This window comes from Blastomyces dermatitidis (genome assembly GCF_000003525.1).
Source record: "Blastomyces dermatitidis ER-3 genomic scaffold supercont1.1, whole genome shotgun sequence".
NCBI classification, from domain to species: Eukaryota; Fungi; Ascomycota; class Eurotiomycetes; order Onygenales; family Ajellomycetaceae; genus Blastomyces; species Blastomyces dermatitidis.
Window position 1 is genome coordinate 2123198 of NW_025544774.1, and position 72089 is coordinate 2195286.

The 72089-nt window shown below is 32.3% G+C and overlaps 6 protein-coding genes and 1 pseudogene across 7 annotated transcripts; 5 read left to right on the top strand and 2 right to left on the bottom strand.

The window, feature by feature from the left end:
• Window positions 1–2755: 2755 nt before the first annotated feature.
• Window positions 2756–3257, top strand: BDCG_00279 (uncharacterized protein; the record flags this gene model as incomplete). The annotated part of the gene is made up of 2 exons (XM_045415797.1): window positions 2756–2782; window positions 2964–3257. The coding sequence occupies 2 exons, from the start codon at window positions 2756–2758 to the stop codon at window positions 3255–3257; spliced, it is 321 nt and encodes a 106-aa protein (XP_045271657.1).
• Window positions 3258–30403: 27146 nt separating this feature from the next.
• On the top strand, window positions 30404–30492 carry BDCG_16093 (annotated as a pseudogene). The gene has a single exon. The product of its transcript is annotated as a tRNA-OTHER (tRNA).
• A 391-nt stretch (window positions 30493–30883) lies between these two features.
• Window positions 30884–32647, top strand: BDCG_00280 (beta-1,6-glucan boisynthesis protein). The gene is made up of 4 exons (XM_045415798.1): window positions 30884–31297; window positions 31388–31488; window positions 31579–31960; window positions 32055–32647. The coding sequence occupies exons 1-4, from the start codon at window positions 31088–31090 to the stop codon at window positions 32112–32114; spliced, it is 753 nt and encodes a 250-aa protein (XP_045271658.1). The 5' UTR covers window positions 30884–31087; the 3' UTR covers window positions 32115–32647.
• On the bottom strand, window positions 32410–34935 carry BDCG_00281 (glutamate 5-kinase). The gene is made up of 5 exons (XM_045415799.1): window positions 34515–34935; window positions 34234–34421; window positions 34049–34159; window positions 33867–33962; window positions 32410–33783 (listed from the first exon to the last, which is right to left on the bottom strand). Exons 1-5 carry the CDS (start codon window positions 34552–34554, stop codon window positions 32857–32859), a joined length of 1362 nt encoding a protein of 453 aa, XP_045271659.1. The 5' UTR covers window positions 34555–34935; the 3' UTR covers window positions 32410–32856.
• BDCG_00282 (mitochondrial inner membrane protease ATP23) lies at window positions 34688–36338 on the top strand. Its single transcript, XM_045415800.1, has 3 exons — window positions 34688–35173; window positions 35276–35535; window positions 35644–36338. The coding sequence occupies exons 1-3, from the start codon at window positions 34942–34944 to the stop codon at window positions 35869–35871; spliced, it is 720 nt and encodes a 239-aa protein (XP_045271660.1). The 5' UTR covers window positions 34688–34941; the 3' UTR covers window positions 35872–36338.
• Window positions 35394–37735, bottom strand: BDCG_00283 (AUR protein kinase). Its single transcript, XM_045415801.1, has 3 exons — window positions 37502–37735; window positions 36485–37417; window positions 35394–36416 (listed from the first exon to the last, which is right to left on the bottom strand). The coding sequence occupies exons 1-3, from the start codon at window positions 37592–37594 to the stop codon at window positions 36285–36287; spliced, it is 1158 nt and encodes a 385-aa protein (XP_045271661.1). The 5' UTR covers window positions 37595–37735; the 3' UTR covers window positions 35394–36284.
• Window positions 37736–37879: 144 nt separating this feature from the next.
• Window positions 37880–39470, top strand: BDCG_00284 (TipA protein). Its single transcript, XM_045415802.1, has 3 exons — window positions 37880–38404; window positions 38487–38877; window positions 38943–39470. Exons 1-3 carry the CDS (start codon window positions 38088–38090, stop codon window positions 39054–39056), a joined length of 822 nt encoding a protein of 273 aa, XP_045271662.1. The 5' UTR covers window positions 37880–38087; the 3' UTR covers window positions 39057–39470.
• Window positions 39471–72089: the final 32619 nt, after the last annotated feature.

Consider the following 72089-nt stretch of genomic DNA (forward strand, 5'->3'; position numbering starts at 1 on the left):
TCAATTTTAATTATTAATAATTAAAAACTTAAACTTATAACTAACTAATATAAAAAGAAAAAAATCTACTTCTTCTCTTTCTCATTCTTCTTACTATTCTTTATAATTCACTTCTCATTCTTCTTCTTTTTCTTCTTCTTCTTCTTCTTCTTCTTATCTGAGATAATAATCATCTTAAAATCTCTCTCTGCTGCCTTCTCAGAGAAGGGTTTCTGCTGCTTTCTCTCAGCCAGGTCAATCTATGTCTCAAAATCCCACATTTTCTGGTCTGCTGTCTCAGGTTCCACCTCAGCAGTAAGCAGATTGACATGCTCAGAGAGTAGAGCTATCTTCTCAATATTCTGAATTATGAAGTGTATTTGAGATCTGAACAAGGCCTCAATCCCCTTCTTCTCTGTCAGCTTCTGCTAATCAATTAGAGAACAGAAGTATTATCAAAAATCATTATCTCTCAATAAAAAACTTACCAGTTTTGACTTCTTTATCTCTTACTTCAATATCTTCTCAATCTTCTTCTGTTATTACTTATTTACAGTAACACTCTTCTTCTCTCTCTCTCTCTTCATCTTAGTCTTAAATCATTCTCAGAACTTCTCCTGGTCTCATCACTACTGTATAAGACTCTTCACTGTCTTCTTTTTCAATCTCTCACAGATGACATCATCTGCATTATTTCTATACTTAGTTCAGTCTAAATCTATCAGAAGTGTTACTTAAAATTGTTATCATTCTACTCTCTTACAGAGCCTCTTCAAAGCATTATAACATATCTTGCAATCTGTCTCTCTGTGCTTGAATGCCTTCTTCTCCTCTTTCTTCAATCTGTGACAGCGCTCACACGCCTTGGTGGTCCGCAGAACCGCAGAATATTTGAAGAGAGATGATATAATTAGTTTTAATAAGTGTTAAAAGAGAGTGAAGGCAGGCAATAATATAATAATGATGATGATGATGATGATAATGATAATGATGATGATGATAATGATGATGATAATAATGATAGTGATGATGATGATAATAATGATAATAATGATGATGATGATGATGATGATGATGATGATGATGAAAGAAGAAGTGCATCAGAATATATTATTGACTTATCAAATATAAAGAGATAAAGAAACTATTAACAGCTTTCAGAGATATACAGAAACAGCTACAGTGTTACATAGCAACATTATCTTCATTCAATGCATGTACTATTGATATTCTTTGTATGCATTTATCATATAATCTATATCAGAGATACATGCAGAAAACAGATCTTTGTTACTAGAGAGAATGATTGCAGTGATTCTCTGTTTTCATATTATAAAGATAAGTTATTCTCATTTCTTTCTTCTCTCTTTTCTCTTCTTCTTCAATCCATCACTAAGTCCAAGCTGGTATGAAAACTATTAAAACACTCATAGAAATCCTCAAATTGAAGAGTATAAACTAATCAAATTTTAAATGCAGATGAATCAAATTAATTCAATAATACTAATTATTCATTCCTCTCTCAATAAAACAATAGTCACATCTTCCCCCTTCTCTCAAATAAAATATGACTCGCGAAAAGTGAGTATCACACCAGGTCATAATGATCAACACAGCCTCAGTACACAGAGCTGTATACACGCAGCATGTGCTGAACTGGAAGACTGCATGAGTTGCAAACTGACAGCAGCATTTCAGAGAGAGTCATGCAGCATAGAAAAGCTGCAACCCTCAGCTACATGCACAGAGAATGAATCACTGTAGTAAGTGCATGTGCATTGCATGAAAGTAATGCTTTTTGATAACACTCAGTCTCTGATATCATGAAAATAGAGTCTCTCTGTGAGATCTGTTTTTACCAGAAGTTAAGAGATCTTATATTTCTCAAGACCACCTTCATGTGCCTTGTCCATGAAATTGATAAGAGAAATCATCAATTCCAGTGTTCTGTCCTTGATGTCATTCAAGTGACAGCAGAGTTCATCCTGACCACACTTTTTAAGTGTATATTTTCTAATTATTCACATTTATACAGATATATACTGATTATTTATTAGATAATGTTAAGATAATGACTCATTGCAGCTGTGTTACTCTCACTGTGAGAAATACACAGTTGATAATAGACATTGCAAAGACTCTGAGAAGTGAGTATTTTAAAGATGCTGCAGCTCTGCAATCTTGATTTTTTTTGTTTTTATTTTTTGTTTTTTTCTTTTTCTTTTCTTTTTTTTTTTTTAATGTGATTTTTTCTTATGTTTGTTTTGTTTTTTGTTTTTTATTTTTTTTTGTATTTTATGTTTTTTTCATAATTAAAATTATATGAATTATGATCTGTGTTCAGAAAAGTAATGATATTTGATAACACTCTCTGTTAAATTTTCAACAAATGAGTACTATGTTATAATATTATATAAGTGAGAAGTGATTTCATGATCTCATTTAATGCCATTCTCAATAATGAAATCAGAATGAAAATGTGACTAAGAATTCAAACATATTCTTTATCTGAGACTAGATTTTTGTTTGAAAAGTGAATCTGAGACCTTTAATATTTGAAATAATGTGATTTGAAATCAATGTGATGAACACAAACCATGATCAGAAGTAATGCTTTTAGGCAACATGACAACTGTAAAGTTTGATCCTGGTCCCAGACACGGTCACACGGTCAGTCTAGTACTGCTTAGACATCTAGACTTCTTATCAGAGCTGATATGATGTCTTTCTATGAGATAATACTTACAGAGAGACAGAAGTTATTGTTACAGATACAATGAAAACAATAGAAGTGAGAGAAGAAGTAAGTATATAAAATTCTCTCTTTCTTCAGCTGCTTGACACAGTGCAGATAAATAGCAGTGTCAGTCAGAGACTGCATCAGAGCCTTCTCACAGAGAGAAGATGAAGAAACTGTGAGACTCTGCAGACCTAACTCAGCAGCATTCTGAGCAGGGCTCGGATGTGCAGAAGAGAAACTACAGATTGAGCTTCTTAAAGCCACTGTCTCTGAAATCAAGCTCTCTTCAGGTTTCTCTCTGAATGATCACACAGGGTCATACATCACTGTATTGGCTGGGGGGGGGGGCGGCGTTGCAACAGCGGCAGAGAGGGCAGGGGATGAACTGAATGCAGATGCACTGACCAACAGAATCACCACAGCTGTAAGAGAAGCAGGAGAAGATGTGACAATGAGAGCAGTGCTTCTGCAGCTCATTGACACTGCTGCCTTCAATCTGGCTTTCTTGACAGTCACAGAGACTGCTGCCGCATCATGAAGATGTTTACTCACTAGAAAATATCAGAATAAGCCCTCTACTGTTCTTCAAGAATGATACTCTCATGCACTCACTATTGCAGATGAGAAGGAAGAGAGAAAAATGTGTCACAGAGAGAAGAAATCTTTTCAAAAAAAATCCTATCACTACTGTTAACTTTATCTCTAAAACATACTACTTTTGCAGAGAATTTCATATATAGAATGAAATATATTGAAAGATCTGCAAGTCACTTATTAACTACATTTTTCATATTTCAAATTGATATATAAGAAACTCACTTATCATGTGTTTAATTTGAATGAAGATGAGAAAAGAAAGATCTACACAGTCAGCAGAAGAACTTATCTATTTCTTTATATCATACACAGCACATGCACTGTCAATCAGTTGACAACTGTTGCTATACAATAAAGATAATTTCTAATTCAGTAATCTTAAGAACATAGAAACTATACTCTTAAAGAGAAGAACATTATCATGCTTTCAGTCATGTCAAGACTCTGTTATGATTTCACACAGCTCATCACTTTCATGCAGATGATTTCATCCTGTTCAAACTGATTTCCAATCACTCTATGATATCATTCAGATGTATCATAGAAAGATTCAATTGATAAATATGAGAACTCTGCTTTTATATAAGATCAGCAGATTACTCTTTCTTGATAATAAGATACTGCTGAGGTATTGCTTCAGCTATTCTTGCTTATGAAATGAGAGAAGAGTATTCACTCATTGTCTATATAGAATAGCTAGATACTGACTTCTCATCAAAGAAGTCAGTGATTTGTTTTTCTTCTACTGAAATATATACAAGAGTTACTGCATGTCTCATACAATCTTCTTAGTATACTAAGTATCATATCTGTGATATCCTTGTAATAACTCTGTAGCCTATGAGCTCACTATTCAAGCAAGATAGTCAAGCTCACTCATACAGCTTCTTAAAACAACTACCTCTATATAATGCCACTGACTAGTCACTGCTTCGGTTCCGCCACGTTACACAATATTTATATTATTATATAGAAACAGACTTATATTCTCTATAATATCAAGACTCTGAAGAGAAAAAGTCTTGATAGAGAGTATATAGTAGTATATATCTTAGCAGTTTCTATCTTATTCTTCTGCAGCAGTTAATACAAAAAAAAGATCTTAGAAATAGTTTTTTACTTCTCTTGAAAAAGTAAGATGTTTTTCTCTGAGTTTTATACAATATTCTTATAAAGAATAAAAAACAGAGCTGTTTTCTGTTATAATTTCATATTCTTTTAAGTAAGAATTACTTTTTCAGTGACTGAAGAGCTTTTATTAATACTTAATTCTTTTTTACACTCTTTATTAACTGATTTGAGTTGCATACTTGTTGTGTGAGAAGAATTGAATGATTTAGAATAAAATTGAATAGTTCTAATTAATTTCTCTGTAAAAAATTGATTTATTTTTTATCAGTTTTTCTCTTAAAAACTGTTATATTATCTGATTCATTATTAATTGATATCATACTCTTTCTCACTGTATCTCAAGAAAGAGATTGTAAAGATTTTATTGATTTATCTCAAAAATCAATTTTAGTTTATTAGATTCTCTTCAAAAATCTAACCTAGTTACTGAACTAGTGTGAAAAAAAATCAGATATTTTATATATAAAAGTCTGTTATTCTTCTTTTGAAATAGTCTGATCAACTTTTCAATTCAAAAGAGTTTAATAAATATCTCAATTGAATTAGTCTGATCAACTTTTTATTGAGTAAGAATAATGAGTTCAAAAGTACACTCAGTTGATGTGGAAAAAAATGCTTTCTCAAATGCTATTTCTGAGATTGAAATTCTGAAGAGAAGAAAGAAAGAAGAAATAGAGAAACAACAAGTTCTTGAAATACAGAAACTTGAAAAAGTAAGTAAAATTCTTGAAAAGCAGTGTCTGAGTGAGATGAATAAAGAAGTTCTGTTAATTCTTCATACTCAGACTAGACAACTATAGAAAGTGATCAAGTTCAAACTTGAAATTTCAAACACAGTTCAAAAAACTTTGAAAATTTCTAATATAATCACTGACTTTTCAATTTACTCTTCTTTCTTTTCTACTTCTTCTTCTTCTTCTTCTTTAAATCAGAAGAAAACATATACTCAAGTAGCTGAATCTGCTGTCTCTAAATCTGCTATCTCTAAATCTGCTATCTCAAAATCTGCTTAAAATTCTGAGAAAACTGAGAAGAATACTGCTCATACTTCTAGTGATAGAAGAGTGAAGAAAAAAATATAAAAAGAGAAAAATCTTCAAATCTTCAGAAATAGAAGACTTATTCTCAAAGTCTCAAATCAGAATATATTACAGAGAAATAAGCTAAACTCAAACCTCATTTTCAGAATTAGAAATGAAATCAATCAGCAGTTCTTTTCTCAGTTAATGACTGATATTGAAGTTCAAAAATCAGTTATAGCTTCAATTGAGTCATTCTTCTTTAAAAACTCCATCATTCTGATCACAATGCCTGAATTCAGTGCAGAATTCCTTATTCAGAATGAGAATCTCTGAAAATTAGCAGTAGAATCTTTGCTAAACACAATAATTCTATCTGAGAGAGATGAAAAGTGAGATAAATTCATTCTTTATAATATTTCAGTTGAAATTTTTGACTGTGAAGAAGAAATGCTACTTCTTAAAAATAAATTAGAAGAATACAACTCTATTCAACTGAGAAAAGAGCCTGTATAGCTAAATTCAATTGAGTTCAGATAAAGTAGAAGAAATGCCTCTGTTCTAGTATATATAAAGATAATTGAACAGTCAAAGATCTCTGAAGTAAGAGTAGCAGGTTTGAAAATAAGAGTTTATGAATACAAAAACTCAAGAATGAATCTCAAAGCTCAAACACAGTGTTCAAACTATCAAAGATATGAATACTTTACAATCTTCTATTTCAGAGACTCAAAATGTGTATTCTGTGTCAGAGATTACAAAACTAGTGAGTATAAATGTGAAACATGCTTAAAAAGAGATGAAATATGTTAACACACTCTGCTTAAATACTCTAATTGCAAAGAAAAACATACATCTAGCTCAAAAGAATGTATATTTACTTCAAGAACTCAAAAGAACTGAAGAAAAGATGAAGCTCAGAGTAAATCTAGAACTGAAGAGAATAGTTAAGTCAGTAAACTCATAACTACAAGCTTAAAAAGAAGAAACTCACAACTATCTAAATCTTCAAACTTCAATTCTTCAGCTAAATGTAAACAGAATTTGAATTCTTAAACTTCTGTTAAGATTAGAGAATTGAGAAATAACTCTGATAATAAACTAAATATAATACAAGCAGTTGAGATTTCTACTTTTCAGAACAGTTATAATCTACTATCTGATAATAGTGATTAAATTCTACTCTACTCTCTTTTAGTATGAATATACAATAAAAATAATAAAAAAAGTTTAAAAACTCTTTAAAAATCACATTTATTCAAAATAATGTGAATAGAAACTCAAATTGTATTTATTCTTATCTTCAAATTGCATTTGAATAAAAAGTTGATTTTATACTGCTTCAGAAGCTGAATTTTGATGCTGAGTAATAATATATTATTTCTTATTCAAGCTACTACTGCTTTTTACCTGAAAAATCTGAGATAAAGTCAAGAGTAGTGATCTATGAAAGAAAGAGATCAAGATATTAATTTAATCTAAGATTTGATATTATATCTGACTCTGATATTCTGGTGAGTGATATTATAGATAAAGAAAATGAGTTTGATACTATATAGCTTATAAATATCTATAATGAAAAGTCATTGAAGAAATATAATAATATCTGAACAATTGATAGAGAATTTCTGAACATAACTTCATCAAGAAACTCTATAATTGCAGAAGACTTCAATACACATCATCTCTGATGAAATTTAAAATGTAAGAGAGCAGTGAGAGCTGATAATCTGATTAAATGAATCTTTGAGCATTCAATAGATTTGATTGATAAGTCTGATTAACAAACATTCTTTAGAAAAGATATGAAACAGAAGTCTATTATAGATCTAATCTTCATATCATAAAATCTAATGAAAAGAAGACTTATAAACTGATTTATTGATTTAAATGAGATATCAGAATCTGATCATGAGATTATTCAATTTGATATTGAACTGAGTGAAAAATAAATGAGTGAAAATCCTCTTCTCTCTAATCAGTATAACTTTGAAAAAGCTGATTGAAAAGCAGTTGAAGAAAGTATAAAACTGTTAAAATCTGAAAGACAGAATGAGCTATATTGAAATTCTGATTAAGATATCTCAAATGAAATACTTAAGAATAGAGTGAAGCTTATTACATCTATTATTCTAACAAGTGTTAGAGATAATATTTCAAAGAGAAAATCTTCTGAGTATTTAAAATATTGATGAAATGAGAATATCTTATCTAAAAGAAAAGAATTAACTACTGCTAGAAGAGATTGAAAGAATGATGTAATATCTGATGAAGAGTTCAAAGCTGTTAGAAATGAATATTTTTCAGATATTAAAAGAGTTAAAACAGACTGCTGAAATAAATTTCTTGAAGAAGTATAATAAAAGAAAGTTTTTAAAGCTTTTAACTATACTAAAATAAGAAGTGTAGCAAAACTTTCAGTCTTAGAATATAAGTTTCAGAATAAATTATATACAGCAAACTCTTTTGAGAAAAAATGTTAAGCTTTTATAAGAATTCTCTTTCAGAACTCATCAGATTCAGATTCAGATTCAGAGGAAGAGAATATATCACTTCTCAACTACATTAATGAAAATGACTGAGAATGATCTGATCTTATACAAGATGAATTAGAGTCAGCTATCTTCTCAAGTTCTGTTAAAACTGCTGCAGGTTCTGATTCAATTAATCACTTGATTATTCAAAATATATATTCCTACTTAAAGAATGAATATTTTGAGCTTTTTTTCAATCTCTTGAAAAATGAATATTATTCTGAATGCTAGAGAGAAGTCACTGAAGTGATTCTTGTAAAACCTAATAGAAAAACTTCAATTTCTAAGTTATATAGAGTAATATCTCTATTGAACTGTCTAGAAAAGATTTTAGAAAAGATAATAACTACTTAACTATCTTTTATAAGCTCTATAGATGATTTTCTTTTATTCAGTGAATAAATAAGAGATAGAAAACAGTGTTCTGCAATTGATACTGTTCTCTCAGTTATTCATGATAGTTAAATAGTAAAGCATGAGAGTCTGGTCTCAACTGCAGTTTTTATTGATATAAAAGAAGTATTTGATTATGTTTCAAAATCAAAGTTAATTCAGATATTGAAGATATTAAAACTGTCACTTTCTCTAATAAAATGAGTTAACTGTTTTATATCAAAAAGAATTATACAACTCTTCTTTGATGAAATGAAATAAGATAAGACTGAGATAAAAATAGAAGTATTACAGAGATCTTTAATCTCACTCATTTTATTTGTAATATACACTGCATATCTATTCAAAAATAAAAATATGAGAATAGTGTAATTTCTAAGTTATATGAATGATATTGATCTAGTCTACAGCTCAAAAACTATCAAAGAGAATTTGAAAGTAATTGAAGAAGCTGTAAAGAAAATCTTTGTTAGAGTAGATATCAATCAAATTTAATTTAATATGAATAAAACTGAGTTAATTCATTTCTTTTCTAGATTCAATGAGAAAGAACTATCTTCAACTCTTTTAAATAAAGAGATTAAACTCAGTGTAAATGTTAAATGATTAGAAGTATGATTAAACTTCAAGTTGAATTTTAAATATCACATTCAACAAAGAACTGTTAAGGCAGAAAGACTATTGAATAACATAATCAGACTATCAAATACAGAGAGAGATCTATTCTTTCAGACTATAAGACAGTTATATATAGTCTGTATTACATCAGTAGCTGATTATGAAGTTTAAGTTTGATGAAATAATCAAGAGAATTTCACTGAACTCTTTCAAAGTCTGTAAAACAGAGTCTTGAGAAGAATTCTGAGAGTATTCAAATCATCTTCTATTAAAGCAATGAAAATTGAAGCTTCAATTTCTTCTTCTGCTATTAGATTTGAAAAGACATGTATGAACTATGCTCTGAGAGTTGTAAAGATGAGCTTAAATCATATAATTGAAGAAAGAGTCTCTTCTTCATTTTCATCAATTAACTCTGAAAATGAACTGGATTGAAATAGATTTCTTAATTGAAATGAAAATAATTCTTCAAAGAAAATGTCTTCTTAACTATACAGACTATACTTTCTGATTAAAAATCAATTTTCTTCTTTAAATATTGAAAAAGTTGATTATGAGGAGTTATCTCTCTGAAGAGAAAAGCTTGAATCTCTTAAAGACTTATAAATAAGTGAACTATCAAAAGAGAAAGAATATGAACAGTATTTAAAGAGAATTTCTACAATTAATATAAAAGACTCTATTTTGATTTATTCAGATGACTCAAAAAATGAGAACTTGAATAGATTAGATACAGACATTGCTTATACTGAATATAATATCAATTTTATCTCAGATTTCTGAAATCTAGACTGTGAATGTGAAGTCTTTAATGCTGAACTATTTATAATAGTGAAAGCTTTTAAACTCATTGAAATAAAATCTTACAAAAGAGGAAATTATTTGAAAGAGATATGAATATTCTCTGATAGTCAAGCTACTTTAAAAAGACTTAAAAACAGTCAGATTTATAATGATTAAATGAATCTTGAACTGATCTTAAACTCTGTTTTGAAAATTCAAAAGAGAAGAATATTAAAGCTGATAATTTATCTGCACTGAGTTTCTACTTATATAAATATTCATGACAATAAATTGGCTGATTCAGCTGTAAAAAAGAGTGCAGAATTAAGCAGATCTATTCAAAAAATTATATCCTGGTCTTTTATAAAGAGAAAAATAAAAGAATCTTATTTAGATAAGTGAAATGAAAGCTGGCAGAAATAAAAGAAGAGTATATATTATTCAAGATTTGAAATAACTCTTCAGTGAAAATCTTGTTTAATTAAATGTAAAAAGAAAATATTCTCATCTATAATACAGCTGAAACTAGAACATGACTATTTTAAATCTTATATACAAAGATTTAATGATAGACTTGACTTAATAGAATGCTCATTCTGTAATACAAATGAGAATTCTGAGTATATTGTAATGCACTGTGCATTATACAATAGTCTCAGAGTCAGATTGAAAGAGAAGTATAATCTAAATTAATTAAATATAAGATTCTTATTCTCAACTGAGACAGGAATTAAATACTTAATAGACTTTCTATCAGAAACTCAAGCAGCTATAAGAAAATGACTAAATTCAGAATTATCTGAATATGAAGAGAAGAAAATCAATCAGATATAGTCTGTTAAAACAGCTATATACTATCTTTTAATAATTTGTTTTATTATAGTCTTTCTTTACTTTATCTTTTTCTTTCAATTTCTTTCTGTCTATCTATTTAATGTATCTATCTTTAAGACTGTGTTCTCTTTTCCTTTGTCATGATATTATCAAATGATTTCAAAGTATCAGAAGATGTTAAAACACTGTAATTTGTAGTTCGGAAGAACGTACAACCGTTGAATAATAACACGGCCGCTTCCGAACTACTAGCATACGCGTACAAATGTAAAGGGGCCATAGCGGCTGCTAATTAAATTAGTGTACAATATTACAATATATAAGAAGCCGGTGTACATCTGTAATTGTACACTGGCTTAAGCAATCTTTGAATCACATCTGATAGCATGTCTAAAAACTGATGAGAAGTGCAGGCTTCTTCAGAGTGTGATAATTCTGTCTACAAAGTGATTTGTAGTTATCATGCCAGTGTGGTTCTAGAATGTCTCAAAAGATAGCATATGAAGAGCAGTGAGTGTAAGAGCATTCAATTAATGCTTCTTCACTTGTTGAGAGAAAACTTCACACTCAGGCAAATGCCATGTATGTGAATGAATAAGATGTGAGAAAAGAAATGAGAGCAGTGAATCAGATTCAAAGAAGACTGCTCTTCACTCAAAGAAATAAAAGAGAGAGGTGATCACTACTGAAGTTGTATGATAATAACAGTGATATAGTAATATAACAATAGACATTATACAATTAACAAGAAAACCACTGAAATGAATACCTTTTCTAGTCAATACAAACAACACTCTTCTCTGCTACCTGAACTGAAAGGTATACAGAACCTCTCAGAGAGTTTACTTAAAGCAGTAAGAAAAGCAGCTGAAATCACTGAACTGGAATTGAAGCTCTGTACATGTATGAGAATTGTAAACAAGATTGAGGCCTTGTGTATGCAGTGACAGACTGAGACAGAAGTTAAACAATAATTGACATTCACTGCAGATCAAGCATTCACTATGAAGAGCTTCACTGATGCAATTATCATTATCAATAAGAATAGAGAAAATCAGATCTTAGATCTGCAGTGAGAGATTAAATGTTTATATAGATAAATAACTATACTGAACCTGAAGATCTCATCACAATTGTTCATAATCTTCTCAGAAGTATATATATCATCAGAGATCACTGTGCAGAATGAGAATCTGAGCATGAAATATATCAAGCTAAGAGATCTGCTGAAGTCATCAAGCTTCAATAACAACTGAAAAAATAATGCTGTAATTAACTGACTAAGTCAGATGTAATCATATTATCAGATTGAATATAAACTCACAGACAGACAGTTAACAGAATTTCAACAAGTCTTAAGATCTGCTGTGTTTCTACATGAAAAAGCAAAGTTATTATGAATAACTGATAAAAAGATGAATCTCACAGACTCAAAGTGATATTCATTCTTATAAACATGAAATGAGTTTTTCAAATGAATCTTGTATAACTTTGAGAAAGTGAACATGTGAGATAAGTATTATAAACACTTCACTGAGTGCAGATAAATGAATAATCTTATATCATACTTCACACACTTCAGCTTACACTATCTTATATTGAATGAAGAGCTTTCAACATCTTTCTGTTTACAGATCTTTATTCATAATCTTACATCTGAGTTAAGAGTGAAATGAAAATGCTTAATCTCACAGTTAGACACAGTGAAGAAAGCATACAATATTCTCATTATATGAGAATAAGTGAGTCAATTGTAACAGAAAATACTGCAATCAAGTATATCTCAGTGAAGAACAGATAATCAGACTTCTATAACATAAGTCACACATTCAGATGTGATGAATCTAGATCTGAATACTATCACTAAAGCACTGAATTCTCTGAAAAAGAAATCCTCTGAGTGAAAACCTTGATATCACAAGCATCAAGCTTGTTTCAACTGCAGACATTAAAATCATGATGTAAAAGATTACACTCAGTGTACACAGTCAAAAAACTAGCAGGATCAGTGAGCTCAGAGACACTTACTGATATTCTATGAAAAGTCTTCAAAGTGAAAGAGATGTCTGTGTTAGATGATTCTCTGAATTCTGTAAATGTAAAGAAGAAGCAGGCTTCTGAATGAAGTGCAGATGAGAATGATGAAGTGAACACTCATCTCAATATCTTAAGACCTGAAATATTAATGTATAGAGAGCACTTGAATAAGAATTGAGAGATGACTGCAAAAGTATTAGCAGACACAGAAGCTTCAACACAATATATTAATGATTATAAAATTCAAAGATTGAAAGAGATCTGCTGAGTGAAGAATCTCTGATACATAAGATTATCTGATAACTGATATTTGATATTATCTGTAAAAGTAAGAGTTCTCTTGCACTTCAGAGAATGATCTTGCTATATTTGAGTATGAGAGCTGCAGAACATGAAATATAATCTTATTCTCAGACTTGATTGATTTCAAAGATTCAATCTGCAGATTCAATGATGTACATATCATATGCAGTTAACTGATAGAAAGAAAACAGTTCATACAATTCTATCAACTGATATGAGAAGGACATTTCACATCTCTGATATAGAAGGATTAAATCTGCTTATACATTAACAAGCAAAGAGAACAATTTGCAAGACCTCATTTAAAAGTATTCTGTATATCATACAGGACCTGGAAGCAGAGAAAACCAAGATAAAGAATATACAGAAGAACAAGTGTATGAAGAAGCTTCTGAAGAAGTATGAAAAGATCTTTCAAACAGATCTTTCATCAGAATTGCTGCTGGAACAAGAATTCATACATGAGATTAACACAGAGGACACAAAATCAGTCAATCAGAATGCATACTCTCTGTTACAAACACATCTCAAAGAACAGAAGTGTCAGATCACAGACCTTCTAGAATGTAGTCTCATACAATTCTCATCAAGTGTGTGAGACTTTCCAGTTCTATTTGTGAAAAAGACAGATGAGAAGTGATGAATGTATATCAATTATCAAGCACTTAACAAGCTTATGATCAAGAATAAATATTCACTGCCACAGATTCAATAACAGTTGAATACAGTCAGAAACACCTGATATCTATCAAAGATCAATCTTCTCTCAGAATACTGACAGATCTGTGTAGATGAACTGTCAGTCTCACAAATCATATTTAATACACAATGAGAGAAGTTTAAATTCCTGATAATGTCATTCAGTCTGATAAATACACCTGTCATCTTTCAAATGATGATGAATACAATTCTTTATAAACAGAATGAAACCTCATCTCTCATATATCTTGATAATATTCTAGTCTTTTCAAACTCATACAATAAACATCTGAAGCATCTTGATGAAATGCTTACAACTCTGACAGAGCATAAGCTCTACATTAAATCAACTAAGTATGTGTTTGAAATGAAAGAGTTGAAGTTCATAGAACATGTGATGAGTGATGACTGTATACATCTCATTCTGAAGAAATTGAATGTTATAGTGAATTAATTGCAGCTGAGAAATGTACATCATGTATAATAATTTCTTGAATTAATCTCATACTACTGCAGGTTTATCAAGAATTTCACACAAATATCTGTATCACTCTCAGATCTCTTAAGAGAAATGAATGCAAATCTGTGAAAGAAGAAGTTTCATTCAATTATCTGAAATATCATGTGTGAAGAAGCTTTTCTCACACTGAGAAAATGTGTAATAACATCTTCAGTGCTTATTCAATCAGATTGTAATAAACCTTTCTATATCAAGATAAATGCATCTGAATAAGCTATCAGAGACACTCTTCTACAGATGAGTAAGAACAGCAAGCTGCATCTGATAATGTATGATGATAGAAAACTATCAGACACTGAGCTCAATTACTCAGTGTATGAAAAGAAATTACTAGTGATTAAGCACACACTGACATTATGAGATAGATATATTGACAATGAGCATACAACAATGATAATCACAGATTATGAAAGTCTTATCTATCTACAATCAATGATAAAATCTTTCAAATGCTTAGCATGTTGAATCTCAGAGTTTTAAGTATACAATCTTCATATCAAATACTGAAAGGAATCAGACACAGTGATATCTGATACAATCAGTCACAGACTCAATTTCATGAATGAGAGTTCTGTGAATCAGATACAAGAGATGTTCATGTTAAATATACTGAGAAGATGCAAGGAATCAGAATGAGTAAACATCATGATCTCTCACTTAAAGAATGATAAGATATCAGATAATAAGTATCTTATGAAAGTAGTAGAAGAGATGCTTTCAAACTTCAAGCTGAGGAAATTGAAAAATGATGTTATGCTTTACTGTGATCTAGAATACACAGAAGCTCTCTATCTAAAACCTTTATTTAAATACAACTTAGTGACTCATATGCACAAGGAATTCAGTCACTTAGAAAGCTCTGAACTCATGAGTATACTCAAATCAAGAGCATACTGATCAAGCATGGCTGAGGACATCTAGACATACACTCACAAGTGCCTGAATTGCCAGGTTATGAAAGAATCTAAGAAAGGGTTAGAACATGAGAAAGCATAACATCAGATAAAGTGTATGATACAACTGTTCAAATGATGAGAGATGAACCTCATAGACATATTACCATGAATGTCAAATGAAAATCAATGAATAATCACTGCTATTGATTATACTACTGACTGGCCAGTCATGAAAGCAGTTTCAAAGACAACAGAGAAGATGATGATGAAGTTTCTATATAATGAGATCTATGTTAACTATGAAATGTCACGCGAGATTCTAACTGATAACAGTGTGAATCTCATAGAAGAAGTGATAAGGTATTTCATGAGCCAGTTACAGACAAGACATTGTAGAACAACATCATATCATTCATGAATAAACAGAAAGATGAAACACTTGAATGAAATCTTGAGTAACATGCTGATAAAATATCTAGTGAACAAGTCTACAAGACTATGAGATGAATATCTCAGACAGGTGCTATTGATCACGCGGATTCAACAGCATGCAGTCTTCAAGTGTTCATCATTCTACCTGTTGTATGAATTGCATCCGCGCATCCTGGAGAATGCTTTGAAAAAGATGAGAGAGAAAACAGCAGTTGCAGACACAACAGTTGCAGATGTGGAATCAAGATTGAAAGAGATCAGCCATGCACATACAAAAGCTAACAAGTTACTCCTGAACTGAGCAATTCAATTGAAAAGAATACAAGACTCACTTGTAAAGGAATTGAGTCTCAAGATGAGAATGTAAGTTCTTGTATACAATGAGAGTTCTGAGAAGTTTCAATCTAGATAGTTTAAGCCATATAAAATACTTAAATCACATTCTCTGAGAATGTATGCATTGAAAGAATCAGAGAAATGAGTCTTACACAACTTAATCAATGATTCATAACTTATGAAAGCAAAGATACAAGATCTGAGTGAATTATGATTATTCACAGTACTATCATCAGTATTGAAAAAGAAGAAGCTTATAATTGAAAAGTCTTACAAGGTAAGAGAAATCATAGATGCTTATGAATCAGATGATCTCACTTATTCTGATCTTTTCACAATTATAAGAAAAGAATGAGAAGAAATGAAGAAATTAGATGAATATCACACTTCAATAAGTGATGAGACTGTAGCTGATTGTATGATAACACACTGTAGACAGCAGATACAATGTGATAAAGAGCAGTCTTAAAGCAGCAGACTTATACATGAATCAGATTGCAGAAGAAAAAGAAATTCAGAGTTGAATTTAACTGTTTACATCAGTTCAATTATGAAGATCACAGAGAATAAACTATCTGAAATATCTATGAATGTGTGAGATCAAGTCATCTCAATCTCTGAGAATACTCAGAGATCAGATGAGATTAGTTTCAATGAGCTATTCACTGTAGTGATCTAAGCAGGTGAAGAGAGACAGTATAATGTATGAGACAGAATCACTAAGATAAAAGCTGCTGAACCTAGTCACTGAACACTGTATCATATAAAGATCACATAAGAGTAGTGACTAGCAGATAAAGAAAAAGTGTAAGAAAAGAGATAATGAATTAGTCATCAACTGTAAGAATCAGCTGTAAAAGACAAATGTTATCATACATATCTCACTCATTTTCATACATCACATGTTTAATCTATTTCCAATATCACATCATCTGAAAAACATCAAAAATAAAGAAAATCTCAAAACTCAAGATCTGTGAGAGATTCAAGAGCTGTAAGTCACTCTTGTAATAATACTGTACATGTCTCTGATTTCTCTACTGCTCTGTGTACAACATTAATGTCATTTATTACAAGATTGACTGGAATGCCAATATAGAAATGTGCACACATATATGTAGAGAAATTGAAGAAGAGTGCAGAACCTGCAGAATCAGAAGTCAGAGCAGAAGAGACAGAGGCAGAAGAAATGAAAGAGAGAGATGCAGAACTGAATAAATGATAAGAGTCATCTGAGATCAAATGCTTACAATCTGATGTGTGCACAACCTTCTCTGCAGAGAAGAGAGAAGAAGCAACAGAAGAAGCTTAAGAGTAAAAGAGAGTAGTCTCAGTGATGTTATCATCTTCAATTAAAATGATCTCTGGCACTGAAGTAACTAAGAACTATTATTAGTATACAAAACTGCAAAAACAGAGATAACAATTATTAAATAAACACTCACTGATCTTAGAATTATACACATAATTACAACATGCATGAGGCTTCTCAGAAAGAGAGAGAGAGACACAGAGAAATGCAGAAAGTAGAATGCAGCATGCAAACAGCTCATTCTCACAATAATATCTCAGATAAGATGTACAAGTCTCACATCTGTGAGTGTAAAAGAGTACAACATTCACATTCTCATTTCTGAAAACACAGATATCTTTCATCTGCATCATGAAGTCAGATGACAGACATCAGAGAATAGACTGATACAGATCTATCATCTCAAAGAAATTCATTAGAGCAGATATCTCTGTGATATTAAACTTTACAGTCATGAAAAGCTTCTTGATATCTGTGAATGCTATAACTTCATGCATAGTGAAACTCATAATAATTTCTTCTAAGAATAGAAAAATCAGCATTAGAAAGAAAAGATGAAAAAGAAAAAGACTTACAATTTCAACACTGTTGAGAAGAGAGATGATTCTCTGATATGAATGAATAATTATCTTATCATAAATATTTAAAATGAATATAATAATCAGTGTCTGTAACTGAGCTTCAGATAGTTATGTTATATATAGTCTTTATACAATAAATTGTTCTGAGAGTCAGTAAGAAGAGTGAGAGTATATACACTGAGAGATGTAATTCATTAAGTCTATACAACATCTCCTTGAAACAGGGAGAGCTGATAATGAAGGCAGAGACAGTAAAACCAGAAGTGGCAGAAGTGAGGGTCGCAGGAACAGAGGTAGCAGGAGCGGGAGAACTAGACACAGAGGCAGATGTAGAAGATTGAGAGAAAGTGGCAGAGAAAGAAACAGAGAGAGCAGGGAGAAATGCAGAAGACTCAGTCACACATGATACAGACAATTTCTTCATTATCACATTCTTCAAGTTCTCAATCAATGATTCAACATTGAGTTCACTATCATTGATAAACACAGATCTGTCAATATATGAAGATTCTATATGAATAAAAACAAACATATCAGCATCTGCATTCATATAAAATTGTGTCAGAAAACATGATCAGAAACCTGCAGAGAAGAGAAATAGTCAAGAGTATATAAGAAGATGAAGAGAGTGTATAAGAAGATGAAGAAGATATGTTATTCATGATAGTATATTCTGACAATTATTAGAAGATAAACAAGTTCTGACTATGTACATTTCACAACATATTACACTTACTGCTAACAAACTGCCTGATATGAGTACTATGATGACACTTGTTGTGAGAACAGAGAGTCATTGTCAGAAACACATACAATGTAATAGATAAACAGATGAAAAGAGTTGAACAGAAGAAGAGATAGAAATCTTGAATGAAATAGTGATGTTTGATGATGATGATAATAAAGAAGATGATTGAAGAATGAGAAAAGTTAGTGAATAAGTGATGTAATATAGTGAAAGTTTCTTTGTGAGAGTGTATGCAGAATGCTAGCTGAATCAGAAATAGGTTATATAACTGTGAAATGCTAGTGATGAGTTAATCTGCATGAAGCTAGAACATACAATGTGATCATATGAGTGTGACTGAATCTGGTGAGAGAGAATGTGGTTCAGAAGAATGTATGACTGTCAGATAATAACACAGTCACTTCTGAACTACTAGTGTACATGTATGAATGTAAAGGGGCCATAGCAGCTGCTAATTAAATTAGTGTACAATATTACAATATATAAGAAGCCGGCGTACGCCTGTAATCGTATGCTGGCTTAAGCAATCTTTGAATCACAAATTTGTAAACAGTTTTTGTATTCTGAGCTGAAATTTTCTGATTTTGCATATCTGAAATTGATGAATGTATAATAGTTAACTTTACAGATATAGGAAAAACTCTGAGAACTAAAAGTTCTCAGATAGATGTCATAGTCTCTGACTACATACATCTATAATTGAAGAATAATAATAATAATAATAACTGCTGTCTTCATCTTCAATCTGACTTTCTTAACAGTCACAGAGGCTGCAGCTGCATCATGAAGATATTTATTACTCACTAGAAAACATCAGAATAAGTTTCTTATTATCTCTCAAGAATAATACTCTCAGGCACTCACTATTACAGATAAGAGAGAGGGAGAGAAAAATGTATCACAGAGAAGAAGAATCTTTTCAAAAAAAATTCTATCACTACTGTTAGTTTTATTTCTAAAACACATCACTTTTGCAGAGAATTTCATATATAGAATGAAATATATTAAGAGATCTGTAAGTCACTTATTAACTATATTTTTCACATTTTAAATTAATATATAAGGAACTCACTTATCATGTATTTAATTTGAATAAAGATGAGAAAAGAAAGATCTATATAGTCAGTAGAAAAACTCATCTATTTCTTTGTATCATACACAGTATATGTACTGTTAAATCAGTTGATAACTATTGCTATATAATAAAGATAATTTCTAATTCAGTAATCTTAAGAGTATAGAGACTATATTCTTAAAGAAGAGAGTATTATCACACTCTCAGCTATATTAAAATCTTATTGCAGTTTCACACAGCTTATTACTTCTATATGAATGATTTCATTCTGTCTGAACTGATTTGTAATCACTCTATAATATTATTCAGATATATTATAGAAAGATCTAATTAATAAATATAAGAATCTTACTTCTATATAAGATCAGCAGATTACTCTTTCTTAATAATAAAACACTGCTGAGATATCACTTCAGCTATTCTCACTCATGAAATGAAAGAAGAGTATTCACTCATTGTCTATATAGAATAGCTAGATACTGGTTTCTCATTAAAGAAGTCAGTGATTTGTTTTTCTTCTACTGAAATATATACAAGAGTTACTGCATATCTTATACAATCTTCTTAGTATACTAAGTATCATATCTGTGATATTCTCATAATAACTCTGTAGCCTATAAGCTCACTATTCAAGCAAGATAGTCAAGTTCACTCATACGGCTTCTTAAACAACTACCTCTACATGACACCGCCGACTAGCCACCGCTTCGGTTCCGCCACGTTACAGATACCTTAGCAGTGCCTCATTATCAAGAAAGAGTAATCTGCTGATCTTGTATAGAAGTGAGGTTCTCATATTCATTAATCAGATCTTTCTATAATATATCTGAATAATATCATAGAGTGGTTGAAAACCAGTTCAGATAGAATGAAATCATCTGTATGAAAGTAATAGACTGTGTGAAACCGCAACAGAGTCTTGACGCGGCCGGGAGCGTGATAATAAATCTCTTTATATCTTATTATCTTTTTCTAATAAATCTATTCTCTGTTATTCTGACTCTTATAGAGTTAGTTAATAATCTACTCTTTACAGATTTATAACTCTCACAGTAATCTATAAGTAATGAATAAGAGTTATCAGTTTCTTCAGAGTTAAGAACTTAGAGTCTTACTTAATAAGCTTATTCTATATATCTTTATTCAGCTTCTTTATAAATATTATTATTCAGATCTTATTTCAGAGCTCTGTTTTCACAGATCTTAATTTATATTATAATTTTATAAAGTACTGTGAGTAGTTTTTATCAGATTTCTTATCTCTTTTTCTAATATTAATAATCATAATTCAGATATTCTTAATCTAACTTATAAAGTTTCTTAACTTATTCTCTAAATAGATCTTAAGAATAGATCAGTGAGATCTCTTGTAATTATTCTCTAAATAATTCAGTTAGTTCTTGACTTCAGTGTAATAGAGATCTGTTATTATATAAATAATAGCTTTCTTATCTTTTATATCACACAGCTGAGCTTGTAAGTTAATTTCAAATACAAACTTATAAAAGCTTTTATAGATTGTGATTCAATAAGTAATCTTAAGTAATTATAACTTAAGAAAGTTTCTTTTCAGTTCATAGATATCTCTGAAAATTATGTCTAGAGACTCAGTTCAAGAGTGTTTACAGACAGTAAGTATTTCTTATAGAAAAATAGCTTAATTTTATAAAAGATACTCAAGAATATTCTTCACTAAGATTGATTTAGTTATGAGTTCAAAGAGTTTCTTTATTACAGATATAAAGAATAATATTCTGTGAGTAATTAGTAAGTTCTCTAAGACTTCTTTTATAAAAGTTATTCATGATTTAAATGACTGCTTCTGAGTATCTGTAGTAGAGTTCATAGAAATTAAAGTATATAAGTTTCTAGTTCTTTCAGTTATAATGAGTAGTTACTGACTGACTGAGCTTGAAATGTAAGAATAAGTGCTCACAGATAATTATTCAGATATTTACAGCTTGATATAATATATACTATTAACTACTAGAAGTATTCACAGTAGAAAGATAAAATGTAGAAATTAAATATATAATAACATTCAAGCTGAGTTATAAATAGTATTTGTAAACTTCAGTCTATATAGTTATATATAGTCAAGAGCTGCTAACTCTATTAGTTATATAAGAGATAGAAATAGAGGTAAAGAATAAGAAGCGGGATTTCTTACACTTTCTCTAAGAAAACTTCAATCAGAATCTTCAAGTTCACTGATATTAATAAGAATAAGAATATACATGTGGTTCGGAAGAACGTACGACCGTCGGATAATAACACGGCCGCTTCCGAACTACTAGCGTATGAATGTAAAGGGGGCCCTAGCGGCCACTAATTAATTTAGCGTATGAGATTCAATATATAAGAAGCCGGTGTACGCCTGTAATTGTACACTGACTTAAGCAACCTTTGAATCACATCTGATAGCATGTCTAAAAACCAGTGAGAAGCACAGGCTTCTTCAGAGCATGATAATTTCATCTACAAAGTAATTCATAGTTATCATGTCAGTGTAGTTCTAGAACATCTCAAAAGATAGTGTATAAAGAGTGATAAGTGAAAGAGTATCTGATTGATACTGCTTCACTTATTGAAGAAAAACTTCACACTCAGATGAATGCCATGTATGTGAATAGATAAGATGTGAGAAAAGAAATAAGAGCAGTGAATCAGATTCAAAGAAGACTGCTCTTCACTTAAAAAGATAAAAGAGAGAGATGATTATCACTGAAGTTATACAATGATAACAGAAATTATATAATGATATAGTGATAGAATGATATAGTGATATAATAATACAGTGATATAATGATATAATGATATAGTGATATAACAATAGACATTATATGATCAATGAGAAACTACTGAAATGAATACCTTCTCTAGTTAATACAAACAACACTCTTCTCTGCTATCTGAATCAGAAGATATGTAGAATCTTTCAGAGAGTTTACTCAAAGCAGTAAGAAAAGTAACTGAAATCACTGAATTAGAATTAAAGCTCTGTACATGTATAAGAATTCTAAACAAGATTAAGATCTTGCATACACAGTGACAGACTGAGACAGAAGTTAAATAATAATTGATATTTACTGCAGATCAAGTATTCACTATGAAGAGCTTCACTGACATAATTATTATTATTAATAAGAATAGAGAAAATCAGATCTTAGATCTGTAACAGAAGATTAAATATTTATATAGACAGATAACTACACTAAATCTAAAGATCTCACTATAATTATTCATAATCTCTTCAGAAGCATACATACTATCAGAGACTGCTGCACAGAATGAGAATCTGAGTATAAAATATATTAAGCTGAGAGATCTGCTGAAGTTATTAAGCTTTAATAACAACTGAAAAAATGATGCTGCAATCAGCTGACTAAGTCAGATATAATTATATTATTAGATTGAATATGAACTTATAGACAGATAGTTAACAGAATTCTAATAAGTCTTAAGATCTGCTATGTTTCTATATGAAAAAGCAAAGTTATTATAAATAACTGATAAAAAGATGAATATCACAGATCTGAAGTAATATTCATTCTTATAAATATGAAATGAGTTTTTCAAATGAATCTTACACAACTTTGAGAAAGTGAATATATGAGATAAGTATTATAAATACTTCACTGAGTGTAGATAAGTGAATAATCTTATATCATACTTCACATACTTCAGTTTACATTATTTTATATTGAATAAAGAGCTTTTAATATCTTTCTGTTTACAGATCTTCATTTATAATCTTACATCTGAGTTGAGAGTGAAATGAAAATGCTTAATCTCACAGTCAGACATAGTGAAGAAAGCATATAATATTCTCATTATACAGAAATAAGCAAGTCAATTATAACAGAAAATACTGCAATTGAGTATATCTTAACAGAGAATGAATAATCAGACTTCTATAACACAAGTTATACACTCAGATGCAATAAATCTAGATCTGAATATCATTGCTAAAGTGCTGAATTCTCTGAAAAAGAAATTCTCTGAGTGAAAATCTTGATATTGTGAGTATCAAGCTTGCTTCAACTGCAGATACTAAAATCATGATATAAAAGATTGCACTCAGTATACACAGTTAAGAGAAGCAAGAGAGTTAAAAAACTAGCAAAATCAGTGAGCTCAGAGACACTCACTGATATTCTATGAAAAGTCTTCAAAGTGAAAGAGATGCTTGTATTAGATGACTCTCTAAATTCTGTAAATATCAAGAGAAAGCAGGCTTCTAACTAAGATGCAGGTGAGAAAGTGAACACTCATCTCAATGTCTTAAGACCTGAAATGTTAATGTATAAGAGATACTTGAATAAGAATTGAGAGATAACTGTAAAAGTGTTAGCAGACACAGAAGCTTCTATACAATATATTAGTAATTATATAATTCAAAGATTGAAAGAGGTTCACTGAGTGAAGAATCTCTGATATATAAGATTATCTGATAACTGATATTTAATATTACCTGTAAAAGTAAGAGTTCCCTTGCACTTCAGAGAATAATCTTACTATATTTAGACATGAGAGCTGTAGAATGTGAAATACAATCTTATTCTCAGACTTAATTGATTTCAAAGGTTCAATCTGCAGATTCAATGACATACATGTTATATACAGTTAACTGATAGAAAGAAAATGATTCATACAATTCTATCAACTGATATGAGAAGAACATTTCACATCTCTGATATAGAAGAATTAAATCTGCTTATATATTAACAAGTAAAGAGAATGATTCATAAGACCTTATCTGAAAGCATTCTGTATATCATACAGAACTCAGAAGCAGAGGAAATCAAGATAAAAGATATGTGAGAGAATAAGCATATAAAGAAGCTTCTGAAGAAGCATGAGAAGATCTTCTGAACAGATCTTTCACTGAAATTGCTGCTGAAATGAGGATTTATACATGAGATTGACACAGAGAATGCAAAACCAGTCAATCAGAATGCATACTCTCTGTCATAAATGCATCTCAAAGAACAGAAGTGTCAGATCACAGATCTTCTAGAATGTGATCTCATACAATTCTCATCAAGTGCATGAGGCTTTTCAGTTCTATTCATGAAAAAGACAGATGAGAAGTGATGAATATGTATCAATTATCAAGCACTTAACAAGCTTATAATCAAGAATGAATATTCACTGTCATAGATTCAATAACAGTTGAATACAGTTGAAAACATCTGATATCTATTAAAGATTAATCTTCTCTCAGAATACTGATAGATCTGTATAGATAAACTGTCAGTTCTGTGAACTGTGTTTAATATATAATGAAGAAAGTTCAAATTCCTGATAATATCATTTAATCTGATAAATATGCTTATCATCTTCTTAATAATGATGAATATAATTCTTCATAAACAGAATGATATCTCATATCTTATATATCTCAATAATATTCTAGTCTTTTCAAACTCATATAATGAATATCTGAAGCATCTTAATAAAGTGCTTATAACTCTGACAGAGTATAAGCTCTATACTAAATTAATCAAGTGTGTGTTTGAAATGAAAGAGTTGAAGTTCATAGAATATGTAGTGAGTGATGACTGTATATATCTCATTTCAGAGAAATTGAATGTCATAGTGAATTAGCTGCAGCTGAGAAATATACATTATGTATAACAGTTTCTTAAGTTAATCTCATACTATCACAGATTCATCAAGGATTTTGTATGAATATCTGTATCACTCTCAGATCTCTTAAGAGAAACAGATGTAAATCTATGAAAGAAGAAGTTTTATTCAATCATCTGAAATACTGTGTGTAAAGAGGCTTTTCTCACACTGAGAGAATATATAATAACATTCTCAGTACTTATTCAATCAGATTATAATAAATCTTTCTATATTAAGACAGACACATTTAAATAAGCTATCAGAGACACTCTTCTACAGATGAGTAAGAATGACAAGCTGCACTCAGTGACATACAATGATAGAAAACTATCAGACACTGAGCTCAATTACTTAGTATATGAAAAGAAATTGCTAGTAATCAAGCATACACTGATATTGTGAAATAGATATATTGATAACAGATATATAATAACAGTGATCACAGATCATAAAAGCCTCATCTATCTATAATCAATGATAAAATCTTTCAAATGCTTAGTATATTGAATCTCAGAGTTTCAAGCTTACAATCTTTATATCAAATACTGAAAGAAATTGAACATAGTGATGTCTGATGTAATCAGTTACAGATCTGATTTCATAAGTGAGAGTTCTGTAAATCAGATATAAGAGACATTCACATTAAACACACTGAGAAGATGTAAGAAATCAGAATAAGTGAATGTTATAATCTCTCACTTGAAGAATGACAAGATGTCAGATGATAAGCATCTTGTAAAAGTAGTAGAAGAGATGCTTCTGAACTTCAAGCTGAGAAAATTGAAAAATGACATTATACTTTATCATGATCTAGAATACATAGAAGCTCTCTATCTAGAATCTTTATTTAAACATGACTTAGTGACTTATATGTACAAGGAATTCAGTCACTTAGAAAGCCCTGAACTCATGAGTGTACTCAAATCAAGAGTATACTGATCAAGTATGACTAAGAACATTCAGACATACACTTACAAGTGCCTGAATTATCAGGTTATGAAAGAATCTAAGAAAGGATTGAAATGTAAGAAAGTGCAACATCAGATGAAGTGTATAATACAATTATTCAAATAATGAAAGATGAATCTCATAGACATATTATTATAAATGTTAAATGAAAATCAATGAATAATCACTGCTATTGATTACACTACTGACTGACCAGTTATAAAAGCAGTTTCAGAGATAATAGAGAAGATAGTAGTGAAGTTTCTATATAATGAGATCTATATCAACTATGAAATGCCGCGTGAGATTCTAACTGATAATAGTATGAACCTTGTGAGAGAAGTAGTGAGGCATTTCATGAGCCAGTTACAGACAAGACATCATAGAATAACATTATATCATTCACAGATAAACAGGAAGATGAAATACTTGAATGAAATCTTAGACAATATGCTAATAAAATATCTAGTGAACAAGTCTATGAGACTATGAAATGAATATCTCAGGCAGGCACTATTGATCACATGAATTTGATAGTATGCAGTTTTCAAGCATTCATCATTCTACCTGTTGTATGAATTACATCCGCGCATCCCGGAGAATGCTTTGAAAAAGGTGTGAGAGAGAACAGCAGTTGCAGACACAACAGTCACAGACACAACAGACATGAATATAACAGTTGCAGATGCAGCAGAAACAGCAGTTACAGATGCAGCAGTAGCAGTTGCAGATGCAACAGTCATGAACACAGAATCAAGATTGAAAGAAATCAGTCACATATATGCAAAAACTAATGAGTTACTTCTGAACTGAGCAATTCAGTCAAAAAGAATACAAGACTCACTTATTAAGAAATCAAGTCTCAAGATAAGAATGTAAGTTCTCATATACAATGAGAGTTCTGAGAAGTTTCAATCTAGATAATTTGAGTTATATAAGATACTCAAATCACATTTTCTGAGAATATATGCATTGAAAGAATCAGAGAGACAGATCTTACACAACTTAATCAATGATTTATAACTTATAAAAGTAAAGATGCAAGATCTGAGTAGATTATAGTCATCTACAGCACTATCATCAGTATTGAAAAAGAAGAAACTTATAATTGAAAAGTCTCATGAGATAAGAGAAATCATAGACACTTACAAACTAGATAATCTCACTTATTTCAATCTTTTCATGATTATAAGGAAAGAATGAGAAGTAATGAAGAAATCAGATGAACATCACACTTTAATAAGTAATGAGACTGTAGCTGGTTATATGATAATATATTACAGATAGCAAGTGTAACACAGTAAAGAGCAGTCTCAAAGCAGCAGACTTGTACATGAGTCAGATTACAGAAGAAAAAGAAATTCAGAGTTGAATTCAACTGTTTATATTAGTTTAATTACAGAGATCACAGAGAATGAACTATCTGAAACATCTGTGAATATATAAGATTAAGTTATCTTAATCTCTGAGAATGCTCAGAGATCAGATAAGATTAGTTTCAATGAGCTATTCACTGTAGTGATCTGAGTGAGTGAAGAGAGACAGTATAATATATAAGACAGAACTATAAAAGATGAAAGCTGCTGAACCTAGTCACTGAACACTGTATTATATAGAGATCATGTAAGAGTAGTAACTAGCAGATAAAGAAAAAGTGTAAGAAAAGAGATAATGAATTGATTATCAACTGTAAGAGTCAGCTGTAAAAGACAAATATTATTATACACATCTCATTCATTTTCATATATTATATATTTAATCTATTTCCAATGCAACATCATCTGAAAAATGTCAAAAACAAAGAAAATCTCAAAACTTGAGATCTGCAAGAGATTTGAGAGCTGTAAGTTACTCTTATAATAATATTATACATATCTCTAATTTCTCTATCACTCTGCATACAACATTAATGTCATTTATCACAAGATTAGCTGAAATGTCAATATAGAAATGCATACATATATATATAGAGAAATTGAAGAAGAGCACAGAATCTGCAGAATTAGAAGTCAGAGCAGAGAGAGTGAAGACAGAAGAAATAGAAGAAGAAGAAGACATAGAATCAGATAAATAATAGTAGAAGTTATCTGAGACTGAACACTTACAATTCAGTGTATACACAATCTTCTCTGCAGAGAAGAGAGAGAAAGTAATAGAAGAAGCTTGAAGATGAGAGAGAGTAGTTTCAGTGATATTATCATCTTCAATTAAAATAATCTCTGACACTGAAGTAACTAAGAACTATTATTAGTGTACAAAACTGCAAAAACAGAGATAATAATTACTGAATAAACACTTACTGATCTTAGAATTATATGCATAATTACAATACATATGAGACTTCTCAGAAAGAGAGAGAAAGATACAGAGAAATACAGAAAGCAGAATACAGTATATGAACAGCTCATTCTTATAACAATATTTCAGACAAGATGTATGAGTCTTATATCTATAGATGTAAAAGAGTACAATATCTGTATTCTTATTTCTAAAAATATGAATATCTTTTATCTGCATCATAAAGTCAGATAATAGATATCAGAGAATAGACTGATACAGATCTATTATTCTGAAGAAATTCATCAGAGTGAATATTTCTGTAATATTAAACTTTATAGTTATAAAAAGTTTCTTAATATCTATGAATATTACAATTTCATACATAGTAAAATTAATAACAATTTCTTCTAAGAACAGAAAAATCAGTATTAGAAAGAAAAAGATGAAAAAGAAAAAAACTTACAATCTCAACACTGTTAAGAAAGAGAGTGATTCTCTGAAATGAATAGACAATTATCTCACTATAAATATTTAAAATAAACATAATAATTAGTGTCTGTGACTGAACTTTAGATAGTTATGTTATATACTATCTTTGTACAATAAATCATTCTAGAGATTAGTAAGAAGAGTAGAAGTGTATATACTGAGAAATATAATTCATCAGTCTACACAATATCTTCTTGAAACAGAGAGAGCTGATAATGAAAGCAGAGATGATAAAATCAGAAGTAGCAAAAGTGAGAGTCACAGAAACAGAGGTAGTAGAAGCAGGAGAATCAGATACAGAGATAGATATAGAAGATTGAAAAGTAGTAGTAGAAGAGACAGAAGAGAACATAGAAGATCTGATTATACATAGTATAAGCAATTTCTTTATTATTACATTCTTCAGGTTCTCAATCAATGATTCAACATTGAGTTCACTATTATTGACAGATATGAATCTGTCAATGTATGAGAATTCTACATGAATAAAAACAATATATCAGTATCTACATCTCTGTAAAATCATGTCAGAAAACACAATTAGAAACCTGCTGAGAAGAGAAACAGTTGAGAATATATAAGAAGATGAAGAGAGTGTATAAGAAAATAAAGAAGATATGTTATTCATGATAGTATGTTCTGACAATTGTTAGAAGATAAACAAGTTCTGATCATATTTCATAACATGTTACACTTACTGCTAATAAACTGCCTGATATGAGTACTATGAGAATACTTGTTATAAGAATAGAGAGTTATTATCAGAAACATGTATAATATAATAGATAAACAGATGAAAAGAGTTAAACAGAAGAAGAGATAGAAATCTTAAATAAGATAATAATATTCAATAATAATAATAATAAAGATAATAATTGAAGAATGAGAAAAGTTAGTAAATAAGTAATGTAATATAGTGAAAGTTTCTTTGTGAGAGTGTATGTGAGATGCTAGCTAAATCAGAGATAGATTATACAATTGTGAAACACTAGTAATGAGCTAATCTACATAAAGCTAGAGTGTATAATATGATTATATGAGTGTGACTGAATCTGATGAGAGAGAATGTGATTCAGAAGAATGTATAACTGTTAGATAATAACACAGTCACTTTCAAACTACTAGTATATGAATGTAAAGAGAACTCTAGTAGTCACTAATTAATTTAGTGTACAAGATTCAATATATAAGAAGCCAGTGTACGCCTGTAATTGTACGCTGACTTAAGCAACCTTTGAATCACATACAGATGATAGAGAATAATGAAAAAGAATAGAAAATAATACAGAAAATCTATAAGAAATTAAGTTATTAGAGATTATTAATATCAGTGAAGAAGATATTTTTTTTTTTAAGTTAGTAGTTAAAGAGATAGAAATCAGTGATATTATTAATATAATAATGATCTTTTTCTATTTATAACTTGTTTACAATGATTTCACAGTGATTTCATTATTATATTAAGCTTTACAGTTCAGCAATGGTGCCTCAGTGGCCGAATGGTTAATGCGGCCACCTGGTAGCGCCTTGGCATGGGAAACCAAGGTGTGTGGGTTCGAAACCCGCAGGGGATACATTAAATCCAGAACTCAAGCACCTCAGGTTCCTAATAAATACAGAGGTGTACAAATTGCTTCAATAAAATCACTCTATGTTCCTGGGCTGGGAAGTTATTATCGCATGTATCTAATTGTCACTCCTTTGTATTTCCTATGTTCTTGTTATCTTGGCATGGTCTCAACACCTGTATTTCCTCCTGTATAACCAACACTTGGCCTGTATTTAACATCACGCAAGGACTCATCATAAGCTCCGCTTGCATATGAGTATAATGGAAGAATAATAATAATAATAATAAAGTTCAGCAATGGTGTCGCTGACTGGCACAGCGGAACAACCATAATCCGGTCGTATGTTAAGTCTACGTTTTTCCGGTATGGTTCTGATACAGTTTGATGATGACATCAGATGTCTCTCTCCTCTTCTCTCTTCTCTTGCTTGACCTTCCTTCCACCTAACTGACCAGCATATTTGTCAAGATGGCATAGACCACTCAATTGCCATTCTCAGCTGCAAAAAGACTTCGATTAACCCTTTTTCAAGTCTGCAACTTTACTCTCTTTTCCCTCGTTTCTCCTGTAAGTTAGTATACAGCGTTTCACTCCAATAATGAGGCCTCGGATACTTCTGCCACTCGCCCAGCTTGTCCTTTCCGCCTCCGCCGCAATTGAGTTTACAGCACCGGTTGCTGGAACTATCCTGAAAGCCGGGGACACTCTGAACGTGGAATGGCAACAAGTAGGGAATAGCTCTGAAATTCCCGATGCTGTGCGATTTGATATTTTCCTTTGCGCTGGCGGGAACGACGAAGATTCCTTTGTATGGATGGATGCTATATTTCCTGACTTGTTAAATTCAGTTCTTCTTTTTCTTCTTATTTTCTAACCCTATTACCTTCTTATAACATAGGACCAATTAATGCACATAGCGAAAGACAGAAATTTTGGCGAAGGGAACTCAATATCAGCGCCCATCGCTCTTGAAATTGGCGGAAACGAGCCCAATGCATAGTGAATAATGCCCTTCACACCGCACATAAACGGTTTCAATTTATATAAACGTATGAACCCCAACTAACCAGTCTATAAATCCCCCGACAGTTTCCTCCAAATGGTCATAAACAACCCCGACGGTCTTGACCTCGTCCACTCCGCGCGCTTCACCCTCTCAGGCATGACTGGCAGCTTGCCAGCCAGATTGCTAGATGGAATCCAGGCCATCTCCGGAACTACGGACAGCCCGCCCATTCACGGCAATGAACTGCGCAAGCGACAGGCAGGTTTACCTTATGCGGAGCAAACGGGGTTAACGCGCTATGCGCCGATGCCCACGCAGCCCCCGACAAAAATATCCCTCAGGGGTGCTCCTCCGTTATTTCCTCCAAGTTCCTTTCAGATTGCAACGACCTTCTTACCCACGCCTACTATCCAGATGACGATTGCTGTGAAAGCGACGTTCAAGGTGTCTAGTATTGAGAATACGGTGGGTGATCCTAATTGAATATCTATACACATTTCTCAGTAGTTCTCTGTTCTTGTTGCTGATGTGTTTGGTTCGTGTTCGTGGCGTCAAATAGGCAGCGCCTGCGCCAGTTGAGGACGATATGCAGAAATTCTTGAACAGGTGGAAAGATTAACATCGGACATGGGATCCACTTCTTTTGCTTCTCCTGCCTTTATTGGTTTCTCTCTTTCCTTAGTTTTTCTTTCCTCGTCTGTTTTCTCTTTAGTTTGACCAGGCAGCCCTTGGTTATGGTTGTGTTATGGTTTATGGTTTATGCCTTACGTTATCCTAGATAGGTAACATTGACGTATGAGGAGTTCGTTTGATTTGAGATATGAAATCTCAAGGGGCGGAAACCGTTATGTTGTATATTTTGTGATTTCTAGCCTATTCCCCTTCCATCCCTTCCTTAAAGAAAATCATGCCTTTGTTCAGTCAGTTAATGTATTATTTAGTGCATGTTGTTTTAGCACAAGCGATTTATATGCTCTATTTGAACGAATGATTTGATTCTAAATTTATATCGTGGATAGATAGATAGTGAGCTATATGGAATACTACTTAGCAACACAAAAAGTAAAAAGATAAAAAGACTCCTCCCATATTTTATGTCCATTGTTAGGGTTGGACGTCCAGTTGTGCTATCGGTTACCTGGCATATATCCCAAAAGAATTTTTATGGGGAATAATTTAATATGCTGGGGAAAGGAAAGACATGGGCGACTTCAACCTCCACCTCCACCCAGTGCCAACGCAGCCCCTATTTTCTACGTGAATGTATGTTGAAAGCATCGGGAATGAAAAAAAAAGGGGGGGATCTTCTAACCAACCCAAACTCCAGCCCCACGTCAACAAGGAGAAGAGAAATAACAAAATCAAACCGCCCGCGGGGACGCCCCACTGAGAACCCGGAACTCATCTTCCAGCGCAGGCGTTGTAGGCCGACTTGCCCTTTCCGACATTCCGAAGAACGCAATATTCTGCCTCAGCGCCACATACTCGCTGTCCGCATACCCGAGCACGGGTAGGATCTGTGTACTCCGCAGGCCCTTGATGCGCGCAATCTCATTGCTGCCGTAATTCACCAACGCCCGCCCGACTTCCCGCGGTGACGCGCCTTGAAGCGGGAAATCGCCGTTGAGGGCAGCGGCGGAGGTTGAGCGTCGCTCGACGACGACGATCCGCACGGCTTCTTGCTGGCCGAAGTGACCCTCAACGCCTACGACGCCTGCGGGGAGCAGGCCGGCTTTGTTTAAGATGGCGGCGTAGGCACCTGCATCAATGTAGACAGTGCCGTGGGGGGAGAGTCCGTGCAAAAGCCAGAATGAGCGGGAGTGGATCGGGGTGGTCGAGGGGATGAAGCGAGTATGTGCTGGCAACGTTGCTTTTGCTAAGGATGGAGATGGAGGTGTTGATGTTGGTGGAGAGACGGGCTTTTCATTTATGGTGGGTGTTGTTGATGACCAGTTCTGTGTGTTATGTTGGAGGTGTCTGATGATTGCTAGGACGTTGCCTGGCTGTGAGCTACGGGTTATTATGGTCGTGACACCAGCACTTGTTGCTAGGCGTGCCGCGACTATTTTCGTGCTCATCCCGCCTGTTCCCAATGAAGAGCCTGCGGAAGATACGTCGGCTGTGAGGCTGGAGATGTCCGACACCACCTCAATTACCTGTGCGTCCGGGTTGGTGCGGGGATTCGATGTGTATAAGCCGTCGACATCCGTCATTAAGAACAGATAATCTGCTCCAACCATACCAGCGGTGATGGCAGATAACGTGTCATTGTCACCGAATTTAATTTCCTAGTCAGGGTTACGTCAAAAATAAGCATTCCGTTGTGGTAATTCCCCTCCATCCATCCAGTGTCGATCATAACACCACCTACCGAAACCGCCAAAGTATCATTTTCATTCACAATCGGAACCACTCCCATATTCAAGAGCTCCGTAAGGGTATTTTGCGCATTGCGATATTGGGTTGTCTGTATTATATATTACCACGGTCAGACTTCGTAATCGTCCAGTTTCCTGGTCCCTGTTGTATTGTATGCCAACGGGACGCACTCACGTCCGCAATGTCATTCCTCGTCAACAAAATCTGAGCCACGGGTTGTCGCAGATGGGCGAACAAACTATCCCATAGACTCATCAGTCTGCATTGTCCAACAGCCGCCAAAGCCTAGAGCTAAGGTTAGCCGATGTTAACAGCTACTGGTTCGTTTGAGTATTAGTATATACTGCTGTGATGCGAACCTGTATTCGAGGAAGATGTGTTGGCCGAGTGTCAACATCCATCCTACGCAATCCAACCCCGACAGCACCTGAAGAGACAATGATGACTCGGTGCCCATCTCTTAGGAGTTTTGCTGTGGTCTCGACGATAAGTGTTAAAATGGACAGAATGGGTTCATGGGTAATTTCGTCAACGATTGAACTCGTCCCTTTTCATTTAAAACAATAAAAATTAGTTGCTTAGTCGAGAAAAATAAGGACAGCTATACCAACTGGCTTGTCTGTTTCAAAAAGGTACGCACCCAATTTAATCACAATCGTGAATGCTCTGTGGCCCTTCATCTTGCCGGTATTGTCACCGTCGGTAGTTGATTCTCCTCGCCTGGAAGTCGGACTCTCATATCCATGAGGGCCCCTTCCAGGAGAAGAGGGAGGTTCTGAAAACGAATCCAGGATCCCGGGTGCAAATAAAACACCTACTGGTCGTTGTCCGTGGGTCCCATCATAGGGCGCCGGGATAGTTTATCGTCTCCATTAATTTGCCTTGGTATAATTTAACTGTATTTTATTCTCGAGTTTCTGAAAGGCAGATGTTCTGCCGTCCCTCACCGTTCTCGGGCAGATCTCATTACGCCTTCACGTATGATATTCCGGCTAGGAATTCTTTATTGACATCACCAGGTGTAGAGCAGGTCCACGGCAGGTCGATAAATTTATACTGTGCAGCAAATGGCGGATACGAACTCATCAGGTGCCGGGACTAGCACCCCGGCGCCACCTACAGACACTGGCTACACACCAGGGGATGACACTTGGACCCAAATGAAGAACATGTTCTCGATTCTGACAGGTAAAATGACGGAAGAGGGAAAGGATCAATTTTTACTTGCGCGGGATATCCGAAATGAAGAAATTGATTGTAAACGCTGTGAGGATCAGCGTGATTATCTTATAAAATACAGTATGTTTGTCTCTGCTGTAAACTGCGGAAACTTTGCGTGTGCCTGTCCCCATTACTTTCCATCGTTGTTCAGTGCTTACACTGTATCTCATTTTCATCCAGGTCCCATCATCCGCTTTCTCCAAGATAACATAAAGCAACTGGGCGGCGATATATCTAGCCACAACATCCATTGCCGACGCTGCACGCAACGACAAGCCGGCGGCTTCGACCCGGAGTACGGTATCCGGATATGCGCAAATGCAATGAAGGACCAGGGACATCTAGAGGATACAATGGCACATGAGATGATGCATGCCTACGATCATTTACGGTTCAAGTTGAACTGGACAGACAATTTGAGACACGCTGCTTGCACTGAGGTTCGTTTATATTTCGCCTCTTATCATTCTCCATGTCCGATCTCCCAAGATTCTCATTCAAGATATCAGATATTAAAACATAGTCTAACCGTTTGTTGGTTCGTGTAGATCCGGGCAAGCTCATTAAGCGGAGAATGTAGATGGGCCCGAGAGTTCTTCCGCCGCGGCCAATGGAAACTAACTCAACAGCATCAGGAGTGTGTGCGGCGACGTGCTGCCTTGTCAGTCATGGCGCGGCCGGCTTGTAAGGATGCGGAGCACGCGAGACAGGTCGTGGATGAGGTTTGGGATAGCTGTTTCCGAGATACCCGCCCTTTCGATGAGATTTATCGATAAGAAAGGAAAAGAGAAAGAAATTTGTAGGGTGTTTTCTGGAATTTCCCCCTTTTTTTTCGTTTTTTTATTATCATACATATGTACAGTACATTATATGGGTATCGGTACGACTGTTTGAACTAGACCGTCTGGCAGGGGAGAGCGGCGTTTTTATTTTGGAATGATTCATTCTTTGATACTCTGATAGACCACTCAATTAACTGACGAAACGATCGAAAACTTGAAAGAAGCTACTGTAGCCCCAAAAACAATGATCCATGTGCAATCATTGCCATGTGTCCGATCCTGTACTCCAAAGTTAAGCAAAATGGACAATCAACCATACTCCATACACCCGCTCGATAAACGATAGCACCCACTACTAAACCCATGCTAGAAATGTTCAAAACACACAAGGTTACAGGCAGGCAAATCTACTCTCTATAACTTTTGTTGCCTGAGCTTCGCTTCGCTGCCCTCTCGCCTTTGACGCAATGTTTAATGATCCAGGGATGCTGCTGAACTTCGTCCAGAGGAATTCGCTGTTCTGGGTCAAGAACCAATAACTATTTGAAGGTTAGTGAGGCCAATAAAGAAACTTCCAATTAGCAGAATGCATGCCAGACCAACCAACCTTCTTGATAAGATCCCTAGCCTCCGCGCTCACAAACGACGGCACTTTCATCTCACCCCTAGCAATCCGCCGCCGTGTCATAATTGGCGTGTCTTCAAACGGGGCCTCGCCAACCAGGAACTCGTACGTAAGCACACCTAAGCTCCATAGATCGATTTTCTCGTTATAATAATTGTCCTGTAACCCAGGCCTAAGCATTTCCGGAGGCAGGTAGTCCAAAGTGCCGCACATGGTATTTCTTCTGTTATTTGGAGCATGTACGCTCCAGCCAAAGTCGCTTATCTTGATTTCGCCATGGATGCCCACAAGGATGTTCTCTGGCTTGATATCACGGTGCATGACGTGCTTTTTGTGCAGGTATTTCAATGCAGCAGCCATCTGGGCGATATATTGCGCAGCCTTCCACTCTGGGAATCGGTTTTCCTTTCTCAGGTGTTTGTACAGTTCTCCATTGCCTGCAAACTCGAGAATCAGAAACACCCGTTTACTATCATGGAAATGACCATATAAGCGTAATATATTGGGATGTCTCAGATTGCTTTGGATTTCGATTTCTCGTCGTAATTGCTTCTCGACTTTGCCCTGGACCAGCTCGCTCTTGTGCAAGACTTTCAGAGCACAAACGAAGCCAGTTGATCGTTCTCTAGCAAGGTATACTCGACCAAACTTGCCCTTCCCGAGAGGTTTTCCAATTTCGAACATTCCCAGGTGGAATTTCTTTGGGGCGCTTGGCTGCTCGTAGAACGGGATGGAAGTCCGGCTGACCGCTGTACTTTCTTCAGTGGAGTTATAGGAGGAAGATACCAGATTGACTGTTCCTTGGGGTTTGCGGGGAGAGGAGCCATTGCTATTTTGAAGAGCATATTTTAGCAAATTTGAGCGGTTTGGGTTGCTGGTAAGCTGTGTCGCTGAAGTTGAGGCTGTGTGTGGGCCCTTCTTGTGGTATTAGACAAGTATTCTCATAGCATTGATTATATGTATATATATATATGTGTGTATGTGTATCAGGAAATTTACTTTTTGTTTCTGGTAGTATGTGCTGTTGCTGAGAGGTTCATTCTCATCATTGACGGAGAGATGCTCAAACCGAGCTTCGAGGGTCTTCGACATTTGTGGTGGAAGGTGGAAGCAATATGAGGTATTTGAAGAAGGGAGATAAATTAAAAGCTCTCCTCAGAGTGAAAATAAAATGGTCTCTGTTCCTGGTTAATCCGTATATCTGCTGTGCAATGCAGGTTGGAGGAATTTGACATTCATCAAGGCCACCTCCGTCTTTATTTACTCCGTAATAGGGCCAACGGTCACCACAGCAACTCCGGATCAATATTAATCCGATAGTCCCTGGCTTTCTTGGCGTTCTGCGGGCAGATCCAACCAAATTACAAACCCTGCGTGAAGAACAATCTATTATGGATGGATCGTCTTGAAGCAACAATGCGGAAATATTTGCAGTCGAGTACAGCCAAATTAAAGCATTGAACTTTTTTTGGGCTCTCATATATGCTTTAGCCTTGGTCGGTGATACACAACTAACTGACTAGTTGGTCACCACAATCAAACTTTGGGTACATTGACGAACACACTGCCTCCGGCGCATCCCATAATGGCCTCCAACGACGCACACCAGGATACGCAGTTTCCCTCTGCCACTACCCCCAGGGACAATTCGATTACAAGACATGGCTTCAAAATAACTACCCAAAAACTACCAATACTCAAAGCCGGCCCAATCGATGAGATGACTACGAAACTTGGCATTGCACCTCCAGAGATGATATTTGGCGACAACCACGTCACAATCGAGCACCAGCCCTCGGGATGGAAACTAGATTTCAACGCTTTTGATGCCTTGGACCGTGTCGACAAAAGTGGGGAGACTATGCTGAAAGTGGCTTATTCAAAGGAGTGGCAGCAGAGCAGGTGAATACCGACAAAAATATGAAGTCTGTAAAATGATGCGATGTTGACTCAGACGCTAAATTGTTCGCTTTTCCTTGCTTAGAGAAAACAGTCATCAAGGGATTAAAGAGGTAGTCAAACCATTTGATTGGTCCTATAGCACAAATTATAAAGGGACACTTTCTCCAGGCGGAAAACCATTCGAAAATTCATCATCCCCGATTCCCATTGAACTCCTAAAACGACCAGATCCCATCCTCTTTTTCGACGAAGTTATGCTATATGAAGATGAGCTGGCGGATAATGGTATTGCCATGTTATCGTGCAAGATACGTGTCATGCCTTCTCGCCTACTCCTTTTGTCCCGGTTTTTCATGCGGTTAGATAATGTACTGGTTCGCCTAAGGGATACTAGAATATATGTCGATTTTGAAACGCGGGAAGTAATTCGGGAGTATCAGGCAAAGGAAGAGAAATATGATGAAGTGCGACAGGTATGGGCTCATTTCTAAGTACACGAGATACCAAATTTGATGCACTTAGCTAACGGATAGCGTAGCGCCTAGTAAGCTCGAGGGAAGATATTCCGGCTATAATGCGAGACCCCAATAAACTCTCGGAATTATTGCCCAAGGTGGATGCGAGTTTGGAACATGTTTTCGTTGACGGTTGAGGTGTTTAGCTTCGGTATCGCTCTCCTTGTAAAAGTAACGCAACTCTGCGCCCTCATGATATATCGTGAACTCCCATGAATACAATCCGAGGAAAGCTACGTACCCTGGTCGCTCCAGAGGCGTCGGCGAAACCCACCTTACGAACTATCTTAGAACCTCCGTTCATGGAAGTTGTGGGTGGACCATCCTTCTAAACTTGAGTATAGGTGGTAGCCTGCCGGCACCTATTACATGTACCGTACACTCTTGCTGTTGTCTTTATCCTGCTTTGAGCCTGTAGTTATGTAGTGTCAAGATACCTAGTCCCATGCATGTATAGGGGCATATACAGTACATACTTTATGAGATAATACTATTAATATCTTATTGAATAGTAATATTACACTGCGTAGCTAATTCTACTGATAATTAACCTTATTTACAGTTTTCAATATCAGCTTTCAAAACTTTCTTTTCAGTTTGCTCATTAATTGAAAAATAATAGAGAGACTGTGCAATTATCTTTTATAGTAATAATTTTTCTTATAACGTAATTCACCACTTAACGGAACAAACACCTAATGAAACACCCTTCTATCCCAATTAGACTGGCCGCCGGGACCATGAATTTCATATTTGGTCCCATTTGATCTGGTCCCATACATTTCTTGGTGTGAATCCTGCTGGGACTAATCATCAAAAAAACATGCAAAGTGACTATTTATCAGATCTCAAAATGAAACTATGACTTAGAAAAAATAAGAAAGTGATTTCATTTAATTTCATTTAGTCTTATTCTTAGTATAAAGTTACTCTTTTTAGACATTTTAAGATTCTTTTTAAAATATTTTTAATTTTTTAAAAAGTAATAATTTTTGATAATACTTAAATAAGATCTAAAGTCATTTAAAGTAATAAAATGAATTTAAATTGAGAAGTGAAAATTATAATCTTATTTAAAAAATGTAATAAGAGTAAATAGTAAGTCTTACTAAGATAATATGAAATTACTATTTAATTTTAAAATTATATAATGAGATTAATTAAATTAATAATAAGACTATTAAATATTCTAATTCTGATCTCAGATATAATTATATAGTCAGTCTAATCTCAATTAATCTCATTTACTAAATATTTAATATATTTATAAAAATAAAAGATTAAGTCTTTTATTAATAAGAAAGACTTCTTTTAGTTATTAATACTTATAAAACTGAGCAAATTTCTAGTTTGTAAACTATTGTTAAGATATATAATATTTCTTTATTCAGTCTATTCTACTAATTACATAGCTGAACTATGTATACAAATTCTCAACAAAAGAATTAAAAGCTGACTTTTACTGAAAAAGAAACTTTAGTTCAATAAGTAATATTTATAAATAAGTGAGAACTACTCTCTCAAATTTCACATGTATAAAATATAATTAATTAGTGACTTAAAATCTCTGAAACAAGCTTATCTGATATTATAGAAATTAATTAACTTACCTGCTTTATTAAACTCTATTCTATACTTACTATCAAGCTGATATATGAATATGATTATCAAAGAGTCTGATATAAAAACTCAGAAATCATATAAAAGTAGTTAAAAGTGATGAAAAATATCATTAAAAAGTATGAAATTTTATCAAAGAATATCTATAACTTTGATAAAGTTAAGTTTTTTATAAGAGTTATCTTATCAGTTTTAATAATAATTAAATCTGAAAAAGCAGAAAAAACATCTCTTATTCAGTTTGAAAATAGAGAATGAATAACTGTGATTAAATCAGTTAGTTTAACAGAATAAACTCTACTCAGAAATTATATAAAAGTAGTTAAAAAAAGTGAAAAATATTATTAAAAAGTATAAGATTTTATCGGAGAATATTTATAACTTTAATAAAGTTGAGTTTTGATAATAACTAGATTTAAAAGAGTAGAAAAAGTATCTTTTACTCAATCTGAAAATAGAGAATAAATGTCTGTGATTGAATCAGTCAATTTAACAGAATAAGCTTTACTCTTTATACTCATTCTTAAAATCAAGTTATATTAGATTTTATAGTAAAAAATCTGCTTGTAGACTGAGTAATTAAAGTTAGTAAAAATAACTGAATATTATTATTATTATTCTTTAATTATAAATATATATAGTCAGAGATTATATTATTTATCTGATAACATTTAATTCTCAGAATGTTTCTAGTATTATTATTATTATTATTATTATTCTTTTATTATACTTATATACAAGCGAAGCTTATAATGAGTTCTTACATGATATTAAATACAGGTCAAGTGTTAATTATACAGAAGAAAATACAGGTGTTAAGATTATATCAAGATAATAAGAACATAGAAAATAGAAAGAAGTGACAATTAAATACATATAATAATAACTTTTCATCTCAGAAATATAGAGTGTAAGAAATCCCGCTTCTTATGAATTCTTTACCTCTATTTTTATCTCTCATGTAATCAATAGAGTTAGCAGCCCTTGACTATACATAACTATATAGACTGAAGTTCATGAATACTATTCATAACTCAGCTTAAATACTATTATATATTTAATCTCTATATTTATCTTTCTACTGTAAATACTTCTAGTAGCTATCAGTATATATTATATCAAGCTGTAAATATCTGAATAATCATCTGTAAGTACTTATTCTTATATTTTAAACTCTGTCAGTCAGCAACTGCTCATTATAACTGAAAGAACTAGAAACTTATATACTTTAATCTCTGTAAACTTTACTACAGACACTCAGAAGCAGTTATCTGAATCATGAATAATTCTTATAAAAGAAGTCTCAGAGAACTTATTAATTACTTATAGAATATTATTCTCTATATCTATAACAGAGAAACTCTTTAAACTTATAAATAAATCAATCTTAGTAAAGAATATTCTTGAGTATCTTTTACAGAACTAGACTATTTTTCTATAAGAAAAACTTACTATCTGTAAACACTCTTAAACTAAGTCTCTAGATATAATCTTCAGAGATATCTGTGAATTAAAAAGAAACTTTCTTAAGCTGTAATTACTTAAGATTATCTACTGAATTATAATCTATAAAAGCTTTTATAAGTTTGTATTTAAAATTAACTTATAAGTCTGACTGTGTAATATAAAAGATGAAGAAGCTATTATTTATATAGTAATAGATCTTTATTATATTAAAGTCAAGAACTGACTGAATTATTTAGAGAATAATTATAAGAGATTCTACTAATCTATTCTCAAGATCTATTTAGAGAATAAGTTAAGAAACTTTATAAGCTGAATAGAGAACATCTGAACTATAATCATTAATATTAGAAAAAGAGATAAGAAATCTAATAAAGACTACTCACAGTACTTTATAAAATTATAATATGAACTGAGATCTGTGAAAACAGAGCTCTGAAATAAGATCAGAATGATGATATTTATAAAGAGATTAAATAAAGTGTAAGAAATCCCGCTTCTCACGGATTCTTTACCTCTATTTCTATCTCTCATATAATCAATAGGGCTAGCGGCCCTTGGCTACACACAACTATATAGACTGAAGTTCATGAATACTATTCATAACTCAGCTTGAATGCTATTATACATTTGATTTCTACATTTTATCTTTCTACTGTGAATACTTCTAGTAGTTAACAGTATATATTATACTAAGCTGCAAACATCTGAATAATTGTCTGTGAGCACTTATTCTTATATTTCAAGCTCAGTCAGTCAGTAACTGTCTATTATGACTGAAAGAACTAGAAACTTGTATACTTCAATTTCTGTGAACTCTACTGCAGACACTCAGAAGCAGTCATCTGAATTATGAATAATCTCTGTAAAAGAAGTCTCAGAGAACTTATCAATTACTTACAGAACATCATTCTCTATATCTGTGATAGAGAAACTCTCTAAACTCATGAATGAATCAATCTCAGTGAAGAACATTCTTGAGTATCTCTTACAGAATCAAGCTATTTTTCTACAAGAAATGCTTACTGTCTGTAAACACTCTTGAACTGAGTCTCTAGATATGATCTTCAGAGACATCTATAAACTGAAAAGAAACTTTCTTAAGCTGTAATTACTTAAGACCACTTATTAAATCACAATCTATAAAAGCTTTTATGAGTTTGTATTTAAAATTAACTTATAAGCCTGGTTATGTGATATAAAAGATGAAGAAGCTGTTATCTATATAATAATAGATCTCTATTACACTGAAGTCAAGAACTGACTGAATTATCTAGAGAATAATTATAAGAGATCTCACTGATCTGTTCTCAAGACCTATCTAGAGAATAAGTTAAAGAACTCTGTGAGCTGAACAGAGAATATCTGAGCTGTAATCATCAATATTAGAAAAAGAGATAAGAAATCTGATAAAGACTACTCATGATACTTTATAAAATTATAATATGAATTGAAATCTGTGAAAACAGAGCTCTGAAACAAGATCTGAATGATGATATTTATAAAGAAGCTGAATAAAGATATGTAGAACAAGCTCATTGAGTAAGACTCTAAGCTCTTGATTCTGAAGAAACTGATGACTCTTATTCACTGCTTACAGATCACTGTGAGAGTCACAGATCTGTGAAGAGTGAATCACTGATTAGTTCTATAAGAGTCAGAACAACAGAGAACAGATTTATCAGAAAAAGATAATAAGACACAGAGAGATTCATATCTGACTACTGAGTAGAGAGAGAGAGCTTTATAAGCTTCTGTGAACAGAGTGTATAACAGAAAGATTAAGAAAAAGAAACTCTGCTTTATCTGTTCTAAATCAGAACATCTTCACACAAACTGTCTGAATAAATTAAAATAAGAATTTGAGAAGTTGTGAACAGAGTCAGTAACAGTCTTCTTAAGAGTCTTGAAGTTAATATCTGAATCTGTTACTTTCTTAATGAAAATACTTACTTATAGAGAGAGACTGTACTGCAGTGCTGCTGCTCTATAAGTATAAGAAGCATTGATGAACTCAGAATCTCAGGTCACTGTAATATCTCTAAAGCTTGCAAAGTGTATAAGCTGAAAGATGAAGACTGAGAATTTACTCTTATAATAAGCAGAGTATGAGAACTCAGATCTGAGAGCTGAGAGACTTATGAGAATTATCTTTGAATTACAAGATCTCTCTGAAATCTGAAGAAGATTTGTAAAAACTGTGATTATTGTAAATATCACAGATGATATGTACTTAAAACTTGTATAACTTCAAAGACACAATCTGTACATAGCTGTCTATGAGTCAGGTTTATACTTCTGATCAGTGTTGACAGACTTACTTACAGAGATAGAATTAGTTGATACTGCAGAGTTAATTAGAGAAGATAAGCTTATCTATATAATAACTTTATAAGTGTCTGAGAATCTTGTGATCATGAAAACTGAGCTTCAGATATCAGAGAAATACTGAGATCTTGCAGAGATATTCAGCTCAGTAAAGACAGCTGAGCTTTTCTCTCACTGTAAGAAGAATCTGATAATAGATTTGATAGAAGAGTAGAAACTCTTCTGAGAATCAATCTATAAGCTCTTTCATTATGAGACAGAGATCTTACAGATCTAAGTAAAGAAGAATCTGAAGAATAACTTTATCTGATCTTCACAGATCTCTGCAGAAGTCTCTGTGATATTTGTAAAGAAGAAGAATAAAGATCTCAGATTATATATAGATTATTATAATCTGAACTTTAAGATAATAAAGAGCTACTACTCTCTATCTCTGATTGAGAATATAATTAACTGTCTTATAGAAGCTGTCATATTCATATAACTGAATGTGATTAATGTATATACACAGCTGTGAATATAATCTGAGAATGAATGAAAGACTGTCTTTAGAACTGTACTAAGATTGTTTAAATATCTAGTGATGTCTTTTGATCTGACTAATACTTCTATGATATTTCAGTCTTTCATTAATAAAACACTTTATGTATATCTGAATATCTTTGTGATAATATATCTGAATAATATGATGATGTACTCTGTGAAGAAGAAAGAACATACTGAGCATGTATAAAGTGTATTGAAGGTCTTAGATAAGATAGAACTGTATATTAAGCTTATAAAGTACAACTTTAGTACTCACTGAATTAATTTCCTAGAATATGTAATCACTGCAGATGATATTCAGATGAAATCTTCACAGATTGAGACTATTCTATTATAATCAGAGTTAACTAGTATTTATAAGATTCAGATCTTTCTAAGCTTTGTGAATTTCTATAGATAATTTATCTTTATATTCATGAGAATCTTCTTAGCTCTTATAGACATGCTGAAGAGTGAAAATAAGAAGAAGTCATTCTGTGAATAGAGAATGAAAAGATTGTTGAGAAGAAAGAACTGTAAGAACTTTCTTACTTCAGAAGCTCACAGAGTCTTTATAAGATTGAAATAGATATTCACAGATACAGTGATACTATTTCACTTTGATCTCTTACTCTTAATCAGATTAAAGATAGATGTCTTCTTCTTTGCAATTTCAGAAATAGTCTTGTAACTACAGTTAAATAAGAACTGAGTTTCAGTAATCTTTTTCTTATGAAAGATGCAATCTGCAGAGATTAACTATAACATTTATAATCAGAAGCTTCTTATAATAGTGAAATTCTTCTATCACTGATATCACTACTTTGAGAGTCTTATAATAGTGATTACTGTTAGAATTGATTATGATAGCTTGTAATAGTTTACTTCAATTAAGAAACTCTCACAGTGACAGATTCACTGAGCTCAGAGACTGAGTGAGTTCTGATTCAAGATAGAATATATTAAGAGAACTAAGAACTCAGTGAATGAACTCTCTCACAGATCAGACTATGTTAAGAAGGTCAGAATAACAGATATAGAGAGACTAGAGAAGACAGAAAAGCTTTATAGAATGCTTGAACTGAGTGTTGTAAAGAGATTGACTGAAGAGTCTCTCAATTTCTCATAAGAGAAGAGAGAAGAGAGAGAGAAGAAGCCTGTGTAACTACTCTCTATAACACTGAGAGTTAATACTCTGAGAATCTCTGTGAGAATTCTTGAAGAGAGTATCTATAATCTGAAGAATTTGTGAGCTTTGAGAAGTGCTGTGAAAGATCTGATGTAAGAGAAAACAGAGTATAAGTTTTTATAAGATCTTCTATTCAGATTGTCTGAACTGCAACTGAAGAATGAATATACTCAGTATATTTAAAAACTGCTCATGACAGAGATCAATTCTGCAGAAATAAAGAATTAAAGAGACTTAAATAATCTCTTGCAGAGAGAGAGTCAGATTTATATATCTGTAAATAAGTTTCTATATATAGAACTTATTAAAAGGTATCATGACTCTTCTCTAGTGAGTCATTTTATAGACACTAGAACTTATAAGTTACTCATAAGAAAATACTTCTGACTGAAGATGTGAGAACTTGTGAAGAAGATAGTGAATTCTTATACTATTTATCAGAGTTCACAGATAGTGTGATTCAGATTATATAAAGAACTTACTTCTCTATTCATTCTGTAGAAATCTTAGAAACAGCTAGAAATAAATGCTCTTGTGAGTCTCTCTGAAAGTAAGAACATATATGATGCCTGCTTTGACAGTGTGCTGATGATAGTGAATTACTTCATTAAGATGACACACTTTATACTCATCTGTAAGAACTTGAAGTCAAAGAATTTAACTTATATCTTTGTCTGTGATATGATTCAGTTGCATGAATTATCTGTAAACATTATCTCAGATAGAGAATCAATCTTTACAGAAGAGTTCTGATCTAATCTGATAACTATACTGAAGATCTCATGAGATCTAAGCATGACTTTTCATTAACAGACAGATAATCAGATAGAATGCCTGATGAGTATATTGAAACAGTATCTGTGATACTTTGTCAATTATAATCAGAATGACTGAGTGATAGTGAGTGCATTGATTATCACTTACAGAGTTTATATACAATAACTTAAAACATGTCAGTACAGATAAAATCCTCTTTGAGATGCTCACTAAGACTTATTCATGAATAATCTTGATAAATCTGTGAGAGTATACTATAGAGTGTGATGATGTCTGTGAACAGGCTGAGAGAATTCAGAATATCTAGAAGAAAGTCTGTGAATTCTTGAGAAAGACTCAAGAGTATCAGAAGAGATACTATGACTTCAAGCATATTATAAAGAGTTTTAAGAAAGATGATAGAGTCTGACTGAGTCTAGAAAACATCATTATACAGAGATCTAGTAAGAAGCTGAATCTCTTGTAGACAGAGTCTTGTAAGATTATAAAGAAAGTTAGCTCACAGTTCTATAGATTAAAACTGTTATCTGAGTTATAGATGTATAATATTTTTTATATCTCTTTACTCTGTAAATATAAGAAATTCTCAGAAGAGAATTCTGTGACTCATCACTCTATCTGTAAAGTACTAGAGAGTGAAAGAGAATATCAGGTCAAAGAGATTATTAACTCAGAGAAATAAGATTATGAGCTCTAATTCAAGATTCAGTGATAAGAGTATTCTGATAAGATAAATGAGTTCACTTAAGAATCATCTAAGCAGATAAGATATCTGTGAAAGCTGAGATATAACTTTCATACTGTGAATTCTGATAAGTCAGAATAATATAATCTTTACTAAGAACCTGATTATGATAAAGATATTAACACTGTTATTTATAAATTCTAGTCTATAAGATAATAAGTTTCTACTGAGATGAACAGTCTGCAGTGTATGTAAGAAAAGAAGAAATTATATTCTCATTAAAACTAAAAAATAAGAAAATAAACAGAGCTGTGAACACAATTTGAAGATTAATAAAGAAAAAATAAAGAAAACTCAAATTCATATTCTTAATATCTGTGATACTCAATCTCTCTTACAATTATTAATTTTTCTCTTCAAAGAAGTAGAAAGCATCATATCTGCAGTACAGATAATTGTTGTATTTAATGTAAAGACTGTCAGAAATGCACAGACTTCAGAGAAGCTGAACATCAGAGTATATATAGTTATAGCAGAGTCTTGAAGACTGATTATCTGTGTGTGTGATTAGATATTTCTTATGAAGCTATATCTACTTTCTCAGTTGTGCTGAAGTATTCAGTCTGAAAATAATTGAGATATGAAGAGAGAGCTCATCTGTTCAGATCAACTTCTGTCATGAATTCATGATATTTGCATTATCTTGATTATTTAGATTTTATGAGTACTTGAAAACTTATCTCTTATTGACAATGAAATTGTGAAAATGCACTGCAGTGTGAGAATCATTGATAGAGAATCTAGACATATTCACATATACCTGATCAGAGATTGTGTGAGCAGAGAAGAGATGATTGTAGATCTGTGAAGTCACAGAAGACACTGACAATACAGAGAGCTTTGCAAGAACTGTCAGTTAGAATCTGTAAGGAATTACTTATGAGAAGACTTACAGCAAAGAAGAAGACTACACTGCTTGAAGTCAGAAACTAGTCTGAGAAAGACAGAGAATTGATCACTGACCTGAAGATCAAGTACAGTGATGAGACTGAGAGAAGTGAAGATGTGATTGTAAACAGTGATATCTCTGCTTCATCAGCTGATAAAAAGCAATCAGAGAAGTTGTGAGAACACTCATGAGAAGCTTGGCAGTAGTCAGACATTGTTATGAAGATATTGAAATTGAAAAATTTTTATTCTTGAGAAATTCTTGAATTAATATACAGACATTGTCAGAAACACTCTCTCTCTATTATCTGAATGAAAACACTTCACAGATGAATGAGAATACTCACAGTTTATAAGAATAAGAGCTGTTACAGAAAAAGAGAAAAGAAGATGAGATTTTACAGACAGATCTGAGATATTTATACTACTCTAGAGAGGTTTACTTACACTGTGAGTGATTCTGTGAAACAGTCAGATTACTCTAGTAAACAAGAGTGATTATGAATTACAGATCTGAATCTTTCTATGTGATTATAAAGAGTGATTGTAGACTGTGAACATCTTGATTCTACAATTCTACAGAGTTGATGAAAGAATGAAAAATTCCTCACAATTCTACAGTGTCAAAGAACAATGATTTATAAGAATAAGTGAAAGATTAACTTATGAATGTTTCTCTTTGATGAGAATAATCTCACAGAAAGTGATTCATCTATAAGATGAATCTATATAATAATCACATAAGAATCTTATGAAAATAGTTAAGAGTCAATCAGAACTCTTCTATATAAAAGATGTGAGATGAATCTGTGTGATAATCAGAGAAGAATCTGTAGATTATAAAGAATCTTATGAAATAAGAAACTGAGTGACAAACTCTTTTTTCTTCACAGTAATAAGGGATTTTTCCTCACTGAGATTTTTTATAGATATGAAGGATTTTTAGTGAGTATCACTGCAGTGCTGAGCTGATTCTATGAAGTCACTCAGTGAAAGACTTTGTGAACAAAGCCTTAGAGAGAGAGAGATATGTAAGAAATTCTGCTTCTCACAGATTCTTTATCTCTATTTCTATCTCTTATATAATTAATAGAGTTAGCGGCTCTTGACTACACACAACTATATAGACTGAAGTTCATGAATACTATTCACAACTCAGCTTGAATGCTATTATATATTTAATCTCTATATTTTATCTTTCTACTGTGAATACTTCTAGTAGTTAACAGTACATATCATGCCAAGCTGCAAACACCCGAATAATCGCCTGCGAGCACTTATTCTTACATAAAGATATACAGAATAAGCTTATTAAATAAAACTTTAAGTTTATAACTCTGAAGAAATTGATAACTCTTATTCATTACTTACAGATTACTATAAGAATTATAGATTTATAAAGAGTAAATTATTAATCAGTTCTATAAGAGTTAGAATAACAGAGAACAGATTTACTAAGAAAAAATAATAAAATACAGAGAGATTCATATCTGACTACTGAGTAGAGAGAGAGAGCTTTATAAGCTTCTATAAATAGAGTATATAATAGAGAGATTAAGAAAAAGAGTTTTTACTTTATCTATTTAAAATCAGAATATCTCTGTACATACTATCTAAATAAATTAAAATAGAAATTTGAGAAGTCACAGACAGATTATTATTATTATTATTATTATTCTTTCATTATACTCATATGCAAGCGGAGCTTATGATGAGTTCTTGCGTGATGTTAAATACAGGTCAAGTGTTGATTATACAGAAGAAAATACAGGTGTTGAGATCATGTTAAGATAACAAGAACATAGAAAATACAAAGAAATGACAATTAAATACATGTGATAATAACTTCTCATTTCAGAAACATAGAGTAATTTGTTGAAGTGATTTATACACCTCTGTATTTATTAGAAACCTGAGGTGCTTGAGTTCCAGATTTAATGTATTCCCTGCGGGTTTTGAACTCACACGCCTTGGTTTCCCATGCTAAGGCGCTACCAGGTGGCCGTATTAACCATTCAGCCACCGGGGCAGTCACAGACAGAGTAAGCAACAGTCTTTTTAAGAGTTTTAAAGCTGATATCTGAATCTGTTATTTTCTCAATGAAAATGTATACTTATAAGAAGAGACTGTTTCATAGTACTACTACTCTATAAGTCTGAAAAATATTAATAAACTCAGAATCTCAGATCACTGTAGTATTTTTAAAGCTTATAAAGTAAATAAGTTAAGTGATAAAAACTGAGAATCTACTCTTATAATAAACAGAGTATAAGAACTCAGATCTGAGAGTTAAGAGACTTATAAAAGTTATTTTTGAATTACAAGATCTTTCTGAAACTTGAAGAAGATTTATAAAAACTATAATTATTATAAATATTATAGATAACATGTATTTAAAACTTGTATAACTTTAAAAATATAATTCACACATAGCTATCTATGAGTTAAGTTTATATTTTCAATCAGTGTTAATAGACTTACTTACAGAGATAGAATTAATTAATACTGTAAAGTTAATTAGAGAAGATAAGCTTATCTATAGAATAACTTTATAAATGTCTGAGAACTTCATAGTTATGAAAACTGAGCTTCAGATATCAGAGAAATACTGAGATCTTACAGTAATATTCAGTTCAGTTAAGATAGCTATACTTTTATCTCACTATAAGAAGAATCTGATAATAGATTTAATAGAAGAGTAGAAACTCTTCTAAAAATTAATCTATAAGTTCTCTTATTATAAAACAGAAGCTCTGTAAGCTTATATAAAGAAGAATCTGAAGAATGACTTTATTTCATCTTTACAGATCTCTGTAAAAGTCTCTATGATATTTATAAAAAAGAAGAATAAAGATCTCAGATTATATATAAACTATTATAATCTGAACTTCAAGATTATAAAGAGTCACTACTCTCTATCTCTGATTAAGAATATAATTAATTATCTTACAGAAGCTGTTATATTCATATAACTGAATATAATTAATATGTGATTCAAAGGTTGCTTAAGCCAGCGTATGATTACAGGCGTACGCCGGCTTCTTATATATTGTAATATTGTACACTAATTTAATTAGCAGCTGCTATGGCCTCTTTACATTCATATGCATATGCTAGTAGTTCAGAAGTGGCTGTGTTATTATCTGACAGTTATACATTCTTTCAAACCACATCCTTCCTCATCAGATTCAGTCACGCCCATGTGATCATATTGTATGCTCTAGCTTCATGCAGATTAGCTCATCACTAGTATTTCACAGTTATGTGACCTATCTCTGATTCAGCTAGCATTCTGCATACACTCTTACAAAGAAACTTTCACTATATTATATCACTTATTCACTAACTTTTCTCATTCTTCAATTATCTTCTTCATTATCATCATTATTAAATATTACTATCTCATTTAAGATTTCTATTTCTTCTTCTGTTCAACTCTTTTCATCTGTTCATCTATCATATTATACACATTTCTGACAATGACTCTTCATTTTCATAACAAGTGTCATTGTAGTGCTCATACTGAGCAGTTTATTAGCAGTAAGTGTAATATATTGTGAAATATACATGATCAGAACTTGTTTATCTTCTAATAATTATCAGAACATACTATCATGAATAGCACATCTTCTTCATCTTCTTATACACTCTCTTCATCTTCTCATACACTCTTGACTATTTCTCTTCTCAGTGAGTTTCTGATTGTGTTTTCTGGCATGATTTTGCATAAATGCAGATACTGATATGTTTGTTTTTATTCATATAGAATCTTCATATATTGACAGATCTGCATTCACTGATGATTAGACTGGCCGCCGGGATCATGAATTTCACATTTGATCTCATTTGATCTGGTCTCATACATTTCTTGGCGTGAATCCTGCTGAGACTGACTATCAAAAAAACAGGTAAAGTGACTATATATCAGATCTTAAAATGAAACCATGACTTGAAAAAAATGAGAAAGTGGTCTCATTTGATCTCATTTAGTCCCATTCTTGGCATAAAGTTACTATTTTTAGACATTTTAAGGTTTTTTTTAGACTATTTTTAATTTTTTAAAAAGTAACGCTTTTTGATAACACTCAAATGAGATTTAAAGTCATTTAAAGCAATAAAAATAATTTAAAATGAGAAGTGGAAATCATGGTCTCATTTGAAAAATGTGACAAGAGTAGACAGTAAGTCCCACTGGGACAGTATAGGACTACTATCTAATGTTAAAAGCGTGTAATGGGATCAGTCGAATTGGTAATGAGACTATCAAAAAATCTGGTCCTGGTCCCAGACACGGTCACACGGTCAGTCTACTGATGATAGTGAACTCAATATTAAATCATTGATTGAGAACTTGAAGAATGTGATAATGAAGAAATTGCTTATATTATATATAACTGAGTCTCTTATATCTTCTTCTGCTCTCTCTGTTTCTTTCTCTGCTGCTCTCTCTCAATCTTCTACACCTGCCTCTGTGTCTGATTCTCCCGCTTTCACTATCTCTGTTTCTGTGATTCTCACTTCTGTTACTTCTGGTTTTATCATCTCTGCTTTTGTTATCAGCTCTCCCTGTTTCAAGAAGATGTTGTATAGACTTAATAAATCACATCTCTCAGTGTGTACACTTTCACCCTTCTTACTGACTCTCAGAATGATTTATTATATGAAGACTGTGTATAATATAACTATCTAAAGCTCAGTCACAGACACTGATTATTATATTCATTTTAAATATTCATGATAAGATAATTATTCATTTATATCAGAGAATCACTTCTCTTCTTAACAGTGTTGAGATTATAAGTCTTTATCTTTTCATCTTTTCAATCTGATACTGATTTTTCTGTTCTTAGAGAAAATTATTATAAGTTTTACTGTGTATGAAGTTATGACATTCACAGATATTAAGAAGCTTTTTACAACTATAAAGTTCAATATTGTGAGAATATCTGCTCTGATAAATTTCTTCAGAATGATAGATTCATATCAGTCTATTCTCTAACATCTGTTATCTGACTTCATGATGCAGATAAAAGATATCTGTGTTTTCAGAAACAGAAATACAGATGTCATACTCTTTTACACTTATAAGTGTGAGACTTGTACATCTTGTCTGAAATGTCATTGTGAGAATGAGCTGTTCACACACTGTATTCTGCTTTCTGTATTTCTCTATGTCTCTCTCTCTCTTTCTAAGAAGCCTTGTATGTGTTGTAATTATGTGTACAATTCTAAGACCAGTGAATATTCATTCAGTAATTGTTATTTCTGCTTTTGTGATTTTCATACACTAATAATGATTCTTAGTTGCTTCAGTGTCAGAGATCATTCTCATCAAAGATGACAATGCTGCTGAGACTATTCTCTTCTACTCTCAAGCTTCTTCTGTCACTTTCTCTTCCTTCTCTGTGAGAAAGGTTGTGTATACACTGAGTTATAAGTGTTCAGCTCTGAGTAACTTCTGCTGTCATTTATTTAGTTCTGCATCTTCTTCTTCTTCTGTTTCTTCTATCTTTATCTCCTCTGTTCTGACTTCTGATTCTGTGAGTTTCATGCTCTTCTTCAATTTCTCTACACATATGCATGTGCATTTCTATATTAGCATTTCAGTCAATATTGTGATAAATGACATTAATGTTATACACAGAGTGATAGAGGAATTGAAGACATGTACAGTGTTATTATGAGAGTGACTTGCAGCTCTTGAATCTCTTACAGATCTCAAGTTTTAAGATTTCCTTTATTTTTGATGTTTTTCAGATGACATGATATTGGAAATAGATTAAATGTATGATGTATGAAAATGAATGAGATGTGTATGATAACATTTGTCTTTTACAGCTGACTCTTACAGTTAATAATCAATTTATTATTTCTTTTCTTACACTTTTTCTTTATCTGCTAGTCACTACTCTTACATAATCTCTATATAATACAGTGTTCAGTGACTAGATTCAGCAGCTTTCATCTTTTATAATTCTGTCTCACATATTATACTGTCTCTCTTCACTCACTCAGATTACTACAGTGAACAGCTCATTAAAACTAATCTTACTCAATCTCTGAGTGTCTTCAGAGATTGAGATGACTTAGTCTCATGTGTCTACAGATGTTTCAGATAGTTCATTCTCTGTGATCTCTGTGATTGAACTGATATAAACAGTTAAATTCAACTCTGAATTTCTTTTTCTTCTATGATCTGACTCATGTACAAGTCTGTCACTTTGAGACTGCTCTTTACTGTGTTGTGTTCACTATCTACAGCACATTATCATATAACTGGCTACAGTCTCATTACTTATTGAAGTGTGATATTCATCTGATTTCTCTATTTCTTCTTATTCTTTTCTTATAATTATGAAAAGATCAGAATAAGTGAGATTATCTGATTCATAAGTGTCTATGATTTCTCTTATCTTATAAGACTTTTCAATTATAAGTCTCTTCTTTTTCAACACTGATGATAGTGCTGCAGATGATTATAATCTGCTCAGGTCTTGCATCTTTACTTTCATAAGTTATAAATCATTGATTAAGTTATATAAGATTCATTTCTCTAATTCTTTCAATGTATACATTCTCAGAGAATGTGATTTGAGTATTTTATATAACTCAAATCACCTAGATTGAAACTTCTCAGAACTCTCATTATGTATAAGAACTCATGTTCTTATCTTGAGACTTGATTTCTTAACTAGTGAGTCTTATATTCTTTTTGATTGAATTGCTCAGTTCAGAAGTAACTTATTAACTTTTACACATGCATGACTGATCTCTTTCAATCTTGATTCTATGTCTGTGACTGTTATATCTGCAACTGCTGTTTCTACTGTGTCTGTAACTGCTTTCTTTCTCATCTTTTCTGAAGTATTCTCTGAGATGTGCGGATGCAATCCATATAACAGGTAGAATGATGAACACTTGAAGACTGCATGCTGTTGAATCCGTATGATCAATAGTGCCTGTCTGAGATATTCATCTCATAGTCTTATAGACTTGCTCACTAGATATTTCATCAGCATGTTGCTCAAGATTTCATTCAAGTGTTCTATCTTTCTGTTTATCTGTGAATGATATAGCATTGTTCTACAATATCTTATCTGTAACTGGCTTATGAAATGCCTCACTGCTTCTTCTACAAGATTTGTACTGTTATCAGTTAGAATCTCACATAGCATTTCATAGTTAATATAGATCTTATTATGTAGAAACTTCATCACTATCTTCTCTGTTACCTCTGAAACTGCTTTTGCAACTGGCCAGCCAGTAGTGTAATCAATAGCAGTGATTATTCATTGATTTTCATTTGATATCTGCAGTAATATGTCTATGAGATTCATCTCTCATTATTTAAACAGTTATATTATATACTTCATCTGATGTTATGCTTTCTCACATTTCAATCCTTTCTTAGATTCTTTCACAACCTGGTAATTCAGGCACTTGTGAGTATATGTCTGAATATTCTCAGCTATGCTTGGCCAGTATACTCTTGATTCAAGTACACTTTATTATTATTATTATTCTTCAATTATAGATGTATGCAGTCAGAGACTATGACATCTACCTGAGAACTTTAGTTCTCAGGGTTTTTTCTATGTCTGTAAAGTTAACTATTGTACATTCATCAATTTCAGATATGCAAAATCAGAAAATTCCAGCTCAGAATACAAAAACTGTTTACAAATTGCAGTGTTTTAACATCTTTTGATACTTTGAAACCATTTGACAATATCATGACAAAAGAAAAGAGAACACAGTCTTAAAGATAGACACATTAAATAGATAGATAGAAAGAAATTAAAAGAAAAAGATAAAATAACGAAAGACTGTAACAAAACAAATTATTAAAAGAGAGTGTATAGCTGTTTTAACAGACTATATCTGATTGATTTCCTCCTCTTCATATTCAGATAATTCTGAATTTAGCCATTTTCTTGTAGCTGCTTGAGTTTCTGATAGAAAGTCTATTAAGTATTTAATTCCTGTCTCAGTTGAGAATAAGAATCTCATATTTAATTAATTTAGATCATACTTCTCTTTCAATCTGGCTCTGAGACTATTGTATAATGCACAGTGCATTATAATATGCTCAGAGTTCTCATTTGTATTGCAGAATGAGCATTCTATTGAGTCAAATCTATCATCAAATCTTTGTATATAAGATTTGAAATAGCCATGTTCTAGTTTCAGCTGTATTATAGATGAGAATATTTTCTTTTTACATTTAATTGAACAAGATTTCCACTTGGGTTTTGTTTCAAATCTTGAATAATATATACTCTTCTTTTATTTCTATCAGCTTTCATTTCACTTGTCTAAACAAGATTCTTTTATTTTTCTCTTTATAAAAGACCAGGACATAATTTTTTGAATAGATCTGCTTAATTCTGCACCCTTTTTTACAGCTGAATCAGCCAATTCATTATCATGAATATTCATATGAGCAGGAACTCAGTGTAGATGAATTCTCAGCTTTGATATTCTTCTCTTTTGAATTTTTAAAACAGAGTTTAAGATCAGTTTAAGATTCATTTGATCATTATAAATCTGACTATTTCTAAGTCTTTTTAAAGCAGTTTGACTATCAGAGAATATTCATGTCTCTTTCAAACAATTTCCTCTTTTATGAGATTTTATTTCAATAAGTTTGAAAGCTTTCACTATTGCAAATAGTTCAGCATCAAAGACTTCACATTCAGAGCCTAGATTTCAGAAATCTGAGATAAAATTAATATTATCTTCAGTATAAGCAATGCCTGCGCCTAATCTATTCAAGTTCTTATTTTTTGAGTCATTTGAATAAATCAGAATAGAGTCTTTTATATTGATTGTAGAAATTCTCTTCAAATGCTGTTCATATTCTTTCTCTTTTGATAGTTCACTTATTTGTAAGTCTATAAGTGATTCAAGCTTTTTTCTCCAGAGAGATAACTTCTCATGATCAACTTTTTCAACATTTAAAGAAGAAAATTGATTTTTAATCAGAGAGCATAGTCTGTACAGTTGAGAAGATATTTTCTTTGAAGAATTATTTTCATTTCAATCAAGAAATCTATTTCAATTCAGTTCATTTCCAGAGTTAATTGATGAAAATGAAGAAGAGACTCTTTCTCTGATTATATGATTTGAGCTCATCTTTACAACTCTCAGAGCATAGTTTATACAGGCCTTTTCAAATCTAATAGCAGAAGAAGGAATTGAAGCTTTAATTTCTATTGCTTTAATAGAAGATGATTTGAATGTTTTCAGAATTCTTCTCAAGGCTCTGTTTTGCAGACTTTGAAAGAGTTCAGTGAAATTCCCTTGATTATTTCATCAAACTTGAACTTCATAATCAGCTACTGATGTAATACAGACTATATATAACTGTCTCATAGCCTGGAAGAATAGACCTCTCTCTGTATTTAATAGTCTGATTATATTGTTCAATAGTCTTTCTGCCTTGACAGTTCTTTGTTGAATGTGGTATTTAAAATTCAACTTAGAGTTTAATCATACTTCTAATCATTTGATATTTACACTGAGTTTAATCTCTCTATTTAAAAGAGTTAGAGATAGTTCTTTCTCATTGAATCTAGAAAAGAAATGAATTAACTCAGTTTTATTCATATTAAATTGAATTTGATTGATATCTACTCTAACAAAGATTTCCTTTGCAGCTTCTTCAATTACTTTTAAATTCTCTTTGATAGTTTTTAAGCTGTAGACTAGACCAATATCATTCATATAACTCAGAGATCACACTATTCTCATATTTCTATTCTTGAATAGATATGCAGTGTATATTGCAAATAAAATGAGTGAGATTGAAGATCTCTGTGATACTTCTATTTTTATCTCAGTCTTGTCTTATTTCATTTCATCAAAGAAGAGTTGTATAATTCTTTTAGACATAAAACAGTTAACTCATTTTATTAGAGAAAGTGGCAGTTTTAGTATCTTCAATGTCTGAATTAACTTTGACTTTGAAACATGATCAAATGCTTCTTTTATATCAATAAAAACTGCAGTTGAGACCAGACTCTCATGCTTTACTATTTGAATATTATAAACAACTGAGAGAACAGTATCAATTGCAGAACACTCTTTTCTATCTCTCATTTATTCACTGAATAAAAGAGAATCATCTATAGAGCTTATAAAAGATAGTTGAGTAGCTATTATCTTTTCTAAAACCTTTTCTAGACAGTTCAATAGAGATATTACTCTATATGACTTAGAAATTGAAGTTTTTCTATTAGATTTTACAAGAATCACTTCAGTGACTTCTCTCCAGCATTCAGGATGATATTCATTTTTCAAGAGATTGAAAAAGAGCTCAAAATATTCATTCTTTAAGTAGGAATATGTATTTTGAATAATCAAGTGATTAATTGAATCAGGACCTGCAGCAGTTTTAACAGAACTTGAGAAGATAGCTGACTCTAATTCATCTTGTGTAAGATCAGATCATTCTCAGTCATTTTTATCAATGTAGTTGAGAAGTGATATATTCTCTTTCTCTGAATCTGAATCTGAATCTGATGAGTTCTGAAAGAGAATTCTTATAAAAGCTTGACATTTTTTCTCAAAAGAGTTTGCTGTATATAATTCATTCTGAAACTCATATTCTAGAGCTGGAAGTTTTGCTACACTTCTTGTTTTAGTATAGTTAAAAGCTTTAAAAACTTCCTTCTCTTATGCTTCTTCAAGCAATTTATTCCAGCAGTCTGTTTTAACTCTTTTAATATCTGAAAAATACTCATTTCTGACAGCTTTGAACTCTTCATCAGATATTACATTATTCTTTCAATCTCTTCTAACAGTAGCTAATTCTTTTCTTTTAGATGAGATATTCTCATTTCATCAAGGTTTTGAATACTCAGAAGATTTTCTTTTTGAAATATTATCTCTAACACTTATTAGAATAATAGATGTAATAAGCTTCACTCTATTCTCAAGCATTTCATTTGAGATATCTTGACCAGAATTTCAATATAGCTCATTCTGTCTTTCAGATTTTAACAGTTTTATACTTTCTTCAACTGCTTTTCAATCAGCTTTTTCAAAGTTATACTGATTAGAGAGAAGAGGATTTTCACTCATTTGTTTTTCACTCAGTTCAATATCAAATTGAATAATCTCATGATCTGATTCTGATGTCTCATTTAAATCAATAAATCAGTTTATAAGTCTTCTTCTCATTAGATTTTGTGATATGAATATTAGATCTATAATAGACTTCTGTTTCATGTCTTTTCTAAAGAATGTTTATTGATCAGACTTATTAACCAAATCTATTGAATGCTCAAAGGTTCATTCAATCAGATTATCAGCTCTCACTGCTCTCTTGCATTCTGAATTTCATCAGAGATAATGTGCATTGAAATCTTCTACAATTATAGAGTTTCTTGATGAAGTTATGTTCAGAAATTCTCTATCAATTGTTCAGATATTGTTATTTTTCTTCAATGACTTTTCATTATAGATATTTATGAGCTGTATAGTATCAAACTCATTTTCTTTATCTATAATATCACTCATCAGAATATCAGAGTCAGACATGATATCAAATCTTAGATTAAATTGATATCTTGATCTCTTTCTTTCATAGATCACTACTCTTGACTTTATCTCAGACTTTTGAGGTAAAAAGCAGTAGTAGCTTGAATGAGAAATAACATATTTTTGCTCAGCATCAAAATTCGGCTCCTGAAGCAGTATAAAATCAACTTTTTATTCAAATGCAATTTGAAGATAAGAATAAATGTAATTTGAGTTTCTATTCACATTATTTTGAATAAATGTGATTTTTAAAGAGTTTTTAAACTTTTTTTGTTGTTTTTGTTGTATATTCATACTAAAAGAGAGTAGAGAAGAATCTAATCACTATCATCAGATAGTAGATTATAACTGTTCTGAAAAGTAGAAATCTCAACTGCTTGCATTATATCTAGTTTATCATCAGAGTCATTTCTCAATTCTCTAATCTTAATAGAAGTTTGAGAATTCAAATTCTGTTTACATTTTACTGGAGAATTGAAGTTTGAAGACTTAGATAATTGAGAGTTTCTTCTTTTTAGGCTTGCAGTTGTGAGTTTACTGGCTTGACTCTTCTCTTCAGTTCTAGATTGACTTTAAGCTTCATCTTTTCTTCAGTTCTTTTGAGTTCTAGAAGTAAATATACATTCTTTTGAGCTAGATGCATGTTTTTCTTTGCATTTAGAGCACTTAAGCAGAGTATATTGACAAATTTCATCTCTTTTTGAGCATGTTTCACATTTATGCTCACTAGTTTTATGATCTCTGGCACAGAATGCACATTTTGAGTCTTTAAAACATGAGATTGCAAAGTGTTCATATCTTTGACAGTTTGAATACTGTGTTTGAGCTTTGAGATTCATTCTCAAGTCTTTGTATTCATGAACTCTCATTTTCAAATCTGCTACTCTTACTTCAGAGATCTTTGACTGTTCAAGTGTTTTTATATATACTAGAACACAGGCATTTCTCCTGCTTTGTCTGAACTCAATTGAATTTAGTCATATAGACTTCTTTCTCAGTTGAATGAAGTTGTATTCTTTCAATTCATTTTTAAGAAGTAGTATTTCTTCTTCACAGTCAAAAATTTCAACTGAAATATCATGAAGAATGAATTTATCTCACTTTTCATCTCTTTCAGATAGAATTGTTGTGTTTAGCAAAGATTCTACTGCTGACTTTCAGAGATTCTCATTCTGAATAAGGAATTCAGCACTGAATTCAGGCATTGTAGTCAGAATGATGAAGTTTTCAAAGAATGATGACTTAATTGAAGCTATAACTGGTTTTTGAACTTCAATATCAGTCATCAACTGAGAAAAGAACTGCTGATTAATTTCATTTCTGATTCTGAAAATGAGATTTAAGTTTAGCTTGTTTCTTTGCAGAATGTCCTGATTTGAGACTTTGAGAATAAGTCTTCTATTTCTGGAGATTTGAAAGTTTTTCTCTTTTTACATTTTCTTTTTCACTTTTCTATAAATAGAGGCATGAGCAGTATTCTTCTCAGTTTTCTCAGGATTTTGAGCAGGTTTTGAGACAGCAGGTTTAGAGACAGCAGATTCAGCTGCTTGAGCATATGTTTTCTTCTGATTCAAAGAAGAAGAAGAAGTAGGAAGAAAGAAAGAAGAAGAGCAAGATGAAGAGTCAGTGATTGTACTAGGAATTTTCAAGGTTTTTTGAACTGTGTTTGAGATTTCAAGTTTGAACTTGATCATCTCCTGTAGTTGTCTAGTCTGAGCATGAAGAATTAACAGAACTTCTTCATTCATCTCACTCAGACACTGCTTTTCAAGAATCTTACTTGCTTTTTCAAGTTTCTGTATTTCAAGAACTTGTTGTTTCTCTATTTCTTCTTTCTTTCTTCTCTTCAGAATTTCAATCTCAGAAATAGCATTTGAGAAAGCATCTTTTTCCACATCAACTGAGTGTATTTTTGAACTCATTATTTTCACTCAATGAAAAGTTGGTCAGACTGTTTCAATTAAGATATTTCTAAGTCTGTTTTCAATTGAAAAGTTGGTCAGACTGTTTCAAAAGAAGAATAAAAGACTTTTGTGTATAAAACACCTGATTTTTTTCACACTAGTTCAGTAACTAGGTTAGATTTTTGAAGAGAATCTAATAAATTAAAATTGATTTTTAAGATAAATCAATAAAATCTTTACAATCTCTTTCTTATGATACAGTGAGAAAAAGTATGATATCAATTGATAATAAATCAGATAATATGACAGTTTTTAAGAGAAAAACTGACAAAAAATAAATCAATTTTTTGCAGAGAAATTAATTAAAACTATTCAATTTTATTCTAAATCATTCAATTCTCCTCACACAACAAGTGTGCAACTCAAATCAGTTAATAAAGAGTGTAAAAAAGAATTGAACTGAGTTTCTAGACATGATCTTCAGAGACACTCATGAACTGAAAAGAAACTTTCTCAAGTTATAATCACTTAAGATCATCTATTGAATCACAATCTATAAAAGCTTTTATAAGTTTGTATTTGAAATTGACTTGCAAGCCTGGCTGTGTGACATGAAAGATGAAGAAGCTGTCATCTACATGATAACAGATCTCTATTACACTGAAGTCAAGAACTGACTGAATTATCTAGAGAATGATTATAAGAGATTCTGATGATCTGTTCTCAAGATCTATCTAGAGAATAAGTTGAGAGACTTCATGAGCTGAACAGAGAACACCTGAGCTGTAATTATCAATATTAGAAAAAGAGATGAGAAATCTGATGAAGATTACTCACAGCACTTCATGAAATTGTGATGTGAATTGAGATCTGTGAAAACAGGGCTCTGAAACAAGACCTGAATGATGATATTTGTAAAGAGACTGAATAAAGACATGCAGAACAAGCTCATTGAGCAAGACTCTAAGCTCTTGACTCTGAAGAAACTGATGACTCTCATTCATCACTTACAGATCACTGTGAGAGTCACAGACCTGTGAAGAGCAGATCATTGATCAGCCCTGTGAGAGTCAGAATAACAGAGAACAGGTTTGTCAGAAAAAGATGACAAGACACAGAGAGATTCACATCTGACTGCTGAGCAGAGAGAGAGAGCTTTACAAGCTTCTGCAAACAGAGTGTACAACAGAGAGATTAAGAAAAAGAGACTCTATTTCATCTGTTCTAAATCAGAACATCTCCGCACAAACTGTTCAGACAAATCAAAATAGAAATTTGAGAAGTTGCAGACAGAGTCAGTAACAGTCTTCTTAAGAGTCTTGAAGCTGACATCTGAATCTGTTGCTTTCTCAATGAAAATGCTTACTTATAAGAAGAGACTGCACTGCAGTGCTGCTGCCCTGCAAGCATGAAAAGCATTGATGAACTCAGGATCCCAGGTCACTGTGATGTTTCTAAAGCTCACAGAGTGAATGAGCTGAAAGGTGAAGACTGGGAACCTGCTCTTGTAATAAGCAGAGTGTGAGAACTCAGACCTGAGAGCTGAGAGACTCACAAGAGTCATCTTTGAATTGCAAGATCTCTCTGAAATCTGAAGAAGATTTGTGAAAACTGTGATTATCACAGACATCACAGATGATATATATTTGAGACTTGTATAACTTTAAAGACACAATCTGCACATAGCTGTCTGCAAGTCAGGTTTATACTTCTGATCAGTGTTGATAGACTCACTTACAGAGGTAGAAGCAGTTGATGCTGCAGAGTTGATTAGAGAAGACAAGCTCATCTATGTGATAACTTTGTGAGTGTCTGAGAACCTCATGATCATGAAAACTGAGCTTCAGATATCAGAGAAATACTGAGATCTCACAGAGATGTTTAGCTCAGCTAAGGCAGCTGAGCTTTCTTCTCACTGTGAGAAGAATCTGATAATAGATTTGATAGAAGGGCAGAAACCCTTCTGAGAATCAATCTATAAGCTCTCTCATTATGAGACAGAGGCCTTGTGAACCTATGTGAAGAAGAATCTGAAGAATGACTTCATCTGATCTTCACAGACCTTCATGAGAGTCTCTGTGATATTTATGAAGAAGAAGAATGAAGATTTCAGATTGTATATAGACTACTGCAATCTGAACTTCAAGATAATAAAGAGCTACTATTCTCTGTCTCTGATTGAGAATATAATCAACTATCTCATGAGAGCTGTCATATTCACACAACTGAATATGATTAATGTATATACACAGCTGTGAATATAATCTGAAGATGAATGAAAGACTATCTTTAGAACTGCACTGAGATTGTTTGAATACTTAGTGATGTCTTTTAATCTGGCTAATGTCTCTGCAGTATTTCAGTCTTTCATCAATAAAACACTTCATGTATATTTAAATATCTTCATGATAATATATCTGAATAATGTGATGATGTACTTCATGAAGAAGGAAGAACACACTGAGCATGTATAAAGTATGTTGAAGGTCTTAGATGAGACAGAACTGTATATTAAGCTTATAAAGTACAACTTCAGTGCCTGCTGAATAGACTGGCCGCTGGAACCATGAATTTCACGTTTGGTCCCATTTGGTCTGGTCCCATACATTTCTTGGCGTGAATCCCGCTGGGACTGGCTATCAAAAAAACAGGTAAAGTGACTATATATGAGATCTTAAAATGGAACCATGACTTGAAAAAAATGAGAAAGTGGTCCCATTTGGTTCCATTTAGTTCCATTCTTGGCATAAAGTTACTATTTTTAGACATTTTAAGGTTTTTTTTAGACTATTTTTAATTTTTTAAAAAGTAACGCTTTTTGGTAATGCTCAAATGAGATTTAAAGTCATTTAAAGCAATAAAAATAATTTAAATTGAGAAGTGGAAATCATGGTCCCATTTGGAAAATGTGACAAGAGTAGACAGTAAGTCCCACTGGGACAGTATGAGACTACTATCTAATGTTAAAACCGTGTAATGGGATCAGTCGAATTGGTAATGAGACTATCAAAAAATCTGGTCCTGGTCCCAGACACGGTCACACGGTCAGTCTACTGCTGAATTAATTTTCTAGAATATGTAATCACTGTAAATAATATTCAGATGAAATCTTCACAGATTGAGACTATTCTATCATGACTGAAGTTAACTAGTATTTATGAGATTCAGATCTTTCTGAGCTTTGTGAATTTCTATAGACAGTTTATCTTTGTATTTGTGAGAATCTTCTTGACTTTTACAGACATGCTGAAGAGTGGAAATAAGAAGAAGTCATTTCATAAATGAAGAATGAAAAGATTGTTGAGAAGAGAGAACTGTGAGAACTTTCTTATCTCAGAAGCTTGCAGAGTCTTTGTAAGATTGAAACAGATATTTATAAATGCAGTGATGCTGTTTCACTTTGATCTCTTACTCTTAATCAGATTGAAGACAGATATCTTCTTTTTTATAATTTCAGAAATAGTCTTATAACTACAGTTAAATGAGAACTGGGTTTCAGTGGCCTTTTTCTCATGAAAGATGCAACCCGCAGAGATCAACTATGACATTCATAATCAGAAGCTTCTTATGATAGTGAAATTCTTCTGTCACTGATGTCACTACTTTGAGGGCCTTATAATAGTGATTACTGTTAGAACTGATCATGACAGCTTGTGACAGTTTACTTTAATCAAGAAACTCTCATAGCAGCAGATTTACTGAGCTCAGAGACTGAGTGAGTTCTGATTCAAGATAGAACATATCAAGAGAACTAAGAACTCAGTGAACAGACTCTCTCACAGATCAGACTATGTTAAGAAAGCCAGGACAACAGATATAGAGAAGTTAGAGAAGGCAGAAAAGCTTTGTGAGATGCTTGAACTGAGTGTTATGAAGAGATTGACTGAAGAGTCTCTCAATCCTCTGTGAGAGAAGAAGGAAAAGAGAGGAAAGAAGCCTGTACAACTACTTTCTGTGACACTGAGAGTTAACACTCTGAGAATCTCTATGAGAATTCTTGAAGAGAGTATCTATAATCTGAAGAGTTTGCAGGCTTTGAGAAGCACTGTGAAAGATCTGATATAAGAGAAAATAGAGTATAAGTCTTTGTAAGATCTTCTATTCAGATTGTCTGAACTGCAACTGAAGAATGAATATACTCAGTATATTCAGAAACTGCTTACAGCAGAGATCAATTCTGCAGAAATAAAGAATTGAAGAGACTTAAATAATCTCTTATAAAGAGAGAGCTGAATTTATGTGCCTGTGAATGAGTTTCTATATATAGAACTTATTAAAAGATATTATGACTCTTCTCTAACAGATCATTTTGCAGACACTAGAACTCATGAGTTGTTTATAAGAAAATACTTCTGACTGAAGATGTGAGAACTTATGAAGAAGATAGTGAATTCTTATACTGTTTATCAGAATTCATGAGTAGTGTGGTTCAGATTATATAAAGAACTTACTTCTCTACTCATCTCACAGAAATCTTAGAAATAGCTAGAAATGAATGCTCTTGTGAGCCTCTCTGAAAGCAAGAACATATATGATGCCTGCTTTGACAGTGTGCTGATGATAGTGAATTACTTCATCAAGATAACACACTTTATACTCACTCACAAGAACTTGAAGTCAAAGAATTTGACTCACATCTTTGTTCATGATATGATCTGATTGTATAAATTGTCTGTGAACATTATCTCAGACAGAGAATCAATCTTCACAGAAGAGTTCTAGTCTGATCTGATGACTATACTGAAGATCTTATGAGATCTAAGCATGACTTTTCATTAACAGACAGATGATCAGATAGAACATCTAATAAGTATATTGAAACAGTATCTGTAATACTTTGTCAATTACAATCAGAATGACTGAGTGTATTGATTATCACTTATGAAGTTTATATACAACAACTCAAAACATGTCAGCACAGATAAAACTCTCTTTGAGATGCTCACTGAAACTCATTCACAGATGATTTTGATGAACTCATAAGAGTATACTATAGAGTGTGATGATGTCTGTGAACAGACTGAGAGAATTCAGAAGATCTGAGAGAAAGTCTGTGAATTCTTGAGAAAGACTCAAGAGTATCAGAAGAGATACTATGACTTCAAGCACATTATAAAGAGTTTCAAGAAAGATGATAGAGTCTGACTGAGTCTAGAAAACATCATTATATGAAGATCTAGTAAGAAGCTGAATCTCTTATGAACAGAGTCTTGTAAGATTATGAAGAAAGTTAGCTTGCAGTTCTACAGATTGAAACTGTCATCTGAGTTGTAGATATACAATGTTTTTCATATCTCTTTACTTTATAAATATAAGAAATTCTTAGAAGAGAATTCTGTGACTTATCACTCTGTTCATAAAGTACTAGAGAGTGAAAGAGAATATCAGATCAAAGAAATTATTAACTCAGAGAAGTGAGATCATAAGCTCTGATTCAAGATTCAGTGATAAGAGTATTCTGATAAGATAAATGAGTTCACTTGAGAATTATTCAGATAGATAAGATATCTGCAGAAGCTGAGACATGACTTTTATACTGTGAATTCTGATAAGTCAGAATAATGTGATCTTTGCTAAGAACCTGATTATAATAAAGATATTAACACTGTCATTTACAAATTCTAGTCTATAAGATAATGAGTTTCTACTGAGATGAACAGTCTGTGATGTATATAAGAAAAGAAGAAAACATGTTCTTATTAAAGCTAAAAAATAAGAAAATAAACAGGACTGTGAATGCAATTTAGAGATCAATAAAGAAAAAATAAAGAAAACTCATACTTATATTATTAATATCTATGACACTCAATTCTCTCACAACTATCAATTTCTCTCTTCAAAGAAGCAGAGAGTATTATATCTATGATACAGACAATTATTGTATTTAATGCAAAGATCATCAGAAATGCATAGACTTCAGAGAAGTCAGACATCAGAATATGCACAGTTGCAGCAGAGTCTTGAAGACTGATTATCTGTGTATGTGATCAGATACTTCTTACAAAGCTGTGTTCACTCTCTCAGTTGTGCTGAAGTATTCAGTCTGAAAACAATGAGAATGTGAAGAGAGAGCTCATCTGTTCAGATCAACTTCTGTTGTGAATTCATGGCATTCACATTGTCTTAATTACTCAGATTTTGCAGGTACCTGGGGACTCATCTCTCATTGATAATGAGATTGTGGAAATGCGCCGCGGTGCGAGGACCATTGGTAGAGAACCTAGGCATATTCATATATGTCTGATCAGAGATTGTGCAGGCAGAGAGAAGGTGGTTGTAGGCCTGTGAGACTGCAGAAGACACTGACAACACTGAGAGCTTTGCAAGAACTGTCAGCTAGAGTCTGTAAGAAATTACTTATAAGAAGACTTACAGTAAAGAGAGAGACTACACTGCTTAGAGTCAGAGACTGGCCTGAGAAAGAAATGAGATGAGCTGCTGACCTGAAGATCAGATACAGTGGTGAGGCTGAAGAGAGTGAAGACATGATTGTGAGCAGCAGCATCTCTGCTTCATCAGTCAGTAAAAAGTGATCAGAGAAGTTGCAGAGACACTCATGAGAAGCTCAGCAGTGATCAGATATTGTTTATAAAGATATTAAAATTGAAAAAATTTTTATTCTTGAGAAGTTCTTGAATTAATATGCAGATATTGTCAGAAACACTCTCTCTCTATTATCTGAGTGAAAACACTTTATAAATGAATGAGAATACTCATAGTTTATAAGAATGAGAGCTGTTATAGAAAAAGAGAAAAGAAGATGAGATTTCATGAACAGATCTGAGATATTTATACTACTCTAGAGAGATTTGCTTGCACTGTGAATGATTCTGTGAAACAGTCAGATCACTTTAGTAAACAAGAGTGATTGTGAATCACAGATCTGAATCTTTCTATGTAACTACAAAGAGTGATTGCAGACTACAGATATCTTGATTCTACAATTCTACAGAGTTGATAAAAGAATGAAAAATTCCTCACAATTCTACAGTGTCAAAGAGCAATGATTTATAAGAATAAATGAAAGATTAACTTATGAATGTTTCTCTTTAATGAGAATGATCTCACAGAGAGTGATTCATCTGTGAGATGAATCTGTGTAATGATCACACAAGAATCTCATGAAAATGATTGAGAGTCAACTGAAACTCTTCTGTATGAAAGATATGAGATGAATCTGTGTGATAGTCAGAGAAGAATCTGTAAATTATAAAGAATCTCATGAAACAAGAAACTGAGTGACAGACTCTTTTCTCTTTATGATAATAAGGAATTTTTCCTCACTGAGATTTTTTATAGATGTGAAGAGTTTTTAGTGAGTATCACTGCAGTGCTGAGCTGACTATGAAGTCACTCAGTGAAAGGCTTTGTGAACAAAGTCTTAGAGAGAGAGAGGTATGTAAGAAATCTCACTTCTTGCAGATTCTTTACCTCTATTCCTATCTCTCATGTAATTAATAGAGCTAGTGGCCCTTGGCTACACACAACTATATAGACTGGAGTTTGTGAATACTATTTATAACTCAGCTTGAATACTATTATACATTTGACCTCTACATTTTATCTTTCTACTGTGAACACTTCTAGTAGTTAACAGTACATATCACACCAAGCTGCAAACACCTGAATAATCGCCTGCGAGCACTTATTCTTACATAGTTTTCTATCATCATATGCTACTGAGTGCAGCTTGTCATTCTTACTCATCTGTAGAAGAGTATCTCTGATAGCTCATTCAGATACATCTGTCTTAATATAGAAAGGTTTATCACAATCTGATTGAATAAGCACTGAAGATGTTATTACATGTTTTCTCAGTATGAGAAAAGCCTCTTCACACACAGCATTTCAGATGATTGAACAAAACTTCTTCTTTCACAGATTTGTATTCATTTCTCTTAAAAGATCTGAGAGTGATGCAGATATTCATATGAAATTCTTGATGAACCTGCAGTAGTATGAGATCAACTCAAGAAACTATCATATATAATGTACATTTCTTAACCACAGTTAATTCACTATAACATTCAATTTCTTCAGAATGAGGTGTATACAGTCATTACTCACTACATATTCTATAAACTTCAACTCTTTCATTTCAAACACACACTTGATTGATTTAATATAGAGCTTATACTCTGTCAGAGTTATAAGCACTTTATCAAGATACTTCAGATATTTATTATATGAGTTTGAAAAGACTAGAATATCATTGAGATATATGAGATATGAGATTTCATTCTATTTATGAAGAATTATATTCATCATTATTTAGAAGATGATAGGCACATTTATCAGATTAAATAACATTGTCAGAAATTTAAACTTCTCTCATTGTGTATTAAACACAGTTTATAAGACTGATAGTTCATCTATACAGATCTGTCAGTATTCTGAGAGAAGATTGATCTTTGATAGATATCAGATGTTTTCAATCATATTCAACTGTTATTGAATCTGTGACAGTGAATATTCATTCTTAATTATAAGCTTATTAAGTGCTTAGTAATTGATACATATCTGTCACTTCTCACTCATCTTTTTCATGAATAGAACTGGAAAGTCTCATATACTTGATAAGAATTGTATGAGACTACATTCTAGAAGATCTGTGATCTGATACTTCTGTTCTTTAAGATATGTTTGTAACAGAGAATATATATTCTGATTGACTGGTTTTACATCTCTCATGTCAATCTCATGTATGAATTCTCATTTCAGTGACAATTTCAGTGAAAGATCTGTTCAGAAGATCTTTTTATACTTCTTCAGAAGCTTCTTCATACACTTATTCTTCTGTATATCTTTTATCTTGGTTTTCTTTACTTCTGAGTCTTGTATGATATACAGAATGCTTTCAGATGAGGTCTTATGAATCATTCTCTTTGCTTATTAATGTATAAGCAGATTTAATTCTTCTATATCAGAGATGTGAAATGTTCTTCTTATATCAGTTAATAGAATTATATGAACTATTTTCTTTCTATCAGTTAACTGCATATGACATGTACATCATTGAATCTGCAGATTGAATCTTTGAAATTAATTAAGTCTGAGAATAAGATTATATTTCACATTCTGCAGCTCTCATGCTTAAATATAGCAAGACTATTCTCTGAAGTACAAGGAAACTCTTACTTTTATAAATAATATCAAATATCAGTTATCAGATAATCTTATACATCAGGAATTCTTCACTCAGCAGATCTCTTTCAATCTTCAGATTATATAATTATTAATATATTGTATAGAAGCTTCTATATCTGTTAATACTTTTGCAGTCATCTCTTGATTCTTATTCAAGTACTCTCTATACATTAATATTTCAGATCTCAAGATATTCAGATAAGTATTCACTTCATTCTTATCTGTATCTTAGTCAGAAGCCTGCTTTCTCTTGATATTTACAGAATTCAGAGAATCATCTAACATGAGTATCTCTTTTACTTTGAAGACTTTTCATAGAATATTAGCAAGTGTCTTCAAGCTCACTGATTCTGCTAGTTTTTTAACTTTCTTGCTTCTCTTGACTGTGTATGCTGAGTGTAATCTTTTATATCATGATTTTGATGTTTACAGTTGAAGTAAGCTTAATACTTATAATACTAAGGTTTTCACTCAGAGAATTTCTTTTTCAGAGAATTCAGTGCTTTAGTAATAATATTCAGATCTAGATTTATTATATCTGAGTGTGTAACTTGTATTATAGAAGTCTGATTACTTATTCTCTGTTAAGATATACTTGATTGCAGTATGTTCTGTTATAATTGACTTACTTATTTCTGTATAATAAGAATGTTATATACTTTCTTCACTGTGTCTGACTGTGAGATTAAGTATTTTCATTTCACTTTTAACTCAGATATAAGATCATGAATGAAGATCTGTAAACTGAAAGATGTTGAAAGCTCTTCATTCAATATAAGATAGTGTAAGCTGAAGTGTATGAAGTATAATATAAGATTACTCACTTATCTATACTTAGTGAAGTATTTATAACACTTATCTTATATATTCACTTTCTCAAAGTTGTATAAGATTCATTTGAAAAACTCATTTCATGTTTATGAAAATGAATATTACTTCAAGTCTGTGAGATTCATCTTTTCATCAGTCATTTATAATGACTTTACTTTTTCATATAGAAATGCAGCAGATCTTAAGACTTGTTGAAATTTCATTAAC

Excerpts from the sequence above, each read along its gene's own strand:
- BDCG_00280 (XM_045415798.1), top strand. The coding sequence starts at position 31,088 with ATGAGGCCTCGGATACTTCTGCCACTCGCCCAGCTTGTCCTTTCCGCC. Across the intron at positions 31,489-31,578 it reads GGAAACGAGCCCAATGCATA|TTTCCTCCAAATGGTCATAA; the intron begins GTGAATAATGCC and ends ATCCCCCGACAG. Across the intron at positions 31,961-32,054 it reads TGTCTAGTATTGAGAATACG|GCAGCGCCTGCGCCAGTTGA; the intron begins GTGGGTGATCCT and ends GGCGTCAAATAG.
- BDCG_00281 (XM_045415799.1), bottom strand. The coding sequence starts at position 34,554 with ATGAAGGGCCACAGAGCATTCACGATTGTGATTAAATTGG. Across the intron at positions 34,422-34,514 it reads CACGATTGTGATTAAATTGG|GGACGAGTTCAATCGTTGAC; the intron begins GTGCGTACCTTT and ends TTAAATGAAAAG. Across the intron at positions 33,784-33,866 it reads ATGATACTTTGGCGGTTTCG|GAAATTAAATTCGGTGACAA; the intron begins GTAGGTGGTGTT and ends AACCCTGACTAG.
- BDCG_00282 (XM_045415800.1), top strand. The coding sequence starts at position 34,942 with ATGGCGGATACGAACTCATCAGGTGCCGGGACTAGCACCCCGGCGCCA. Across the intron at positions 35,174-35,275 it reads TGATTATCTTATAAAATACA|GTCCCATCATCCGCTTTCTC; the intron begins GTATGTTTGTCT and ends ATTTTCATCCAG. Across the intron at positions 35,536-35,643 it reads GACACGCTGCTTGCACTGAG|ATCCGGGCAAGCTCATTAAG; the intron begins GTTCGTTTATAT and ends TGGTTCGTGTAG.
- BDCG_00283 (XM_045415801.1), bottom strand. The coding sequence starts at position 37,594 with ATGTCGAAGACCCTCGAAGCTCGGTTTGAGCATCTCTCCGTCAATGAT. Across the intron at positions 37,418-37,501 it reads CATACTACCAGAAACAAAAA|GGCCCACACACAGCCTCAAC; the intron begins GTAAATTTCCTG and ends TACCACAAGAAG. Across the intron at positions 36,417-36,484 it reads CTAGGGATCTTATCAAGAAG|TTATTGGTTCTTGACCCAGA; the intron begins GTTGGTTGGTCT and ends ACCTTCAAATAG.
- BDCG_00284 (XM_045415802.1), top strand. The coding sequence starts at position 38,088 with ATGGCCTCCAACGACGCACACCAGGATACGCAGTTTCCCTCTGCCACT. Across the intron at positions 38,405-38,486 it reads AAGGAGTGGCAGCAGAGCAG|AGAAAACAGTCATCAAGGGA; the intron begins GTGAATACCGAC and ends TTCCTTGCTTAG. Across the intron at positions 38,878-38,942 it reads AATATGATGAAGTGCGACAG|CGCCTAGTAAGCTCGAGGGA; the intron begins GTATGGGCTCAT and ends CGGATAGCGTAG.